Source organism: Coenobita brevimanus, chromosome 7, assembly GCF_032717465.1.
Source record: "Coenobita brevimanus isolate Jiangsu-jjx chromosome 7, ASM3271746v2, whole genome shotgun sequence".
Taxonomy (NCBI): domain Eukaryota; kingdom Metazoa; phylum Arthropoda; class Malacostraca; order Decapoda; family Coenobitidae; genus Coenobita; species Coenobita brevimanus.
This window is the reverse complement of record NC_136960.1, coordinates 12,385,304-12,457,392: the sequence shown is the minus strand read 5'-3', so window position 1 is coordinate 12,457,392 and position 72,089 is coordinate 12,385,304.

Below are 72,089 nucleotides of genomic sequence, written 5' to 3'. Positions count from 1 at the left end.
CCTAAATATATTTTTCCTTTCCCCATGATTTAGGTTATCAAGTAATTGTCTCTGTGACTCAGACTTTGCCCTGTATACCTCTCTCCTAGCCCTACGCTTGGCAGCCAAATATTCCTCTTTGCTACCACCCTTCTTCCATTCCCGGAAAAGCCTTCTTTTCTCCTTAATTGCAGCTTCTACACCCTCATCCCACCACCAAGTTACTTTATGTCTTGGTGGTCCTCTTGTCCAGCCGCATGTTACATCAGTAACTCTCAAGAAATTGTTCTTGAGGGCTCTGTACTGTTCATTAACGCCTCTGTCTACAGCTCCCTGTTCAGCCACCACTCTCCTCAACTCGCTATAGAAGGCATCCCTTACTACTTGGTTTTTCAGCTTCCATATTTTCCTCCTAGGTACATAAGTCCTCTTTTTCATCATTTGTTCTTTAAGCACCATATCACAAATCAATAGTTTGTGCTGCTGCACACACTCCTCACTTCCTATAACTTTAACATCCCTCACTAACCTCCCATCGGCCCTCCTAACCAGAAAATAATCTATCTGACTGCTATTTCCCCCAGACTCATACGTAATTAACCTACTGTCTCTTTTCCTAAAATATGTGTTGCACACAATCATGTCCGTTGCCTCCCCAAACTCACAGTCATGTTGAAACTCTGGAGTCTACTGAAGACAATTTCCATGAGTCTGAGGTGCTCCCCCAACGTGGCGGAATGAACGAGGACATCATCAACGAACATCTCTACTCCTGCGATACCATGGAGCACTTGTCTCATGGCACGATTGAATACTGCTGGGGAATTGGTAAGTCCAAATGGGAGGACTTTATACTGATACAACCCCCTAGGAGCAGCAACGGCAGTGAACTGACGGCTCTCGGGATGAAGAGGAATCTGAAAGAATCCCTTCACCAAATCGAGCTTTGTGAAATATTGTGACCCTGCCAGCTTGGAGAAGATGGCAATGTGGTCACCCATCAGCTCACCATCCACTTTGGTGATTGCATTTAGCCTCCTATAGTCATCACAAATCCTGACTCCACCATCCTTCTTGCGGACTACTACCATTGGACTGCAGTAAGGAGATGAGGACTTTTCAATAATACCTGCAATCTCCATGTCAGCAATTTCGTTGTCTACTGCGCCTAGTAGTCGCATGGGAATCGGATATGGCTTAACCTTTACAGGAGTATCGCTGGTCAACTCAATCTTGTGACAATCAACCTTTGCAAGTCTAGCTTGGTCAGAGAAGACATCAGCATACTGATAGAGCAGTGACCTTATGGCATTCTGATCACCTAATGCTAAGTCAGCGTTAAGTAAAACATCTCCGACAGTCTCTTCTTGACAGGACTGAGCGGTTAAGGGCTCGTCATCATGGTCATCAGCTGGGATCACCGCGGCTGCCTCGGTTTCTTCCAGTGGCTGGTCACTATCGTCAGCTACTCATAGGCCAGTCTCCTCGGGGTTTCACTCATGATAAGCCTTCAACATGTTAATGTGGAACCTTTTGCTAAGATTCCCCATCTGAATTATGTAGTTGAGGTCTGAAATGCACTCTACTACATCAAATGGACCCTTCCACTGCGCCAACAATTTGATCTGGGCAGTGGGGAGTAACACCAAGCACTTATCGCCTGGACTAAACTTCCGAAGTTTTGCCTTCTTATCATAATTGCCTTTCTGAACTTCGCGGGACTTGATCAGTTCTTCCTTAGCTAACTCGCATGTCGACTGGGGGCAGTCAGCTAGATCAGTGACGTAGGTGTAGGTGGTCTTGACTTCAGGGTCGGGTTCTTCATCATCCAATAACTCATGAAGGACTTGAAGTGGTCCACGGACCAATCTTTCATACACCAGTTCAAAGGGTGAGAACTTTAAGGAGTGCTGTGGGGCTTCTCGATAAGCAAACAGAAGAGGAGCAATGAACCACGGCCATTCCTTTGGCTGTTCGGCGGCCATGTGCTTTAACATCTTCTTGAGAGTCCCATTGAACCTCTCACACAGCCCGTTACACATGGGATGATAAGGCGTAGTTCGCAGGCCTCGGATGGACAACAACCTGAATGCTTTGTTCATCATTGCAGAGGTGAACTGCGAACCCCAGTCGCTTAAGACCTCTTTGGGGATACCTACGCAACAGAACACTTCGATCAATGCCTCAGCAACAGTGATGGCCTCTATATTCTTAACCCACCCCGTCCAGTCGACATATGGGTACGTTGCAAAGATTTGCATTTGCCAGTCCCGGCGACATACCGGTACGTCATGCAATTGCAAGGTCCCTAATTTGCACAATTTTCAATTTTCGGGCGTGATTTTTCGTATGTATACACGAAACACCTTCCTCTATTCCTCTACAAGATGCCATGCGGGGACAATGCCTTACACCGCATAACCTCCCGCCTCCCCCCCTCACGCCATTGTCTCGGCAATTCACCTGTTACCAGTGACCTGGCCAGTAAAGATATTCAGGGCCAGAGTGATTCCCCAATCGATGACAATGTGGAGGACAATGTTTACATAGCATTAGAAGAAGAAACAGTCAGAAATAATGATCAGGTAATGTGGCAAAAAAAGGTCAGGTATGGTGATTAGTTAGTGAGTGAAACTGCTTATAATGCCTTTATTACTGCTTGAAAACCAATATACTCTCATACTACATATAAATTCGTACCAAGTAAATAAATAAATACCGTTTATGAGTGGATAAAATAGTTACCCTCCCATAGAACTCGTTTTCTTTGGTGCCAGCATGTTAGAAAACCCAGTCAGGTAAGGAGGAACTCCTACCTGGATTGAGTATTTTAAACCTCAGGTGAGCGATTTCTCTATGAATTTTTGATGTTTCTCACCAAAAGTGAAGGTTTTAGCCAAAAATTTTTTTTTCAAAAATACCTCGGGATTGGGGGATGTCGGAGGTGCGGAAAACCTCGGGACGTGACACGTTAAGGGCCATGGCTTCAGGCCACCGTGTGCTGAAATCAACAATAGTGAGGATATACCTTGATCCATCACTTGCCCTAGGAGAGATTGGCCCAACAATGTCAACTGCTACTCTCTCGAACAGTTCAGAGATTACAGGCATTAGTTTCAATGGCGCAGGACGGACACGTCCCCGGTCAGTGGTATGCTCACTCACATCACAGGAATGCACAAGCCTTTTTATTTCCTGTCCCATTCCTGGCCAGAAAAAGTCAGCATGGATGCAGTCAGGGTTTTCTTTTGGCCCATGTGACCTCCCATGACTGAACAATGACCTAATTCGAACACTGCCCGGCGATACTTCACGGGAATGACGAACTGCAGTCGAACCTCGCCCTGGGGTGTTTGTGACTCACGGTATAGCCGTCCTCGCTTGCAAAGGAACCTGGCTTGACCTCCCCGTGAATACTTATTCACTTTACCCTCCAGCTTCTTACGCACTGAGGCAAGTGTCAGGTCAGACTGTTGTTCTTGGACAACATCGTGACTACGAATCAAATCTTGCGGCTTTGCGACGGTCAACAAGGTGACACGATTCGGAGCCTTGGCCATGGCTCGTGTTACTGCAACAGCTGAAGTCTGAGTAGCAACATCTACGGCGCAACTATTTTTGACGCCCGGTATGTTGCCAATAATGACGTCAAACAAGGGTTCTGGCATGACAACAGCAGCTGTCAAGCCAGTGTAGAAAGGAGATGCCACCTGGATACATGCCTCAGGGAACAATCTCACTGATCCATCAATAAGTCTAACTTGGATCTGCTTACCTGTGTATTCGTCGGGCCAAACTAAACTTTGCTTGACAGAGCAACCTGAGGAACCATTATCTCTCAGGACATTTACAGAAACACCTCCCACAAACCCTGGCTGAACAAGAAAGGCTGTGTTACTGGTGGAAGGGTCTGAGGAGGTAGCAGCCAGTCATTGGTGAGACTGCGGAACAAACGATGCAGCAAATGTGGCGCCCTGAGAACTTGATACCTGAAGGGTCGTGCTCACCATCTGAGGAGTTGGAGCATTGGCCACCTGAGATGGAGGGTTCACTGTCACTGGGGAGCTAGTGAACTGCGGGGAAGTACCTGTACTGGTGGGGTTGGCACCACAGTACGCTTGTTGTGGCATGAGGGCTGCATTTGCATCCTGCCTCCAATACACTAAAGTTGATTGTCATGACTGAGGGTTACGTGGTTTGTCCTTGCCCTGCTGCTGCTTGAAATACCGGTACTGCTGCTGGTTAGGATTCTGCTTGTCATACCGCTTCCACTCAGGTTTCTAAGTGTTTTGCCCCTGGTCCTTCTTCTGCGGTTTTGGACCTTGGCCATTATTCTGAGAATGGCCTTGTTGCTGGGGTTCAGTCTGAGATGGTTTCCCTGATTTATCAGGTTTCCTGTTCCAGGTATGCTGCTTGCGAGTTTGATACCCGTATGCAGTGAAGAATGCATCAGCCTTCTCCACCATTTGGCTGGCATCCCATACCTGGCAGATCTTAAGCTAAGCCATAAGTTCAGTAGGCCACGACTTTTCTAGCTGCGTGCGCAGCATAAGGTCAATTATCCCCTCACGCGTGGAAGTAGTTTCATCTTTCTCCTTCCACTCATCTAAGTAAGCAGTAAGCCGGTCAAGAAATTGAACGGCAATCTCTTTTTCCTGTAAGCGCGCCCTCATGAACTGACTCTTGGCGTTGTCAACTGTGGACCATAGGCTTTGACGAGTGCAGCCTTCATCATCTCATACATGAGATTGTCTCCACGAATTCTGTGGTGAATATCGAGGGCAGGGCCCTCAAACAGACTAAGAAACTGAAGCCGCTTAGCTGCATCATCCAGCTGGTAAAGTTGAGCCATGTCTTCAAAACGAGTTATGTATGGCTTGATTCGCTCGCCTTCCTTGTATGGGGGAAGCTTGATGTGTGGGGTCGCCATAATATGTGCAGGGATAGAGCTTGTGGAGCTTGGGCCAGCTGCACCAGATGTGTCTGAAGCCAAGGAATCTCGCTTGGGCTTCAACATTTCAATTTCATGTTTTTCGCGTGCTTCTTGCTTGGCACGTTTGTGTTCTCATTGTTCTCGCTCGTATTCACGTTCTCTCTCTCTCGTTGTTCTAACTCGAGTTGACGTTCTCTCTCTCTCGTTGTTCTAACTCGAGTTGACGTTCTCTCTCATGTTCTCGCTCATATTCGCGTTGTTCTCGCTCTTGTTCTAACTCGAGTTCGTGTTGTTTTCGCTTGTGTTCACGTTTTCTCTCACATTCCTCGCACTGTTTTCGCTCATGTTCACGTTCTCTTTCGCGTTCTTTATGAGCATCTTTCTCACGTTGTAGCTCGTAATTAAACCGTGAGAGGATGTAGTTTTGAATTTTTTCGGGGTCGCTAAGCCCCATATCTCTAGCTTCCTGTACATAGACGTTGGCAGCCATGATGCTAACTCAATCTAAGTGAACTAGCGACTCAGTACTGACTGCAGTTTAGCAGAGAAAGATGCCAATAATCGAGAATAAAGAATATAAGCACAGGTTAGTGGTGACCAGTTTTATGTAATTAAACTGGTAAAGAAAGAAAATTAAATAAACAACTGACAGTGAAAACTATTACGTAAATCAATAGAACTGAATCAATAATCACCAGTAAGATAGTGCCTATAGACTTTAATGATAAATACCTAAGTATGAGTGAGTATTATCTCGTGAATAGCTTTAGAGCTAGGAGTTAATATCCTGGAATGAGGTCGCTGAATGTCACAGGGTTTTTATGATTATGCAAAATTAAATAATAATATTCAATAATACTTGAGAACAGGGACAAAGAATTGACTTGTGAAAATCAAGCAATGATTACTTTATGGCGGCTTACTTTGCCGATTCTCTAAGGACGAGAATTTATAAACTTTCTCAACAGTACACAGCAGAGACTCACATGTACTGTTTATTAGTACTGTTGGCCTCTGGAGAAAGTGACTCCACCCCTGACAATCAATAACTAATGCTATTAATGATAAACAGGTTCTTGCTGGTACAGTTAACTCCTAGATGGCACAACGGATTTAAGTTAATAAAAAGGACTGGCCTAAGTACCAGTTGTGAATAATGCAAAGCGTTTATGCAAACTGGGAGCTATAACTAAAATAAGCTGTGGAGTAATAAAACACGAGTTTACATTACATTAAGCTCAAGAGAAAATATTTATTGATTACAATGAGATAAATTTACGTTACATGTTTCAAAATGAATTCAAAATAAGGAGATCGCACTCACTCGCTCACTCAAAAGCTAAACTCTTAAACCTAGGAAAAACGAAAAGAAAATACAGGTCAGAAAAGTGGGCTAAGTGGAATGGACTGGGCGTCGTTGCTGAGGAAGGACATTGCCACACTCGCTAAGCCTCTCGCTGGCTCACACTAGGTGGAGACTTCAGGAACCCGCTGAAGAATGACCTGGTCTCACGGCGCTTCAATCCTAACTAAGTTCAAATTGTGAGAGAGAGAGACGATAGCGGGCCGCACTTGGTAACGGCTTAACGAATTTAGTGTGAGTGATACACGCTCACAATAAATCACTCAGCAGAGGTGCTAATGTCGCGCACTAAGATGATCAATTATGAAACAGTGAAAAATGGTTCTGAAAACACTCCTGATTGGGTGAATACGTGGCAGTTGACTGAGTGATACATACTGGGATTCCACTAGAATTCGCGGTTTCCCACCAAGTTCAATGTCACGAGTTTATTTAAATAGAAAATAGCGCCGACTCGTGACAAGGTTAGGTCAAGGACATTATGTTTGAGAATGTCGAAATAATGAAAGACAGATTTAAAGACTTTTTTTAAACTAAATGTTTACGAAAATATTTTTACTTTAGGTACAGTTCGCCGCACAAATGGCGTTCCTCACCCTCCAGGTCAAAACGTATATTCGGCAACATCGCACCCAGATACCCAACCCCCTCCTCACCCCAACTGGTAGTACTACCAACTTGCCCCGCCTTCCACTGACTCATAGTTCTATCTCACGTGTATGAGATACGGGTTTCGTGAACCATCTACATCGGTTGCTAAGCTTTTATTTCCGTGTCTGATAAGTAAATTTTTAATTAAAAAAGGATGGACTCACGTTCCGTCGAGTTAAAAGTACAGTATGTATTCACTGTTCATAATACAAATCATGAATATGCTGTGCATGAAGCATATTGCCGACAGTGCAGAGAGAGAGAGAGACTGGCATAGGTAGTGTTTAACACTAAGCCAGTGTTTGTTGACCAATGCGGTGCAGTGTCATAACAATTGAAATGAATCTTAGATTTCTGCAACGTTTCATATATAGGAGGAATCTATTATAATATCTTTCGAGAGCTAAGCAATGCCGCTTGTGAAAATTCAACATCTGTATCTCACTCTGTCATCAAGCCATGGAAATGCAGGATTGGCGGAGTGGTTTGCGTGTTTACCTGCAATGCCATCAGTCCTGTCTCGGTACTCTGGTGGGGTGCGGGTGGTTAATTCAACGGTATTAATTAAAAGGGCAAAGAAACCACTTGTTTTGTTTATTCCCTATTTGGTATTTTAATTTTATTTGCTTGCAAATTATATACCCTGCCGTTAAAAAAGGCAAACTATTATGACAAATTTTTAATTGCAGAAACGTAAATAGACGTTATGTCGTCTTACTGTGACAGTGCTAAAGCTCAAAATAAATTAATAGCTCCTAATGTAACAAAAGATATTATTTCCCAATACACCTACACATTCCAGTGCATCGTCAGTAACCTCAATATTTTGTCCAGCCCCCATCTGCATGTATGACACCCTGTAACCTTTCCCGCATATTCGCTACATGATTATATATTACATTTTGGTTCCGTCGCAAATTCTTCCATTCGTGCCTTGTGTGGTCCAGTAGTTGCTGGGCTGTGTGTTCCTGGCCGGGCGTCCACGTATTTACTATGGTCCCCCAAACGTTCTCCATGGGATTCAGGTCACACCCTTTACTAGGCCAGTCCGACAACTGCAAGTGACGCTGTTCTTGGAACCATCGCTTCACAATAAGGGCTGTATGTTGGCGAGTTGTCTTGCATTTGTAAATACTGAACACGTTAGCAATTTCATATTGGGTATGCATCGCATAATATAACCACAACAATACTCAATTTTTTATAGTTAATGTTAAAAATCACATTATGCAACTCCTACAGTGAATTTATTTTATAATGCAAGTCACCACAACATTACTACCAACAAACTGATATTATACGGGCAGGACCAGGACATCTATTGGTCATGGGCAGGACATAGGAAGGAGGAGCATTTGCACATGATTTAATATACAGGTGTCTATCATGCTTTGTAGGTCTCTGTGATCCATCTGTCTATCTATCTATCTATCTGTCTATAAGCAAATCTGTATACTAACAGGTAACCAACCAGGATATTACAAATCATTACATTCTACTGGAGTTTGACACTTAACACACACAGCTACAACATACAGTCTAACCTGCACAAAAACGATCTCCTCAGGGTAGGGCAAGGCATACTGGCGAACACTAGGCAGCATCACTTCTTCGAGAATTTTGATGTATTGTTCTGCGTTGAACTGGCCTTGGATCTCTGCTAGCTCGCCAACGCCATACAAATGTATCCAGCCCCAGACATTTGCGGTCACATGTCCACTTCTTGCTATTTCATAGATATTTCTTCTTTCATGTCTTGTTCCATCAGCTCTCGAACAATGAAGTTTCCCATGTGTTGTTGAACAAAACTTTTTTTCATCGCTGAAGATGACTCTTCCCCAGTATGTAAGATCAATATGGACATGTTGGCGGGCAAACTGCAACCTGGCTTCACGATGTCGTTCCTCAAGTTTTGGTTTTGTAGCAGGAGGATGGTGGTGAATTCCGGATGAATTCGGATAGTGTCAGCTGAGAGGTTCAAATTCAGTGCTTCATGAAGAGCACATGCATTGGTGTGTGGGTTGTTCCGAACTTCATTTAAAATCCTCTGCTCGTCATTTGGGGTGGTTTTTCTTGGGGCTCCACACCTGGGTAGATCTAAGAGATTGCCAGACTCCTGCCATCTCCTGACCCATCGTCGACCTGTGGGTTTGGATATACCCATCAGCGCTGCTATTTCTGCAACTCGAAAGGCAGCATACCACATGCCAATAATCTGCCCACGCTGGGCTACATTCCTCTGGGTTCGGTATATTACTGGAACAGCTGATATGATCACCTCACTACCGGGGCGCACCCAGGGGGGGGGCACCGGGCCCGGGCCCCCCCCCTTAGCTCTCTGGATCCTTTAAAAATTCATATATATTTACTGTATTTCGATAACAGCAAAACATGAAAAATTGGCAAGTACAAACAATGAGTAACACATAAGCCAGCAGCTCCCTGACTCTAAACCTGCGTGTGACCTCCTTCTAATTATCGGATTACCTGACCTCAGCTCACCCCGGGCCCCCCTCCTTAGAAAATTCCTGGGTGCGCCCCTGCCTTACTATGTCGAATTGAGGTGTGACCAGACATCATGCCGTGAACCTATACAACATCTCGGCTACACAAATTAAGGTATTAAGGCTTCAATGCTTCGAGTGACTTAGCCTGTTAAGGCTTCAATGCTTCGAATGACTTAGCCTGTCTTATTACCTTCATCACGACTATCACCGGTCCTATTATTGTAGACTAGGGTGAAAGTGTATGAATGTGCTTCGAGAGCCTAAAAATGTTACTGTTTTCATTGTTGTATCTCTCGCTTCAAATGGAAACGTCAATCTGGTAAACTTAAGGTGAATTGATGAATTACTATTCTCTCTCTCTCTCTCTCTCCACTGTCGGCAATATGCTTCATGCATAGCATATTCATGATTTATATTATGAACAGTGAATACATACTGTACTTTTAACTCGACGGAACGTGGTTCCATCCTTTTTTTTAAATGAAATTTACTTATAAGACACGGAAATAAAAGTTTAGCAACTGATGTAGATGGTTCACGAAACCTATATCTCATACACGTGAGATAGAACTATGCGTCAGTGGAAGGCGGGGCAGGTTGGTAGTACTATCAGCTGGGGTGAGGAGGGGGTTGGGGATCTGGGTGCTGTGTTGCCGAATATATGTTTTGACCTGGAGGGTGAGGAACGCCATTTGTGCGGCGAACTGTACACTCTTGGCTAATGGGAATGATTTAGTGATGAGGGTACATGGAATTTTTTATCAGTACTGTCTCAAATACTTAAGCAGTAAAGTACACACACACACACACACACACACACACACACACACACACACACACACACACACACACACACACACACACACACACAAGGGACGCCGAGAAGGTGGTGTAACTCATGCTTTCAGCATATCTTATTCCCTTATACAGCCCAAACCACCCATATTGCAACATGCGTCATGGTTGTTGTATATGAAGCATTCCGTCAAGTGCCACGTTAGTAAAACTTGAAATCCTTTTCTTCTTTGTACTTAACGAGGAAGGGCCATAGCAGCATTCATTCAAGGTTCAAGATAGCTGCATGAGAGAAAAAGGGGAAAGAAAAAACTACAAAACCATCCTTCTTAGTGCACAGTCTCACTTCGTGATGGCGATATAGGGTAATGCGCCCTCAACACCCTTCCTCATATGATACGTATCTCAGGTTAAGCGCTCAGGCACGCTAAAAGGCGGACCTCTTAAATGCAGAATCTGGGTCGGATAAAATGTTAGGGGAAGAAGGTAAGGACTGCAATGAATATGCTTATGAACGACGTCCTACATTATACAGGATGGAAGGTGACAGGAGGTGATAGTGTGGTGTGGGAGTGAAGTGTGGTAATGTGTAGGTGAAGTGTGTGTGAGATGTGGCAATAAGGTTGGCAGTGTGAGATGTGGCAGTGTGATGTGTGGCTGTGCGAGTTATAGGAATGCGTGGCGAGGCAGTGCGAGGTGCGGCAGTGTGATGTATGGCAGTGTGGGGTATAGCAATGTGTGGTGAGGCAATGTGAGAAGTGTGATGTGTTGCAGTGTCAGGTATAGCAATGTGTGGTGCGGCATGAGAAGTGTGATGTGTGGCAGTATGAGATTTAGCAATGAGTGGTGAGGCAGTGTGCGATGTGTTAGTGAAATGTGCAGCAATGTGGAATGCAGCAATGTGTTGTGAGGTAACGTGAGGTGTGGCATTATCGTGTGAGGGTGTGAGATTGAGTAGTGTCTTCTGCTGCATTGTTTAAATATAAATAATTACTATGTTTTTATTGAGGTTTCTCGGTTACAAATTTCCTTGATGTAATTTTATAACTTAAGTCAAGGTATATTTGCACCTTGATAAACATTCACGTATTAACTACATCCAAATTTCTCTCCGTCTGTTTCATTACCGAGGGGCCGCCTCTACAACAGTTCTTTAGTCAATTCTGTTCGTACTTATAATCGATCCTTCTCCCACAACACACCAACCTAATTCATAAACGTCCCAACATACACGTTATTATATTATTTTTTACCTCATTCTCTCCATGACCCATCACCCTCCAGACTTGTTCCAACATCCAATGCTCGGCCATCTTCTTCGTCAGTTTATTCTTCTTTATATCTCCTCTTCTTTATATCTCTTACTTACTCGCTGATGTAATCATAGGTTAGCAACTATCGCATATCATAAAGTCACCTTTCCCAAAAAAGCTGAAATTTGTGTAAAAACCGATCTTTACTCCATCCCAAGCCACCGTCCAACACGTACACTTTACATCTCTCGCCGCGCATTTCGCTCCCCTTTCTAGTATTTCCTAACAACGATTTGTCTTGATTTTTCCTCTACGCCAGTCTTTCCCATTTGTCGTCCCTCTCTCTCTCTGCATGATGTTATTTCGTCTTATTTTTCTTTTTTATCATATATCTCCACTGTGGCTACAATACAAGCCAACGAGAATTTGTTACCTACTGAACAGGCCACCGACCACATCTGTCATTCAGCGTCTGTGGCGGCACTGACTTCACCCCGGGACAAAGGGAGCTAATGGATGTCGAGTACCTCCGTCTCCTTCCTCCCCCACTCTTTCCTTTCTCCCTGCCTCCCTCCTCTTCCTTCCCTTTCTCCCTGACTCCTTCGTCATCTTTTCCTTATCCCCTGACTCTTTCTCCTACCTCTCCTTTCTCTGTTTCCCATTCTTCTTGTTCCCCTGCCTCCTTTCTCTTCTTATCCTTCCTATCCCCCTCCCTTTAGTCCTCATTCTCCTTTCCTCTGCTATCCACATGCTTCCCCTTTCCGCTCCTACTATCTCCACATTTTCCTCTTCCTCTTTTCCCTGTACACCCCAACCTCCATTCTTCCTTCCATCTGTCTTAGCTTGCCTTAAACTAATCTAACCCAGGTCAACCCTTCCTTGGACCTACACGTAACCTTACCTAATGTGAAATAAAAGATGGAATATAACTCAGGCATACAGTACTGCACTGCCCGCTAACAGTGAACAGGATCTTTCTACACTGATTCGGAGTTCTGTAAATATTTGTGAGTAGCAATATCTGGAAAGTGAATGTAACTACTGCAGCTGGGGAGTAAATGATGTTACTGAGAGAAAAAGTGATTCATAGTGTTACGTGCTGGCGACTGAAAAAGACACATTGTCCTGTCAAAAGGTCGGGAGGGAATGTGGAATTTGTTATCACTAATGTGACAGGATCCGCCAAGTCATGCCATCATGGCTGGGTGTTTTGGGAGGAGGAAGAGGAAGGGGGCAGCAAGGGAGGCATAAGACTGTCCCAAGGAGAAAGCGACTTCACCTTAAGGGTCACTGGTGGTATGGTGGTTGATGCATGTATATTATCTTGGCATCACCAATAAAATGCACGCGTACAAATATAGTCTCTTACATGTTATCGCCACTCCATCAACCTCCACTGAATATTAAAATCTAACACCCAGACCTTTACTGCCCTAATAGGATCATAAGGGACCGGGGTAAGGCTGCTTATTCCACACATTAAAGGCGAGGATGTAATGATAAGTATTCCCACACCTGTCTACCATCATTTTCACCAGTACCACAATTATCACTACAATCCCCTACTTCCTTCTATCTCTGCCACCACCACTACAACCACCATTACCTCCACCATCATCACTAACACCTTCTACCTTCAATTATTATCATCATCACAGCCGTCGCCATCAGGAACTTTCCTCTGCCACATGCTTCCCTTATCTTGTCATTAACACCTTCATGATTTCCCTATCTCCCCCATTAAAACAAGTAGCTTATAGTATGCCAGGTAAACAATGACAGAAGTGGTCAGGTGATGAAGGTAATGCAGCTGACGATGCTAATGATGAAAACCAGAGTATTTGTTGACCACATCTGTTGGACTCCCAACAAAGCACGATTATATGAATGAAAAATCAGATGCTTGGCAACCCCAAGGCCTGTAAGAGGGGGCGATGCTTGGCCCCTCTAGGGTTATGGGAGAGTGCTTTCAAGTCCTGCAAAATTTTAGCAAAACCTAAATACGAGTATATCAAACATCGTGCATCCTAGAACAAAATTAAGGGTCAGCGACCCCTTTCCGAGACTAATACATCGGACTTCGGCCTCTTCTACACACTCACACGTTAATTATCAAATTTTCATGACAAAGAACGAGTCCCACGGCACAACAACATAGGCCAGGGTGCGATACCAGATGCTGCACTGGCTGACGTAATGCAATAACAATTAGTCAGCAACTCTGTAACTCAGTGACATGGTCGTTTCTACTGTAGACCTGGCCCCTGAGAGAGTCAGGCAAATATACGTCGAAATCAGATATCCTCACCAGACGTGAGAAATATCAACTTTTATTATTGTTAACAATTAACTCTAAGCCCTTGGCCACCCTGTTTGGGATACATGGCGTCTGGCAATGAATGATGATGAATTATTGTTAAGTGACAAGCAATTTCCCTCAAGTTAAAAGTAGTGTTCCGTTCTCTGGGTTTAAAATAAAAAGTAACAACTCTTTCACGAACTGAGAACTTTTATTACTGCCACTGTCCGATTTTTTTTTTTCCCGTAGGCAGTCCCTTGGCGGGAATGGTGCAGCGTTTAACAAATCTTTAAGACATGGTAAATCTTAACTAATTCACAGTTGTTACTGCCATTTAATATTCTTAAAATGTTCGCCCATTAATGATTAGCAGAATTTCACTTGCCAGAGAAGTATTTTTGCTTGAGTATGTTTGTTTATATTATAGTCTTATGTTGCATGTGTGTACGGTATGCTTGTAGGCTATGCTGGTGTGTTGGTGTCGACATATACCTACGTCCATGATGTGTCCATAGTTGTGTTTGTGTGTGATCTATGTATGTGAATGTTTGTGTGTGAATATATTTGTATACGTCTGTCTTTGTGTGTGAGTTTTTGCTTGTCCATGGACACGTAGGGAGCATCAAACAGGCAGAAAACACCACTTCAGGGCAGAAGGACAGAACTTAGCAAGAAAAAATGTCGGGCAGGAAGTTAAGTGACCAGGCAGGGAGGCAGGCAGGCAGGCACGAACAGGCACAGGCGAGGGACAAGAAGAGGGAGCAGGTATAGAAAGTGGGTGGGAGGCAAAGGGGTGGGCAGTGGGTAAGCTGGCTGGGGTTAAGACACAAGGACAAACTAGAGGCAGGTCCAGAGGGGATGGGAGGCAGAGGGGTAGAGGAAGGCATGATGAAGTAAAATGAAAATACAGACGGTAGTACAACAGAAAGACCAAAGAAACTTAGAGCGAGAGAAAGACAGATGAAGGAGAAAGTAAGCACAGAAACAGGGAAGGAAGATATGGAACTGAAAGGGAAGGTCAAGGAAATAATAAGAGTGGAACAAAGAATGAGCCTGATGGAGCAAAAAAGAAGACGAAAGGGAGGTGAAAGATTTGCACAACTACAAGACAGATAATGGACAGAGTGAAGGATGAAAATAAGGAAATTACAGATGGATGGGAGGAAATGGTTGACGGTAAGGATGCAGAAGCTGGGGATTAGAAGGAAACAGAAGAGAAGTAAGGCGTGGGAAAGGACTGCGACGGAATGGGCAGGGGCAGGCGTTACGGACGGGGAACGAAGGCCAGGACAATATGAAGAAGAAGGGGAGGAAGTGAGGTTGGCAGCACAGGAATGAAGGACATGGCAGGGTTACGAATCAGGAATGTGGAAGCAGAGATGAGACATTAAGAAGAAATGGTAAGGTAGAGCAGGGTCAGGTACAGCATGGCAGAACAGGACAGGGTCATGGATATGGGATTGTGTATTAGAGGATGGGTAGCCTAAGGTCGACTAGGGCATGGCACGGCAGGGTAAGGTCATGGATAAAATGCTGGGGATGAGGTAAGGGGTAGCAGGACAGTGAGGAATAGTGTGAAAGGGCCACACTGGAAGGGTGTCTCCAACCACCATATATGGGTGGGGTAGGATATGGGGGGAGGCGGAATAGAGAGAAGGGTGTGCAATGTAGTGAAAAGTTAACACGAAGTAGGATACTTATAATTACCACATATCAATATTTACATTTTTTTTCTTGTCCTTAGTGGTAGGTGGGGGCGCTTACGATCCACTCACTCGATGTAGTGCTGCTCTCGGGTGTCTGCCCTTTCCTCTCCTCCTTTCTTTTTTTCCTTCCCCTACTGTCATTCTTTACTTCATTCTTTCCTCGTCCTTCTGCCTACGGATGCCTTGACACTCCCTCTTCTACCTATCCTTCCTTCATTGTTTCGTCTTCCTTCTGCCTATGGGTGACCCTACACAAGGTGACAAGCCAAATGGTTTCCTGTACACCGGGAAACCATTTACTAAGCTGGGTGGTAACCATTTAACCAGATTATGGCGCTTGGTGGTTTAGTGAATAATTAAGGCGCACAAATCGGATTGAGCCTGTGCAAGTTTAAATCCAAGGTGTGGTTGGGGTTTATTGCTCATGTAATGCCACTCAGAGATGAGTGAGGCTGGTAACTTTCATCTTAAATGACAGGACCAACTTCCCTAGCCTCGGGCTCCTACGCTGCTCAACGGGCAACATAGGATTATGTGATGATTTTACATATATATATATATATATATATATATATATATATATATATATATATATATATTGTTACATAGCCTATGATTTCATCATCCTTCGTGTAATTTTAACGCACAATATGCTGCATGTTTGATCACGAGCGTGTTCTGCCTCAGTCCCCCCCTTCTACCGTTATAGTAGAGTAAGTCGTCCTTTCTGTTGTTCAGAGCAGGATTGTCAGCTCTTTGTCCCCTATGGCTTCATTTGCACGTCCTTCTTACAAGTTGTATCAAGCTCTGCTGGCCCCTATATAATGAGCTCAGTCTCTGCATTATTGCCACTTAGATCTACTCCTCATTTTGTTCACATCTCTGTCCTCCCCTGTACAGTTGTTATTATTGTGAGTGCTCAGGAAGTCTCCAACCATCTAGCAGCTGTGTAATTTGAGTATAAGTGTTATTGCATTTTTTTCTTGTACTGTGTAGCATAAGGTGTTGATTTGTAGGTCTTGTAAAGTTTTTGTGATTCATATGTTTTGGGTGTCAGCCATCATTAATAATATTTTGTATCTGTAATAATATATCTGGCATTCACTGAGTATTATCTGGTATCTCATTTTAACAGGGCTGACTTAGATAAATTTACTCTTGCTAATTTCGTGTTAATAGAGGCTATTGCAGTTAACCATATATTTAACCTGTTTTTTGCCATTACATTATCCTTATGAGTCCTGAATGTTTTGTTGTTAGTTTGAGCATTAAACCTTAACTTGTAATTTTACCTAACTCTTTTATTTTGAACCTGGACCTTTACGGGACAGTAGTGATTATTAGTATTCTCACTTAAAGCGTACATTATCTTTCTCTGTTCCGTAACATAAATTTGGCGACCTCGCCAGGATATTCAGGATATCATAACGATATTGCTTGTTATTTTGTGATTGTGATTTATTCATGATGTGTACTATTACTACACTTGATGAAGCCAAAGATTTTTTGTCAAATGTGCAAACAGTGTGTGATGTAGAAAACAGAACAAAGAATGAACTTAAGCTTGTTGCTCAACAATTGGGAATTGCAGTTCACTCTCATCATTCTAAAGATCAAATTGTTGACATGATTAATGAGAGCTTGTTTAATGTAACTCCCCCAAATGAGCAAACGCAGATTGAAATAGCTAAGTTACAGCTAGCCCTGCAGGAGGCTCGTGTGAAGGAAGCTGAGTTTCAAGCCCGTGCTAAGGAGGCTGAGTCTCAGGCTAAGGAGGCGGAGTCTCATGCTAAGGAGGCTGAGTTTCAGGCTTGTGCTAAGGAGGCTGAGGCACAAGTTGAAATTACTAGGATTCAGGCAGACCATGAGTATCGCATGAAACAAGGTGGAATTGGATCATCTAGCTCTGATGATTTTGATGTGGCTAAAAATGTTAAACTTGTCCCTCCTTTTAATGAATCTGATTTAACAAAGTATTTTCAGTTGTTTGAGAGGGTAGCTACAGGTTTTAATTGGCCTAAAAAGTATTGGCCAGTACTCCTTCAAACTGTTCTCACCGGTAAAGCTCAAGTAACTTATGCATCTTTGCCTCAGGATCAATCTGATAATTATGATGTAGTTAAGAGCTTGATTCTTAAGGCCTATGAGCTTGTTCCTGAAGCCTATAGAGTAAAATTTAGGACAACTTACAAGCAAGATAAGCAATCCCATGTTGAGTATGCAAAAATCAAAGAAGATCTGTTAGAGCAGTGGTTAAATTCTAAGAATGTGGGTTCTGATTTTGGTAAATTTAAGCAGATGATTTTGCTGGAGGACTTCAAGAGGTGTATTTATAAAGATGTAAGCCTATATCTTGATGAGAAAAGAATAGATAATTTGTCTGATGCTGCAGTTTTAGCTGATGAATATGTTCTCACTCACAAGAGATATTCTAGAGAAAAAAGGAAAGCTGAGAGTAAGTATGTTGCCTCTACTCAGAGTACAGGTAACAGGAAAGAGAATAAAGATGATGTTTCTCAGGAAGTAAATACCAGCTTCACCTCTAGATTTCAGAAAAATAAATGTACTTATTGTAGTAAGCTTGGTCATACTACGGAGAAATGTTTCAGGAGACAGCGTGATGTGAACAAAAAGGAGTCTTTAAATATTCAGTCAATTGGTCTAGTGTCCACCCTTGAGAGTTCCTATAATTCTTTAACTGAGTTAACTGAACCTGCTTTGAGGGGTAACTTAAATTCTCAGGATGGAGCTCCTCTTTTGAGCAGTAACGTGGGTGACACTCTCAAGAGTTCATGTGCTAATTTCCTGTCTGATGGTTTTGTCAGTCCTCTGGACAGTAATGACAGGAAATCAGTTCAAATATATCGTGATACAGGTGCTTGTCAATCCCTTATGCTGACCAGTGTTCTAGGCTCTAATGTTAATTCCTCTGATGAAACTGTAATCTTACAAGGCATAGGGAATAATTATTTCTCTGTCCCTCTGTGCAGAGTGAATTTAGAGTCTGGTTTTGTTAATGGTTCCGATATGGTTGGGTTGGTTGAGACACTCCCAATGTCAGGTGTAACTTTCTTACTTGGAAATGATATTGGTGGAAGTCAAGTGTGTCCAGCTCCTCAGTTGTCTAGTGAGCCAGTGGCTGCGTCCCAGGATTGTGATGTCCCTGATGTGTTCCCTGCATGTGCTGTCACTAGGGCTAAGTCTAAAGTTACTGGTGATTTAGAGGATAATGATGATGATGATGTTATCCTAGCTGACACTTTTCTTGCTAATTTGGACCTCTCATCAGATGAGGCAGTACCCCGAAGTGTTGATAATTTGTCTCGTCAAGAGTTGGTTGAGTTGCAGGTTGCTGACCCTGAGTTGAAAGGTCTAGCTAACTCTGCTTGCAGTGAGGAAGAGTCAGCTGGTGCTTCTACTTGTTATTATATAAAGTCCGGAGTACTTATGAGGAAGTGGAGACCCCCAACAGCATCAGCCGACTGTGAATGGGAGGTTGTACATCAAGTTGTCATCCCTTGTGTTTGTAGGCAGGATATCATTAGAGTGGCTCATGATTCCAGTTTGGCAGGACACCTTGGAGTGAGGAAGACTGTGGCACGCATTTTGAAACACTTCTACTGGCCAGGTATCTTCAGGGATGTTTCCTGGTATTGTAAGTCTTGTCACACCTGTCAAGTTGTGGGGAAGTGTAATCAGACCGAAAAGGTTGCACCTCTAGTTCCCATTCCTCCTTTTGAGGCGCCATTCACCCGTGTGTTGGTGGATATCGTGGGCCCTCTTCCTAAGACTTCTTCAGGATTTTCTTATGTGTTGACCCTGATTGATATGGCTACTCGTTATCCTGAAGCCATTCCACTTAGAAATATCTCAGCAAAGAACGTGGTTAAGGAAATGCTAGGGTTCTTCACCAAGTTTGGTCTGCCCAAGGAGGTACAGTCAGACCGGGGAAGTAATTTCATGTTAAATGTTTTCAAGCAGTCTCTGAAAGAGTTGGGCATCACCCAGATCACGTCTTCAGCTTACCATCCCCAGACCCAAGGAGCGTTGGAGAGATATCATCAAACTCTCAAATCGATGCTCAAGAAATACTGTTTGGAACATCAGAAAGACTGGGATAAAGGTCTTCCATTCGTTGTGTTTGCCGCAAGAGAATCTCCAAATGAATCACTGGGCTTCTCACCTTTTGAACTACTGTTTGGCCATGAAGTAAGAGGACCCCTTAAGTTACTCAAGGAATGCTGGCTGTCGGAGGAAGATGACGTCAACCTGCTGGAGTACGTGATGAAGTTCAAAGAACGGCTTACCACTTCTTTACAGCTGGCGAGAGAGAATTTAGGAGCTGCTCAGGAGAAGATGAAGACTTGGTATGATAAGAAGTCCAGGTTACGCCACTTTCAGGCAGGAGATCAGGTTTTGATTCTGCTACCAGTTCATGGGCAACCTCTTCAAGCCAAGTTTAGTGGTCCTTATTTCGTGGAGAAGAAACTCAGTGATGTCAACTATGTCATCGCCACACCAGATCGTAGAAAGAACAAGCAACTTTGTCACATCAACATGCCAAAGTTATATCACAGGCGGGACGAAAATAATCCAGTCTGCACTGTAGCTGTTCCACCCGAGTCTGCAAGTGAAGCTCTCCCATGCAGTATGAGCCTGAGTGATAGTTTGGGGAAGAATCCTGATATCATGAATGATCTCCAGACTAAGCTTTCTCATCTATCTCCAGAGGAAAGGCAGGAGTTTTCGTCATTACTGCAGGAGTACCCACAAGTGTTCCGTGCCACTCCAGGAAGAACCACTGTGTTGATGCATGATGTCGATGTTGGAGACGCAAAGCCAATTAAATTGCCTCCTTACCGTGTGAACCCAGTGAAAGTTCCTCTCATCCAGAAGGAGCTTGGCTACCTGTTGGACCACAAGATGATTGAGGCCTGTCAGAGCGAGTGGAGTTCTCCTGTCACTCTAGTCCCTAAGCCAGGTGGGTCACAGCAGCTTTGCATTGACTACAGACGTGTTAATCAGATAACCAAAACAGACACTTACCCTCTCCCTTGTGTGGAAGATTGCATAGACAAGATCGGAAAGGCTAGGTACATAAGTAAGTTTGATTTGTTAAAGGGATACTGGCAAGTACCTATGACTGAACGTGCTAGGGAGATCTCATGTTTTGTAACACTAGGAAAGACTTTTGCATGTTCCGTAATGCCATATGGTATGAAGAATGAACCAGCCACATTTCAGAAGCTCATGAATGTTGTAACAGAGGGTTTGGCAGGGTGTGTTGTTTATATTGATGATGTATTAATCTTCAGTGACAACTGCAAAGATCACCTATGCCATGTCAGTAAATTTCTTGAGCATTTGGTTCAGGCTAATCTTGTAGCTAATTTATCAAAGTGTGAGTTTGGTCAAGCTAAAGTTCAGTACCTTGGGTATGTAATTGGTGATGGACATGTTGCACCACCAGGAGCTAAGGTTCAGGTTATAAGTGATCTTCCCAGACCTAAAAGTAGGAAAGAGCTACAAAGATTTTTGGGAATGGTAGGTTATTACCGGAGATTTGTTCTTAACTTTTCAATTCTTGTATCACCACTTACAGACCTACTGAAAAAGGGAGTTAAATTTGTCTGGACCGATAACTGTGAATCCTCTTTCAACAAATTTAAAGCTATCCTATTAAGTCAGCCAGTGCTCACTACTCCAAATTTTGCTAAGCCTTTTAAGATGGCTGTTGATGCAAGTGATACAGGAGCTGGGGCTGCTTTGCTGCAAGAGGATGATCAGGGTATTGAACATCCTGTATCTTATTAGAGTAAGAAGTTCACTCCACCTCAAAAGAACTACTCAACTATTGAGAAAGAGCTTTTGACCTTGATTTTGGGTTTACAGCATTTTTCATTTTATTTGTGTTCTGGTTTTGACCCTATAGTCATTTATACCGATCATAACCCACTGAAATTCCTTAGTAAGTTTAAAGATAAAAATCAGAGATTGACAAGATGGAGTCTACTTCTTCAGGAGTATTCATTAGACATACAACATGTCAAGGGGAAAGAAAATGTTATTGCAGATTGCTTATCTAGACTTTAGACAGATTGTTTTAGAGTAATAAGAAATTTCCTTTGTAAATTTCTTTTTCTTTGTGGGGAGGTGTTACATAGCCTATGATTTCATCATCCTTTGTGTAATTTTAACGCACAGTATGCTGCATGTTTGATCACGAGCGTGTTCTGCCTCAGTCCCCCCTTCTACCGTTATAGTAGAGTAAGTCGTCCTTTCTGTTGTTCAGAGCAGGATTGTCAGCTCTTTGTCCCCTATGGCTTCATTTGCGCGTCCTTCTTACAAGTTGTATCAAGCTCTGCTGGCCCCTATATAATGAGCTCAGTCTCTGCATTATTGCCACTTAGATCTACTCCTCATTTTGTTCACATCTCTGTCCTCCCCTGTACAGTTGTTATTATTGTGAGTGCTCAGGAAGTCTCCAACCATCTAGCAGCTGTGTAATTTGAGTATAAGTGTTATTGCATTTTTTTCTTGTACTGTGTAGCATAGGGTGTTGATTTGTAGGCCTAGTAAAGTTTTTGTGATTCATATGTTTTGGGTGTCAGCCATCATTAATAATATTTTGTATCTGTAATAATATATCTGGCATTCACTGAGTATTATCTGGTATCTCATTTTAACAGGGCTGACTTAGATAAATTTACTCTTGCTAATTTCGTGTTAATAGAGGCTATTGCAGTTAACCATATATTTAACTTGTTTTTTGCCATTACATTATCCTTATGAGTCCTGAATGTTTTGTTGTTAGTTTGAGCATTAAACCTTAACTTGTAATTTTACCTAACTCTTTTATTTTGAACCTGGACCTTTACGGGACAGTAGTGATTATTAGTATTCTCACTTAAAGCGTACATTATCTTTCTCTGTTCCGTAACATAAATTTGGCGACCTCGCCAGGATATTCAGGATATCATAACGATATTGCTTAATATTTTGTGATTGTGATTTATTCATGATGTGTACTATTACTACACTTGATGAAGCCAAAGATTTTTTGTCAAATGTGTAAACAGTGTGTGATGTAGAAAACAGAACAAAGAATGAACTTAAGCTTGTTGCTCAACAATTGGGAATTGCAGTTCACTCTCATCATTCTAAAGATCAAATTGTTGACATGATTAATGAGAGCTTGTTTAATGTAACTCCCCCAAATGAGCAAACGCAGATTGAAAAAGCTAAGTTACAGCTAGCCTTGCAGGAGGCTCGTGTGAAGGAAGCTGAGTTTCAAGCCCGTGCTAAGGAGGCTGAGTCTCAGGCTAAGGAGGCGGAGTCTCATGATAAGGAGGCTGAGTTTCAGGCTCGTGCTAAGGAGGCTGAGGCACAAGTTGAAATTACTAGGATTCAGGCAGACCATGAGTATCGCATGAAACAAGGTGGAACTGGATCATCTAGCTCTGATGATTTTGATGTGGCTAAAAATGTTAAACTTGTCCCTCCTTTTAACGAATCTGATTTAACAAAGTATTTTCAGTTGTTTGAGAGGGTAGCTACAGGTTTTAATTGGCCTAAAAATATTGGCCAGTACTCCTTCAAACTGTTCTCACCGGTAAAACTCAAGTAACTTATGCATCTTTGCCTCAGGATCAATCTGATAATTATGATGTAGTTAAGAGCTTGATTCTTAAGGCCTATGAGCTTGTTCCTGAAGCCTATAGAGTAAAATTTAGGACAACTTACAAGCAAGATAAGCAATCCCATGTTGAGTATGCAAAAATCAAAGAAGATCTGTTAGAGCAGTGGTTAAATTCTAAGAATGTGGGTTCTGATTTTGGTAAATTTAAGCAGATGATTTTGCTGGAGGACTTCAAGAGGTGTATTTATAAAGATGTAAGCCTATATCTTGATGAGAAAAGAATAGATAATTTGTCTGATGCTGCAGTTTTAGCTGATGAATATGTTCTCACTCACAAGAGATATTCTAGAGAAAAAAGGAAAGCTGAGAGTATGTTGCCTCTACTCAGAGTACAGGTAACAGGAAAGAGAATAAAGATGATGTTTCTCAGGAAGTAAATACCAGCTTCACCTCTAGATTTAAGAAAAGTAAATGTACTTATTGTAGTAAGCTTGGTCATACTACGGAGAAATGTTTCAGGAGACAGCGTGATGTGAACAAAAAGGAGTCTTTAAATATTCAGTCAATTGGTCTAGTGTCCACCCTTGAGAGTTCCTATAATTCTTTAACTGAGTTAACTGAACTTGCTTTGAGGGGTAACTTAAATTCTCAGGATGGAGCTCCTCTTTTGAGCAGTAACGTGGGTGACACTCTCAAGAGTTCATGTGCTAATTTCCTGTCTGATGGTTTTGTCAGTCCTCTGGACAGTAATGACAGGAAATCAGTTCAAATATATCGTGATACAGGTGCTTGCCAATCCCTTATGCTGACCAGTGTTCTAGGCTCTAATGTTAATTCCTCTGATGAAACTGTAATCTTACAAGGCATAGGGAATAATTATTTCTCTGTCCCTCTGTGCAGAGTGAATTTAGAGTCTGGTTTTGTTAATGGTTCCGATATGGTTGGGTTGGTTGAGACACTCCCAATGTCAGGTGTAACTTTCTTACTTGGAAATGATATTGGTGGAAGTCAAGTGTGTCCAGCTCCTCAGTTGTCTAGTGAGCCAGTGGCTGCGTCCCAGGATTGTGATGTCCCTGATGTGTTCCCTGCATGTGCTGTCACTAGGGTTAGTCTAAAGTTACTGGTGATTTAGAGGATAATGATGATGATGATGATGTTATCCTAGCTGACACTTTTCTTGCAAAATTTGGACCACTCACCAGATGAGGCAGTACCCCGTAGTGTTGATAATTTGTCTCGTCAAGAGTTGGTTGAGTTGCAGGTTGCTGACCCTGAGTTGAAAGGTCTAGCTAACTCTGCTTGCAGTGAGGAAGAATCAGCTGGTGCTTCTACTTGTTATTATATAAAGTCAGGAGTACTTATGAGGAAGTGGAGACCCCCAACAGCATCAGCCGACTGTGAATGGGAGGTTGTACATCAAGTTGTCATCCCTTGTGTTTGTAGGCAGGATATCATTAGAGTGGCTCATGATTCCAGTTTGGCAGGACACCTTGGAGTGAGGAAGACTGTGGCACGCATTTTGAAACACTTCTACTGGCCAGGTATCTTCAGGGATGTTTCCTGGTATTGTAAGTCTTGTCACACCTGTCAAGTTGTGGGGAAGTGTAATCAGACCGAAAAGGTTGCACCTCTAGTTCCCATTCCTCCTTTTGAGGCGCCATTCACCCGTGTGTTGGTGGATAATGTGGGCCCTCTTCCTAAGACTTCTTCAGGATTTTCTTATGTGTTGACCCTGATTGATATGGCTACTCGTTATCCTGAAGCCATTCCACTTAGAAATATCTCAGCAAAGAACGTGGTTAAGGAAATGCTAGGGTTCTTCACCAAGTATGGTCTGCCCAAGGAGGTACAGTCAGACTGGGGAAGTAATTTCATGTTAAATGTTTTCAAGCAGTCTCTGAAAGAGTTGGGCATCACCCAGATCACGTCTTCAGCTTACCATCCCCAGACCCAAGGAGCGTTGGAGAGATATCATCAAACTCTCAAATCGATGCTCAAGAAATACTGTTTGGAACATCAGAAAGACTGGGATAAAGGTCTTCCATTCGTTGTGTTTGCCGCAAGAGAATCTCCAAATGAATCACTGGGCTTCTCACCTTTTGAACTACTGTTTGGCCATGAAGTAAGAGGACCCCTTAAGTTACTCAAGGAATGCTGGCTGTTGGAGGAAGATGACGTCAACCTGCTGGAGTATGTGATGAAGTTCAAAGAACGGCTTACCACTTCTTTACAGCTGGCGAGAGAGAATTTAGGAGCTGCTCAGGAGAAGATGAAGACTTGGTATGATAAGAAGTCCAGGTTACGCCACTTTCAGCCAGGAGATCAGGTTTTGATTCTGCTACCAGTTCATGGGCAACCTCTTCAAGCCAAGTTTAGTGGTCCTTATTTCATGGAGAAGAAACTCAGTGATGTCAACTATGTCATCGCCACACCAGATCGTAGAAAAAACAAGCAACTTTGTCACATCAACATGCCAAAGTTATATCACAGGCGGGACGAAAATAATCCAGTCTGCACTGTAGCTGTTCCACCCGAGTCTGCAAGTGAAGCTCTCCCATGCAGTATGAGCCTGAGTGATAGTTTGGGGAAGAATCCTGATATCATGAATGATCTCCAGACTAAGCTTTCTCATCTACCTCCAGAGGAAATGCAGGAGTTTTCGTCATTACTGCAGGAGTACCCGCAAGTGTTCCGTGCTACTCCAGGAAGAACCACTGTGTTGATGCATGATGTCGATGTTGGAGACGCAAAGCCAATTAAATTGCCTCCTTACCGTGTGAACCCAGTGAAAGTTCCTCTCATCCAGAAGGAGCTTGGCTACCTGTTGGACCACAAGATGATTGAGGCCTGTCAGAGCGAGTGGAGTTCTCCTGTCACTCTAGTCCCTAAGCCAGGTGGGTCACAGCGGCTTTGCATTGACTACAGACGTGTTAATCAGATAACCAAAACAGACACTTACCCTCTCCCTTGTGTGGAAGATTGCATAGACAAGATCGGAAAGGCTAGGTACATAAGTAAGTTTGATTTGTTAAAGGGATACTGGCAAGTACCTATGACTGAACGTGCTAGGGAGATCTCATGTTTTGTAACACTAGGAAAGACTTTTGCATGTTCCGTAATGCCATATGGTATGAAGAATGAACCAGCCACATTTCAGAAGCTCATGAATGTTGTAACAGAGGGTTTGGCAGGGTGTGTTGTTTATATTGATGATGTATTAATCTTCAGTGACAACTGCAAAGATCACCTATGCCATGTCAGTAAATTTCTTGAGCATTTGGTTCAGGCTAATCTTGTAGCTAATTTATCAAAGTGTGAGTTTGGTCAAGCTAAAGTTCAGTACCTTGGGTATGTAATTGGTGATGGACATGTTGCACCACCAGGAGCTAAGGTTCAGGTTATAAGTGATCTTCCCAGACCTAAAAGTAGGAAAGAGCTACAAAGATTTTTGGGAATGGTAGGTTATTACCGGAGATTTGTTCTTAACTTTTCAATTCTTGTATCACCACTTACAGACCTACTGAAAAAGGGAGTTAAATTTGTCTGGACCGATAACTGTGAATCCTCTTTCAACAAACTTAAAGCTATCCTATTAAGTCAGCCAGTGCTCGCTACTCCAAATTTTGCTAAGCCTTTTAAGATGGCTGTTGATGCAAGTGATACAGGAGCTGGGGCTGCTTTGCTGCAAGAGGATGATCAGGGTATTGAACACCCTGTATCTTATTACAGTAAGAAGTTCACTCCACCTCAAAAGAACTACTCAACTATTGAGAAAGAGCTTTTGACCTTGATTTTGGGTTTACAGCATTTTTCATTTTATTTATGTTCTGGTTTTGACCCCATAGTCATTTATACCGATCATAACCCACTGAAATTCCTTAGTAAGTTTAAAGATAAAAATCAGAAATTGACAAGATGGAGTCTACTTCTTCAGGAGTATTCATTAGACATACAACATGTCAAGGGGAAAGAAAATGTTATTGCAGATTGCTTATCTAGACTTTAGACAGATTGTTTTAGAGTAATAAGAAATTTCCTTTGTAAATTTCTTTTTCTTTGTGGGGAGGTGTTACATAGCCTATGATTTCATCATCCTTTGTGTAATTTTAACGCACAGTATGCTGCATGTTTGATCACAAGCGTGTTCTGCCTCAGTCCCCCCTTCTACCGTTATAGTAGAGTAAGTCGTCCTTTCTGTTGTTCAGAGCAGGATTGTCAGCTCTTTGTCCCCTATGGCTTCATTTGCGCGTCCTTCTTACAAGTTGTATCAAGCTCTGCTGGCCCCTATATAATGAGCTCAGTCTCTGCATTATTGCCACTTAGATCTACTCCTCATTTTGTTCACATCTCTGTCCTCCCCCGTACAGTTGTTATTATTGTGAGTGCTCAGGAAGTCTCCAACCATCTAGCAGCTGTGTAATTTGAGTATAAGTGTTATTGCATTTTTTTCTTGTACTGTGTAGCATAAGGTGTTGATCTGTAGGCCTAGTAAAGTTTTTGTGATTCATATGTTTTGGGTGTCAGCCATCATTAATAATATTTTGTATCTGTAATAATATATCTGGCATTCACTGAGTATTATCTGGTATCTCATTTTAACAGGGCTGACTTAGATAAATTTACTCTTGCTAATTTCGTGTTAATAGAGGCTATTGCAGTTAACCATATATTTAACCTGTTTTTTGCCATTACATTATCCTTATGAGTCCTGAATGTTTTGTTGTTAGTTTGAGCATTAAACCTTAACTTGTAATTTTACCTAACTCTTTTGTTTTGAACCTGGAACTTTACGGGACAGTAGTGATTATTAGTATTCTCACTTAAAGTGTACATTATCTTTCTCTGTTCCGTAACAATATATATATATATATATATATATATATATATATATATATATATATATACTGTATATATATATATATATATATATATATATATATATATATATATATATATATATATATGCTGGATGCTTACAGTACGTGAAAAAAAAAAAACTTTTTAAAAGGAAAAGTGTTGACAATACGCAAAAGAGAAATATATTATGCTCAAGGCTTCAAAAAGTTGCAGACTCTCCTTCACCAACACTATCAAAACATTCTAGGGCCACTTTAATCAGGAAAGAAAAGTAAGATAGTTAAATGTTTACCACGAAAGTTCATATATTTCCCTAAACACTCAATGACCTCGTCTGTTGGTAGTAAGAATAAGATTTTGAAATACGCCATTGGAATGAAGCGGTTCATATATCTCTAGGTGGTTATGTAAATCCTTTAGTTGTCTGAGGTATTCATTTTGATTTATTAAAGAAAAGCATGTATTGGGAGGAAAATGTGCTGCACTTAGGTTCCCTGTATTAATTTCTAGGCATTTTTCAAATAACAAGGTACTGTTAACAACAGCTGGAAATACCTTAGCATCTCAAACATATTATGGTATAAAAACTCTAAGTATACAGTCTTGTCGTGGCCACACCGTGTTAGGTATACTTTTCTGGATACGGTATCTGTACAAGAGATGAAATGCGGTGACTGGTGATATATGAGATAGGCACGGTGTGTGTGTGTGTGTGTGTGTGTAAGGCAAGAGATGCGGTGCTGTGAGTGGTGTAATGCAGTGATTGATGATGTGACAGGCAAAGTGAGAGGTGCTGTGTAGTGAAATGTGGTGACTATCGTAATGTGTGTGCGAACGAAGTGTGTGGTGCTATGTGGTGAATGGAAATGTGCGTGGCAGAAAAGATGTGCGGTGTTGTGTGTGGTTACGGGGTGCTGGATACGACACCGCTCACCTCTCGCCCTCCCCGCCATGTTTTCACGCTTCACCGGTCACACTGGATAAGACACGAAAAAAAGTGTTGGTGAATTGAATATCAAATTGCAGGTCTGAGAGAAGACGTGGTGGTGGAGGGAGTGGTGGAGATGATGGTAGAGATGAAGTGGGTGTCTCACGTTTCAGAGGAACTAATGTAATGACTAGCTGATTAGAACACACACACACACACACAGACACACACACACACACACACACACACACACACACACACACTTTCATCCAGCATAGTGAATGGAATTAAATGCCAGCAGTATGATAGTCATTTTTTTTTTTAGTGAAAAAAGTTTATATATACAGTATACTATTTTGTTGAGCTAAACAGAGGATCCCATGAATGACGACTTTAGAAGTAAGAAACTCCTATCACTTTCCCGGTGTGGGTCAACAGGTAGGACTATTGACCCCTGATGTCGAGAGGTCCCTTCTTTACAGTACAAATCTGCTATAGTAAAACATACCATCGTCTTCACAGTCAAGGAGTCAGCTGCTAATATATCCTAAATGGTGGAAAAACAAGATTTGCAGTTAAATATTCAAGGGGACAACACGCACTCTGATCAAGCCAGGTGTGAGCTGCAGATTTAGATATACAGTTTCCATGAAGAAGGATGGTCAGTTTATCGATGCTTGGAAAATATACGAGATTTTGGGGTTATAGTGTGGCTGGACTAACTGATACACTGAGACAAATGGAATGGTTCAAAGCGATATTCTGATGCAGAGGAAAAGCAGGCGGGAACGGAGAGGAAGGTAGTGGTGGGGTGGAGGAAGGAATGAGGAGGAAGGAACCAGGGGAAATATGTGCAACAGGGAAAAACGCCCTTCCCTCTCCCTCCCTCCTTCACCCCATCTCTTCCTACCCCCCCTCTCCACCCTGCCTCCCATCTCCATCACTGGGTCCCAAAGTTAACGCAGAGACAGATTAACACATTGAAACACTCCTGTCAATATCAGTAACTCTTACAAGTTCTCCCAGTGGTTACATTGGCACTGATTATAACTCTTCCTTGTTGGTGAGTGTAGCAGGGATGAGATAATGGAAATGGATGAAGCTGGAGATACAGTGACTTTAAACAGTCCCTGAGTCCAACGGGTATAATCTAAACTGAATACCCTCATTTATACACAGAGCTACGTATACAGTACATTTCCGTGTGACCATACACATAACTTTCTGGCCAACTATTTATATGTGGAAGCGTTGTATGTGCATCTTATATGCGGTTATTTTCCTTCCCTACTGCCTCAAAGTAATTCCTCCTCAAGACATACCTGCCAATCCTATTTGTGTTTATGTTTCCCTATAACACAGAACCCACCGCTTATCACTATTTCTTTAGCTGCTCATTACCTTCGTTTTGCCTCTAATGACCGAGAAATGGACTGCACTTAAAAGATAATATTACTTCCCAGCAAACAAGCTGACGGAGGGTTAATATGCTGGTACCGACCTTATCATAACCAACGCTAAATTTCAGTCTCTTGGGCCCATATTCTCGTCGGGTAAGGAGGCTCCCTAGCACCTCTTCCTCAATTATTTATTTACCTGGCTACCCATTAGTATCCTCTGTTTTGCTTCTTACATCTTTTTGATGTCGACATACACGGCATGAAAAAAAAAAAGAACATGAATATAGGAACGGAGCAGAATAAAAAACAAATCGGTAAGGGAGATTTGTTAGCAAACTTCCTAACCAAAAGAGAATACCCTTAGTCTGACTGATATCTTGTGAGATGATGACGTGGAGAGGAAGGTGGGAGCTGAGAAATGGAGAAAATAATAATGAGAAGAAAAGAGGACAAAGAAATATTTGATAATAAGTTAAACAATGACGAAAAGGATGGCAAGAGGAAGAGAATAATGGCAGGAAAGTGGAAAGACGATGGAGGGGAAAGAACCTGAAGGAAGGAAGAGGGGAGCAGCGTGGGAGGAAGCAAGGCTGAAGATGCATAGGGTGATAACCAGACAAGTGGGAAGTTGGTACGCAAGAGTAAAAGCTTAAGAAATCGATCTGTTATCATTTATCATCGGCTGCATACCCTGATCTGATTTTCATGAATATAAGTGTGCAGTAACTGACGTGCCAGAGTGCAGGTTTATAAGTGAACTGTATGATGGGTGTTGCATGGGCGCTGCGTGAGCCAGTCCCATTATTCATACAGGCTGATCAAGTTTGAAATCAATGGTCATGTGTAAACCACAACAAAATGCATGATTTCTCCCCAGCCCAGGTAAACTTTAATGTTTGTTGTTTCTGTTTAGAGAGGACACTGTTAGGTGATTTTATGGCAGCGATTTGATGTATATGAATGAAGTAATCAGTGTGCGTTACTGGAGTAAAGAAGTGTACCTACACTGTCATTAAATAAGAGGAAGCATCCTGTATCAAGGCCCAACCTAACAAAATATGATGGTTAGACCAGTATCGGTATATGTCTTTTACGATTAATTAAACACCAAAACATGTACCGGTATATCTATATAATCACACTGTCTTATAAAAAAAAAATCAATCACTGAGATTTATCTATCTATCAATTTACCTATTCTCTGTTTATCGGTCTATCTATCTAATGGTATAGATAGATAGAGATAGAGATGTCGTACACAGATTAACTGCGTATAGTTTACTAAAAGAAAGTACCCAAAACTCGACTTTTTTTTTTTCAGATTCATACAGGGCAATATAGGACAGGTGTCTTCTTAGTTATAACTTCGAAGACAAGATGTACGGACGAGATTTGATTGCTTCAGTTCTCTCATATAGCGATGCAATGGAAGACCTACCAAGAATATATAAAAACTTTTTCAGGCACTTCATCTTTGCATTATATTGTTTATGTCTTCATCTCCATTTGGGCGTTGCTAAACCATTTTTTCATACAGACATCAGTGTATAAATGGAAGCTATTAATACATCACACTGGAACCCTTCAAAGATTTCCTCATACCCTGTAGTAATTAGGATCTCAATCTTAAAATCCTGATAATGATCGTCGGGTCGTAAAGGAAAACTATCTGGCAGGAATCCAGGATAAACACGAACCTATCTTACTTATGGTTGCTCATTAACATATAACTGTCTGGTGGTGGTGGTGGTGGTGGTGTGTGTGTGTGTGTGTGTGTATGTGTGTGTGTGTGCGTGCGTGCGTGCGTGTGTGTGTGTGTGTGTGTGTGTGTGTGTGTGTGTGTGTGAGAGAGAGAGAGAGAGAGAGAGAGAGAGAGAGAGAGAGAGAGAGAGAGAGAGAGAGAGAGAGAGAGAGAGAGAGAGGAAAAGATAAAATACAGACAGACAGACAGACAGAAAAAGACAGACAGAGAGACGACAGACAGAAAGATATACAGACAAAAACAAACATACTGACAGACAAAATAAGACACACACAGACTATACAGACAGACACAGAATACATGAAGAGGTCGAATGGGGCAAACAAGTAAGGATGAGGAGAAATGGAAAATGTAAATGAGAAGCTGAAATATTAAAGTAAAATAAAAAATTTAGCTCAGTCATGTAAAATAAGATTAATGATGGGAAAGGAAGAAGAGGAAAAGGGGAAAAAAGAATAGATGGGCAGTAATGGAGGTGGATGAGGCAGTAAGGGTGCACAGAAGGAATTTCAAATTACCCATTATATACAAATGTATTACGCTCTACAGCCATACACAAAGCTTAATTATACTGTTTTACTCTAACTTGGCCTATAATTGCAGTCTCTCCAATTTGAATGCTACGTTGTACTATTGCGTTGATACTAGAACATGATCCTAATCATGAAGAAGTGATATGGAAAGGATGTAAAGCCATAGCGTTGTCTTCTTCTGCCACTGAGCCAGGTGAAATAAGATGTAAAATGACGAAAATCTGGAACAGGTTAGTGAAAAAGGCCTATAGTGACGGGAAGTTTAACCCCACTTAAACAACTATGTGGAAAATTTTAAGGTGGAATCATCACTATACAATATACAGGACTGGATTTAGGCTTAAGCTAAACTAGGTACAGCTTGGGACATCACATTCTGAAAAGGCTTTTAAGAATCTTATTTTTAATTTTGTTACGGTTTTATAGAATATGATACTAATCATGAAGAAGTGATATGGGAAAGGATGTAAAACCATAGCGTTCTCTTCTGCCATAGAGCAATGTGATATATATATATATATATATATATATATATATATATATATATATATATATATATATATATATATATATACAGGGTGTAACGCGACGTATGACAAAAACTTACACCAATGATCTATCATATAATTCTGAGTATATTTTGTTCTATAAACATATGCTCTCTGCGACCCCAGTTCAGTACCCAGCATTCGGCTGTTTTGTGTAAAAGCTCGTCTCTTGCGTGTGCCATTGGGTGAGAGCTTCGCAGGGCGACGGGAGACGAGTATTATTAGCTTATACTGTACTATACATAAAAATCCCATATCCTATCAGTACACACGAGTTTTAAGAAGAAACTTTACGTAATCTATTGATTCTTTAACATCGTCATGCATTCATGCAATTCTTTTGCACATATCGACAGTAATTAAGGATTAGATTCAAATTTTATGGCTTGCAAGGGAGTAGGGAGGGAGGGAGGAAAGGCTGGTGTGTTGTGCCAGTTTTGTAATATTTGGTTTGTAGGATGTTGCTACCAGCATTATCATAACACCCACAGCTCACTCAGTGAAAGGACATTACCGTATTGAGTGACTAGCCTCACTTTAAGTCAGGAGTAATATTATTATTCATAACAATTTTTCTGCTGCAAGTAAACGTGGCACCTTTTTTTTCATTTGCTGACGTGAGAACAGTGATACAGGATTGCCAATGTAACGACTATGTTGCTAGACCTATTTTCTTGCTTCTACTTGCGGCACTAACATCTGGCAACATGATATCTAGCTACATTCTGGATATTTTTGCCATTTTTAGGTGATATTCTAGAGATTTTATCGTATTTTCTAGCGATGTTTTGCAGTGTTTATTATCTAGCGACATTCTAGCAAGTTTTCAGGACTAAACTAGCGAGACTGATGATAAGGACTTGGCAACCCTGCGTCCACTGTCATTTGAACGGGAACATTTGCAGGGGAGGCACATACTTTAAATACTATTCTCTGCGTTCTGTTGTTCACCGGGTTCAGCTTCACATGTTCATGAAACAGCATGCCACGTACGTACAGCAATGAAGAATATGTAGATATCGTGTATTTTTTTAGGGATTCTGCGATGATGTGCTGCAGAGAGGAACACAGGTGGAGATACCCAATGGCGCCACGTTTACTTGCAGCAGAAAAATTGTGATTAATAAAATTCTTCCTGACTTAAAGTGATGCTAATCTCCTTTTAGAATAACGTTTTTTCAGTAAATGAGCTGTGGGTGTTATGATAATGCTGGAAGCAACATCCTACAAACCAAATATTACATAACTGGCAACAACACACCAGCCTGTCCTCTCTCCCTCCCTACTCCCTTGCAAGCCATAAAATTTGAATTTAATCCTTAATTACAGTCGATATGTGCAAAAGAATTGCATGAATGCATGACGATGTTAAAGAATCAATAGACTACGTAAAGTTTCTTCTTAAAACTCGTGTGTACTGATAGGGTATGGGATTTTTATGTATAGTACAGTATAAGCTAATAATACTCGTCTCCCGTCGCCCTGCGAAGCTCTCACCCAATGGTACACGCAAGAGACGAGCTTTTACACAAAACAGCCGAATGCTGGGTACGGAACTGGGGTTGCAGAGAGCATATGTTTATAGAACAAAATATACTCAGAATTACATCATAGATCATTGGTGTAAGTTTTTGTCATACGTCGCGTTACACCCTGTATATCTATATATATATATATATATATATATATATATATATATATATATATATATATATATATTATTGCCAGACGCCTCAATCCCGTTTGGGGTGGCCACAAACAAATCGCCTCCAAGTCGCCTTGTCCCCCGCCATTTCACTGCCCTGCTCCCAACTCACACCCCCCTCTCTCATATACCTCTCCACCCCATCCCTCCATCTCATCCTCGGCCTCCCCCTCCCTCTTCCCCCATCCACCTCACTCACATACACTCTCTTCGTCAGTCTTTCACCCTCCATCCTCTCCACATGGCCAAACCACCTCAGTGTGTTCCTCATAACGCTTCCTATCACATCCACATCCACACCACAACGCTCCTTTATATCCTCAATCGTCAGCCTATCTCTCCATGTGACTCCACAGGCTCCTCTTAAATAACTGATTTCCACTGCTCTTACTCTTGACTTGTGTCCTTCCAGCAACGTCCAAGCTTCACTTCCATACATTAGAGTTGGTATCACAATACTGTCATGTAGTAACTTTTTCACTTCCATGCTTACTTCCCTGTTTCTTATCACTGCTTTCAAAGAACCAGCAACCTTTCTTCCCTGCTGTACCCTTTCAAGCACTTCACCCTCCAAACCTCCATCTTTACTCATCACACTACCCAAGTACTTAAATGTACTCACATTTTCCAATTCCTCACCATCCAACGTCGCTGTACATTCACTGACTTCACCTCTCTCAAAGACCATCACTTTACTCTTCCCTACATTCACCTTTAGATTCCGTTTCTTACACACTCTCCCAAACTCATCCATCAAGCCTTGTAGCTCCCCTTCGTCTTCACTCAACAACACAGTATCATCTGCAAACAACAGTACAGGGAGTTTCCAAACACTACCCTCTCTCATCAGGGCCGCTCCAACATCCACTACCCTACCTTGTACCTCTTTTATTACCCCATCCATGTACAGATTGAACAACTATGGAGACATGACACATCCTTGTTTCAACCCAACTTTCAAAGAGAAAAATTCACTTAGTTCACCATCCACACGCACTGCAGCCTTCGCACCATCGTACATACTCTTCACAGCATTCAACAACTTCCCATTTACTCCATATATTCTTAAAACTTTCCACAATCCTTGTCTATCCACTCTGTCATATGCTTTCTTCAAATCCATGAAAGCCGCATACAACTTCTTTCCCTTCTCTAGAAACTTTTCCACTAAAGATCTAAGAATGAATATCTGATTTACACAACGTCTTCCCTTCCTAAAGCCTCCCTGTTCTTCTCCAACTAATTTCTCTGTTCTTTCTCTAACTCTGTCAATAAGTCTCCTACCATACACTTTTCCTATTATACTAAGACGACAAATGCCCCTATGATTACCACATACTTCTTTTTCCCCTTTTCCTTTGTACAAGGGAATAATTATACCTGACTTCCAATCCTCCGGGACTCTACCTTCCTCCCAGGCCAATCTGCACATCTTCCACATCCATTCTACTACTATCTCTCCCGCATACTTCAGCATTTCACCACACACTCCATCAATTCCTGGGGCTTTCCCCGATTTATCTTTCTTCATTGCTTCCACAACTTCTATCTTACTGATTTCTTCCTGTCTTCTCACCTCCCTCCTTGTCCCAGCCATTCCCCAGCCACTTATACTCGCATTACTTCCATCCTCTATGTTCAACAATTCCTTAAAGTGTTCTCTCCATTTGCTCGCTTTTTCTCCCTTCTCCACTAGTAATCTACCATTTTTATCTTTCACTCCCCTGCTAACTTCACTTCCACCCAGTCTTACTCTTTTCACCTCTTTCCAGAATATTTTTTTTACAGTCTCTCCACTTTACACTCAAATTCCTTCCAAATTCCTCATCCACTCTCTTCTTACTCTCTCTTACTAATCTTTTCACCTCTCTCTTTCTTTCTACATATAACTCTCTTTTCCGCCTCTCATCTTCTTCCATGCCCCTGTTTCTCATCCATTCATTGTATGCTTTCTTCTTTTGTGCCACAGCCTGTCTCACCTCTTCAGTCCACCACACTCTAACCACAGGAGAAATGAAAGGAGCGACAGTGAGTACTTTCGCATATTACATCTTCAGACAGAATGAGACAGAAACGTAAAGGATAGAGGTCTTTTATGCACACCCGCAGCAGGTAGTGGCACACAGAACAATGGATGAATTGAATTTTTACCTGTGGCTTAACTTATGGTCACCTGCAGCAGGGAGTGGAACACAACAATGGATGACCTGAATCTAAAAATGCACGTGACAAAGGAGGAGGGAGTAGGAGGGGAGGAAAGGGGAGTGGCTTCCATAGTGACCAGGCTTGTGTGTTCTACCTCACTCCCCCCTTCTCCCCCTTATAGTAGAGTAAGTCGTTCTTTCTGTTGTTCAGAGTAGGATTGTCAACTCTTCGTCCCCTATGCCTTCATATGTGCGTCCTTCTTACAAGTTGAATCAAGCTCTGCTGGCCCCCTATATAATGAGCTCAGTCTCTGCATTAGTTGCCACTTAGATCTACTCCTCATTCTGTTCACATCTCTGTCCTCCCCTGTACAGTATATTATTATTTTTGTGAGTGCTCAGGAAGTCTCCAGCCATCTAGCTGCTGTATAATTTGAGTATAAGTGATATTACCATTTTTCTTGTACTGTATAGCCTAAGGCGTTAATTCATAAGCCTGGTAAAGTTTTTATGATTCATATTGGTTCCATAGTGTCAGCCAGTATTAGTAATATTTTGTCTGTAATAATATTATATCTTGCTTTAACTCAGCATTATCCGGTTTTCTCATTTTATCAGGGCTGACTTAGATAAATTTGCTCATGCTAATTTCGTGTTAATAGAGGCTATTGCAGTTAACCATATATGTAACCTGTTTTGCCATTACATTATCCTTATGAGTCCTGAATGTTTAGTTGTTAGTTTGAGCATTAAACTTTAACTTGTAATTTTACCTAAATCTTTTGTTTTGAACCTGGAACTTTGCGGGACAATAATGATTTGGTATTCTCACTTGAAGTGTTCATTATCTTTCTCTGTTCCGTAACATTAATTTGGCGACCTCGCAAGGATATTCAGGATATTATCATAAGGATGTTGCTTGATATTTTGTGACTGTGATTTATTCATGATGTCTACTATTACCACCCTTGATGAAGCCAAAGATTTTTTGTCAAATGTGCAAACAGTGTGTGATGTAGAAAACAGAACAAAGAATGAACTTAAGCTTGTTGCTCAACAATTGGGAATTGCTGTTCACTCTCGTCATTCTAAAGATCAAATTGTTGGCATGATTAATAAAAGCTTGTTTAATGTAACTCTTCCAGATGAGCAAACGTAGATTGAAATAGGTAAGTTTCAGCTAGCCCTGCAGGAGGCTCGTGCTAAGGAGGCTGAGTTTCAGGCTCGTGCTAAGGAGGCTGAGTCTCAGGCTCGTATTCAGGAGGCACAGGCACAGGCTCAGGCACAAATTGAACTTGCCAGGATTCAGGCAGACCATGAGTATCGCATGAAACAAGGTGGAACTGGATCATCTAGCTCTGATGATTTTGATGTGGCTAAAAATGTTAAACTTGTCCCTCCTTTTAATGAATCTGATTTAACAAAGTATTTTCAGTTGTTTGAGAGGGTAGCTACAGGTTTTAATTGGCCCAAAAAGTATTGGCCAGTACTCCTTCAGAGTGTTCTCACTGGTAAAACTCAAGTAACTTATGCATCTTTGCCTCATGATCAATCTGATAATTATGATATAGTTAAGAGCTTGATTCTTAAGGCCTACGAGCTTGTTCCTGAAGCCTATAGAGTAAAATTTAGGACAATTTATAAGCAAGATAAGCAATCCCATGTTGAGTATGCAAAAATCAAAGAAGATCTGTAAGACCTGTGGTTAAATTCTAAGAATGTAAATTCTGATTTTGATAAATTTAAGCAGATGATTTTGCTGGAGGACTTCAAAAGGTGTACTAATAAAGATGTAAGCTTATATCCTAATGAGAAAAGAATAGATAATTTGTCTGATGCTGCAGTTTTAGCTGATGAATATGTTCTCACTCACAAGAGATATTCTAAAGAAAAAAGGAAAGCTGAGAGTAAGTACGTTGCCTCTACTCAGAGTACAGGCAACAGGAAAGAGAATAAAGATGATATTTCTCAGGAAGTAAATACCAGCTCCACCTCTAGATTTCAGAAAAGTAAATGTACTAATTGTAGTGAGCTTGGTTATACTACGGAGAAATGTTTCAGGAGACAGCGTAATGTGAACAAAAAGGAGTCTTTAAATATTCAGTCAATTGGTCTAGTGTCCACCCTTGAGAGTTCCCAGAATTCTTTAACTGAGTTAACTGAACCTGCTTTGAGGGGTAAATTAAATTCTCATGATGAAGCTCCTCTTTTGAGCAGTAACGTGGGTGACACTCTCAAGAGTTCATGTGCTAATTTCCTGTCTGATGGCTTTGTCAGTCCTCTGGACAGTAATGACAGGATATCAGTTCAAATATATCGTGATACAGGTGCTTGCTAATCCCTTATGCTGACCAGTGTTCTAGGCTCTAATGTTAATTTCTCTGATGAAACTGTAATCTTACAAGATGTATGGAATAATTTCTTCTCTGTCCCTCTGTGCAGAGTGAATTTAGAGTCTGGTTTTGTTAATGGTTCCGTTATGGTTGGGTTGGCTGAGACACTCCCAATGTCAGGTGTAACTTTCTTACTTGGAAATGATATTGGTGGAAGTCAAGTGTGTCCAGCTCCTCAGTTGTCTAGTGAACCAGTGACTGCGACCCAGGATTGTGATGTCCCTGATGTGTTCTCTGCATCTGCTGTCACTAGGGCTAAGTCTAAAGTTACTGGTGACTCAGAGGATAATGATGATGATGTTATCCTAGCTGACACTTTTCTTGCTAATTTGGACCTCTCATCAGATGAGGTAGTACCCCGTAGTGTTGATAATTTGTCTCGTCAAGAGTTGGTTGAGTTGCAGGTTGCTGACCCTGAGTTGAAAGGTCTAGCTAACTCTGCTTGCAGTGAGGAAGAGTCAGCTGGTGCTTCTACTTGTTATTATGTAAAGTCAGGAGTACTTATGAGGAAGTGGAGACCCCCAACAGCATCAACTGACTGTGAATGGGAGGTTGTACATCAAGTTGTCATCCCTCGTGTTTGTAGGCAGGATATCATTAGAGTGGCTCATGATTCCAGTTTGGCAGGACACCTTGGAGTGAGGAAGACTGTGGCACGCATTTTGAAACACTTTTACTGGCCAGGTATCTTCAGAGATGTTTCCTGGTATTGTAAGTCTTGTCACACCTGTCAAGTTGTGGGGAAGTGTAATCAGACCGGAAACGTTGCACCTCTAGTTCCCATTCTTCCTTTTGAGGCGTCATTCACCCGTGTGTTGGTGGATATTGTGGGCCCTCTTCCTATTACTTCTTCTGGATTTTCTTACGTGTTGACCCTGATTGATATGGCTACTTGTTATCCTGAAGCCATTCCACTTAGAAATATCTCAGCAAAGAACGTGGTTAAGGAAATGCTAGGGTTCTTCACCAAGTTTGGTCTGCCCAAGGAGGTACAGTCAGACCGGGGAAGTAATTTCATGTCAAATGTTTTCAAGCAGTCTCTGAAAGAGTTGGGCATCACCCAGATCACGTCTTCACCTTACCATCCCCAGACTCAAGGAGCGTTGGAGAGATATCATCAAACACTCAAATCGCTGCTCTGGATATACCGTTTGGAACATCAGAAAGATTAGGATAAAGGTCTTCCATTCGTTGTATTTGCCGCAAGAGAATCTCGAAATGAATCACTGGGCTTCTCACCCTTTGAACTACTGTTTGGCCATAAAGTAAGAGAACCCCTTAAGCTACTCAAGGAACGCTGGCTGTCGGAGGAAGATGACGTCAACCTGCTGGAGTATGTGATGAAGTTCAAAGAACGGCTGTCCACTGCTTTACAGCTGGCGAGAGAGAATTTAGGAGCTGCTCAGGAGAAGATGAAGACTTGGTATGATAAGAAGTCCAGGTTATGCCACTTTCAGCCAGGAGATCAGGTTTTGATTCTGCTACCAGTGCATGGGAAACCTCTTCAAGCTAAGTTTAGTGGTCCTTATTTCGTGGAGAAGAAACTCAGTGATGTCAACTATGTCATCGCCACACCAGATCGTAGAAAGAACAAGCACCTTTGTCACATCAACATGTTAAAGTTATATCACAGGCGGGATGAAAATAACCCAGTCTGCACTGTAGCTGTTCTATCCGAGTCTGCAAGTGAAGCTCTCCCATGCAGTATGAGCCTGAGTGATAGTTTGTGGAAGAATCCTGATATCATGAATGATCTCCAGACTAAGCTTTCTCATCTAGCTCCCGAGGAAAGACAGGAGTTTTCGGTATTACTGCAGGAGTACCCGCAAGTGTTCTGTGACACTCCAGGAAGAACCACTGTGTTGATGCATTATGTCGATGTTGGAGACGCAAAGCCAATTAAACTGCCTCCTTACCGTGTGAACCCAGTGAATGTTCCTCTCATCCAGAAGGAGCTTGGCTACCTGTTGGACCAGAAGATGATTGAGCCCTGTCAGAGTGAGTGGAGTTCTCCTGTCACTCTAGTCCCTAAGCCAGGTGGGTCACAGCGGCTTTGCATCGACTACAGGCGTGTTAATCAGATAACCAAAACAGACACTTACCCTCTCCCTCACGTGGAAGATTGCATAGACAAGATCGGAAAGGCTAGGTACATAAGTAAGTTTGATTGGTTAAGAAGCCTTCCCTGAGCTAACTAAAATCGCTCCGCAATAGCAACAGTTATTTAAAATGTCGTCGTAATGAAAAGGTTAAAGGAATTTTTATTTGCTTCCCGTTTCAGTTTAGCCTTTCTTCTCATGAATTTTGAACCTTATCGCTCCTCCTTACCCACTCTTCACCCAGCCATTTACTATACACTTTGTATACTAACTTGGTCTAAAATTACCGTCTCCTCATCATGAATGCTTGTCATGAGAAAATGCTATGGAAAGGATGAACTGTAGTATTGCCTTTTCTACCACTGATCTATGCGAAATTAACTGCCATAGCATAAAAATCTGGGTCAAGTAGCCCCCTAATAAAGTACCATTCCTTCTTGAGCTAGGGTGTAAAAACTTTGCCCATCCTATTAACTTGTACGGTAAATATGAAGCTAAGTAAGCGATTGGGAGGAGGGCGTTTGTGGTAGGAAGAGGAAGGTTGAGTTTCATTCTGGTTGGGCTGTTTATCCAGTTACAGTACTTATATTGTACTCTTTACCTCTGTTTCGCTCTGCTTCTCTGTATGTGCCTTCTTTGTTTTTACCTTGTTCTTATTCTCACTCGTTGTTCATTTTTCTTGTTCCTGACATGAGTTTAGCACCAATCAACACCAGTCACGCCAGTAAGTGAAATTGGTCCACCGTGTAGGCTTGCACTGTCATCTTCTCGTCTGACTCCTTCAACACACCATATCCTTACTGCACATTCTGCCAAGCCGGCGATATCTGTATCTGTATACTGGGGATCCAATCGAAGGTGTTCGAAAAAAATATATACAGAATATCCTTAGTTCGCCTAAATAATTAAAATCAAATATGAAGTTCTCTGCCTTACAAAACCATAACTCTTCTACTGTGAAGGGAGTGAGAAAGAATCACGAACGCAACAGGTGGAAAATCAGGAATAAAATCATCTCCAGAAACAACTTGTCATGTTAAAACAGCGCTAGGGATGACTGCGATGGTGTCGATATTCATAAGCCCTTTTGAATAACACTGCAAGTGTAACCAGTGGCCGTCATAACAGTGGTAGCAGCATTGGTGTTGATATCAGCAGTAACACCTTTAAGACAACAGTGTAAGTGTAGCCAGTGCACATCATAATAGTACACAGAATTATGGAATCATTAGAGGTGCAAGAAAAGTGGCGAGGAAGAGTGTGGATCATGACACATTAATATGTAATTTGACAGCCTGTTTTGACTAGCACATAAAGTATGGAGTCTAAACAATACACTGTGGTCTAATACACACACTCTGATCCAGCCACTTATTGCGAGTGTAAACATATGGTTGTGTTGTTGTTGCAGCCACCCACCTGTTCCCTCACACTTCGCCATTCCTTCCCATCGATGGTAACAAGAAGCAGTGACAGGCAACGCTTATTAATGGTCTACCTTACTTTTTTATTGTTTCTAAGATGTTTCCAAAGTTCTGCCGAGTACTTCAGGACACCTGCTATTGGTTGCCCCATTTTATCAATGTGTGTGTGTGTGTGTGTATGTGTGTGTGTGTGTGTGCTCAGTACCAGGTAAACATATGGCAGTGCGCTAGAAAATGCCAAGGTCAACAAATATATATATATATATATATATATATATATAAATATATATATATATATATATATATATATTGCCAGACGCCTCAATCCCGTTTGGGGTGGCCACAAACAAATCGCCTCCACGTCGTCCTGTCCCCCGCCATTTCACTGCCCTGCTCCCAACTCACACCCCCCTCTCTCATATACCTCTCCACCCCATCCCTCCATCTCATCCTCGGCCTCCCCCTCCCTCTTCCCCCCTCCACCTCACTCACATACACTCTCTTCGTCAGTCTTTCACCCTCCATCCTCTCCACACACACACACACACACACACACACACACACACACACACACACACATATATATATATATATATATATCCTGTATATCTATCTATCTATCTAACTATATCTGTATATCTATATATCTATCTATATATATCTATCTATATCTATATCTATATCTATCTATCAGTCTATCTATATCTATATCTATCTATCTATATCTATCTATCTATCTATCTATATCTATATATATCTATAGCTATCTATCTATCTATATCTATCTATCTATCTATCTATATATATATATATATATATATATATATATATATATATATATATATATATATATATATATATGGAGGGGGATAACTTTGACACCTGTAGTTGCAAAAGTCTTTTCCAAAATCTTGTTGAACAGAATAGAGCCAGTAATTGATAAAATTTTAAGAGAAGAACAAGCGGGATTTAGAAAGGGTCGAGGTTGTAATGATCAGATTTTTATTGTAAGGCATCTAATGCAACAAGCTAATGAGATGAAAATGCCACTTAGCATTTGTTTTGTGGATTTTGAAAAGACGTTTAATAGTGTTTCACGTGGAGCTATGTTGAAAATTATGAGATTCTATGGTATACCAGAAAAGTTTGTAAATATTATTAGAAGCCTGCATGAAGGTACTTTTTGTAAGGTAATGGTGGGTGGTTCTTTGAGTAATCCATTTCAAGTTAGGTCAGGAGTGATTCAAGGAGGAGTTCTTTCGCCATTGTTGTTTGTTTTGGTTATGGATTATGTTATGAAAAAGGTTGTAAGGAGAACAGGTGCAGGAATTAACTGGAAAGAAAATAAGAAGCTGATGGATTTGGACTATGCTGATGATATTGTACTGATTTGCGGATGTATTTACGAGATGCAGAGGGTGCTCGATTGTCTGGTGGAGGAAGGAGAAAAAGTGGGATTGGTAATAAATTGTGGAAAGACTGAAATTATTAATATGAACGTGGAGAACCAAATCGATTGTGTAATTGGGAATAATATGGTGAAGAATGTAGAAAACTTTAAGTATCTGGGAACGATTGTATCATCTAATGGATCATTAAACAATGAAATTGAGGAGAGGATTAGACAGGCTTGGCGAGCTGTTGGAATGTTGAAATCTGTTTGGAATAATAATATGCTTTCGGTACATACTAAAGTGAAAATTTGCAAGTCCATGGTTAGACCCATTTTAATTTACGGGCATGAGTCATGGTACAGTATAATTGCAACAGATCAGAAAGTATTAGGATTTGAGAATAAAATACTGAGAAGGATTCTTGGGGTAAAGTGGCAAGACAGAGTTACAAATGAAAGAGTAAGGGATATTACGAGAGTGGAACCAGTTAATGAATATGTGAGACTGTTTCACTGGAAGTGGCTGGGGAACATATATAGAAAAGAAGGTTGTTTAATACAGGATGTGCCAGAGTGGATTGCTAGAGGAAGAAGAGGTAGAGGTAGGCCGAGGGAAACCTGGCTGAGGACAATGAAAAAAGAAGCAGGAGAGGAGTGTTGGTGGGACCTGAAGGAGATGGCAAGAGACAAATATTGGTGGAGAGAGTTCATTGAGACCCTATGCATCCCGTGGGGTGCCACAGGAAATGATTGATTGATATATATATATATATATATATATATATATATATATATATATATATATATATATATATATATATGTTAGGACTCCATATTATAATTACAAATCATAATAGATAAATAGATTAATAGATAGCTAGAGAGACAGATAGAAACAGGAAGTCAGATGATAAGAAGGTATTGTGTCTGTGAGAATCGGGCAATGCTAAACATGCTTACACACTCTTAACTCAAGGAATGCTTTATAGGCACATGACAGCGCCTCGTGACCATACACACACATACACACATACTCACACACAGGCTTCTAGAACTTTCCAACCGCAGTGAACACACGTGACACGACCCCTGCAACACCAGAATTTAGGAAAGAGAGGTCAGAAGGAGAGAGGCCATAGAATCGGCATGTAGTGGGGAGAAAGGCTTAGCAACTTGGAAGAGAGAGAGAGAGAGAGCGAGACAGGGAGGTTGCTAGCGGGGCTCTACTTATACTCACTCGTGTGTGAGAGACTTTGTTAATATTTCCAAGACAAATAAAAATAGTCCCATACTCTTCTTTACCTCTCCTGTCATTGCATGACAAATGGGAACCAAGATTATCTACTTACAAACAACTCAGGTATAACAACCGCTCGTCCACAAGTTCAATATATAAATATAACTTAACTACAAAGAAGTTATACAAAGTCTTTTATGAGATTTGGTAGCAGCGAAAGAACGCACCTCGTCTTCGAATTAACAGTGAATTTCTACAAAAGCAGGCAACACTCTACAAGATTAGCTTCAGTTCTACAATGAATTCCTACAATATACATGCCCACGAGTGTACAATTGATTCTGCATTATCAAGATTGAAAACAAAAAGCACCTCTCACAACCAACAACTCACAACCAGCTCCTGACAGTATTCTCTCCAACCAGCCCCCTCTGTCTCCCCGATCATCATGCTGATGTAGAGGTGAAGAGGTCACAGGACTCCTTGCAAGTAGTTTAACAATATATTAATAAAAACAATCTTGCAATTTCTACGACGAACCAACGAACTACAACCATCTTCAATCAACTACAAGTAACAACTCTACGATGCATCTGTATAATCTTCTACATGCTCCTACAAGTAGCGGCAGTCTTCATCCCACAATGAGTAAATCACAAGAGAAAAGGACCGAGAAAACATCGAGAAAGAAAAAACAAAACAAACAAACGAAGAGTGAGATACGACTCACAACTCACAACAACCAGACCTCACCCTCCTCTCTCTGCTACATCCACCCAACCTCCACCGCTGACGCAGGAGTGAAGAGGTCAAGACGGCGAAGCAAATACCAAGTCCATATTCACAACTCATCTCACTCACTCATCTTCACTCAAGTTACTCATCGTTACTCATTCACTCACCACAGCTACCAGTGTGGGAAGTCGACGTCATCATGCGTGCTTGCTGAAAAGACGCCACGTCAATCAACCCGTGAAGGACAACGCTATCACCACGTGCAACACCACTCACACCATTTCCACCACGATAAAAATTAGTGAGTTACATAGTTACTTCATTTATACGATACACAGTGATAGACAACACATTTTGCACAAACATATAAAACCTGCTGTATAGTTACAACTTAAATTCACATACCTTCTTCAGTTATCATCATAATTCAATCATTAAATACTTGCACCAACAATAAATATTCTACACTGTATATATTCATTTATTTATTATAACATTTATTTACTACCAACGAGTGTTACCATTTATACCTACATAAAATACGTGTTGCATATATACAGCTATACATTATTACATCTACAAAGTAATAAAGAAAATATACCATCACTGTTACTCAGTGAGCGATTAAAAGAACTGTATTAAACATTTATTAATTAAAGCTACCTTGTGGAAACAGATAAATTAAGTTACAAGGAAAACCAGAAAAAAAAAAAAAGGCCAACACAAGTGACGTTAGCAAGAATGAACATCTTCCACACAGTCGTGAAGACAATGATTTCCACACAATGCTGACACATATATTGCCCACGATAGGTACAAGTGAACAACAAGTCAGTGTATATAGTTAATACTGTATACATATTTTTTATATAAAATAACAAAGTATGGGACTATATAATATCATTTTCAGTAATATCTGTGCAATATAAACTAAACCTTAAAAAAGGGTCCCTAGGAAATTAGCCAGCAATTATGTAACCATGAACAACACAGAAAAAGCGTAGATAAACGACAGAAAAACAAACTATAGAAAATCAATACATACAAAAAAAAAAAAAAAGAAAGAAAGAAAAAAGAAAGAAATAGAGTAAGATCACATAACAAACAAATGAAAATAAGTGTAAGTGTTACTACAAATGCCAAAATACCACATAAACTATAAACAAAAAAGCAAATTGTTGTCTCCACAAGCTAGTGGCATGGCACATCATCGACCGCAGCATGACCGGATTCAATGTCAGGACTGCAATTATTACATTTATGTAACTACAAACGATATGTAACAATTATGTAACGACAGGGAGGTAGCTAGCGGGACTCTACTTATACTCACTCGCGTGTGAGAGACTTTGTTAATATTTCCAAGACAAATAAAAATAGTCCCATACTCTTCTTTACCTCTCCTGTCATTGCATGACAAATGGGAACCAAGATTATCTACTTACAAACAACTCAAGTATAACAACCGCTCGTCCACAGGTCTAATACGAGTATATATAACTTCTCTATAAGTAACTACAAAGTCTTTTATGACACACACATATATATATATATATATATATATATATATATATATATATATATATATATATATATTCTTGTCACCTTACGTCGGTAATAATCTTAAATTATATCATTCCTTCTACAGTAAAAATACGAGTATATATAACTTCTCTATAAGTAACTACAAAGTCTTTTATGACACACATATATATATATATATATATATATATATATATATATATATATATATATATATATATTCTTGTCACCTTACGTCGGTAATAATCTTAAATTATATCATTCCTTCTACAGTAAAAACATTTTATTCAGCATTGGATCAGGATCGAGCAGATAGGAGAGAAAAGACTAGTAACCTTGCGGATACTGTAAGAAAACTGTTGCAGAACTGAGCTATCGAAAGATTAGGAATACGTTGCTTGGAAGAACTTAAATGACAGTATGAAACAGATTAGTTCAAATTTTGCCAGAATTTAATTTCTAGACCAAGAACAAGATCATGATCGTGAACTAAGATGGAGAAGAAAAAGGAGGGTGTTTGTCGTAAAAGGAGTAAAATAAAGATGTGGACTACTTATGGCAGACCAAAAACTGGAAAGCAATCAGAGAGCGCATATCTCCGCTAAAATTCATTATTAATTATTTATTCTTGCACCCGGATCCGACACACCTCAGAAGCTAAACATATCTTTTTGACCCATTGTTGACCGATCCAGCAGATTTCGTTGATATCTGATGACAACTTTTTGATATATCTTGTACACAAATAGACAGATTTATACGGGTGAATACATAACCCCTGTCCAACTTCTTAGCGCGGTTAATCCGTGTGTGTTGGGGGCGGGATGGCAAGTTGACGGAGTATTTGGTGGGAGTATGGAAGATAAAAAGTTAATGCACTGGGTAAACCAAGAACACAGTGGATGAGTATTTGAGGTTGGACGGTGTGTGGTGGAAGCAGAGGCTGTTGCTGATTCGAGACAGAAATAGCTGAAGGTCCTTCTATCAATGCCACCCCTTATGAGATGTGGTGAGAGGCACTGAGCAGATAAAGAGAGGACTGGTTGGCATGTCCATTCCGGGATGTAGGAAACAATTAGGTATGGTGTGTGATGTTCTGGTTATGGTAATGGTGATGGTATGGTAATGATGAAGCCCCAGCCATACTTTACCGACCCACCTACCTGTCTTTTGGCTTACCACCTGCCTACCCAATCACGCCAGCACAATTAAGCAGGCACGCAAACACAGAGACGAGCGTCTTCAAGCTAATTCACCATCTTCCTACTTACCTGCATATCAAAACACCTGCGCACTTACATGCATTCCTACTGACCATACAACTTTCTTCACACCCACCGCTTACTTATTTTCTTCTGGCTACCTACCCACCTATACATACTGATTACCTTCCTCTGTACTCGTAAACACCTCTTCCTGTGTAAACAGCTACCTGTCTACCATCTACGTACCTATCTTCTTACCTACCTACCTACCTTCATTACTTGTTTCCTTCTTCCATCACTTTACTGCTTATCCAGCCATGCATACATGTTTAACTTTTCCGTGATCTGTCGTGGAAAAATCATATTACATCTCTAGCCAAAACAACTTCGCAGAGGTTACGTCCGCAGAACTGTATCCGTGCAATTCTTAACCTCTCATAGAGGCTGACTTTGTACGGAAGTTTCATTCCTCCATGTATGAAGTACAGCTCTCACGTGTTGGGGCTCTCACAACACACAGCACTTTTAAACAGGGTGGTATTAAAGTTTTTTCGTTTCACAACCTCTCCTCTTCCCACTTTCTCCCTTCAGCCTCTCGGTGCATGCTGCAGTGTTACATTCTCTCTCTCTCTCTCTCTCTCTCTCTCTCTTACACACACACACACACACACACACACACACACACACACACACACACACACACACACACACATACACACACACACACACACACACACACACACATACAAACAGATAGTTAGATACATGTGTAGATAGATAGATGGATAGATAGACAGATAGATGGATATGCAGACAGGAAGAAAGATGCCTAATATAGTTTGTGTCTGTTCTGTTACTGACATAACTAGCCGGATTCTAAGCTTTTAAGACAACTGGCTACTCAGACCTTGTTGTAATGGAGATGGTTGCGATATATCATATACGGTGTGTGTCTGTGTGTGTGTGTGTGTGTGTGTGTGTGTGTGAGAGAGAGAGAGAGAGAGAGAGAGAGAGAGAGAGAGAGAGAGAAAGAGAGAGAGAGAGTAAGGAAAAAAAGAAAGGGATAAAGGAAAGATGTGAAGAAAGAGGGTGAGAGAAGGACAGAGGGTGATCATTTTGCCGGGTCAGTGAGGGAGAGAGGTAAAGTATGGGAGAAGAAGTGGGTGAGGGAATGCAATGGAATACAAAGAAAAGCAAACTGCAACAGACCTTATGGTCCTTTCGAGGCTGCTTGTTACAGATTAGACTATGACTACGAGATCTAATTCTACATGCTGAAGGATAAGGATAGTAAAACAAGAAAGGTTCCCTTGCCCGCAAACCTTCCAGTTGAAACTGGTAGGAAAAAATGAGAAAGGGCACCATGAAGCATTGAAAACTGACTTGGAAATTTCATAGGAAAAACAGAAAGGGAAAAGTTACGCTCTATAAGCTACCTGTATGAGGTATCTGTAAGAGAAAGTAAAAAAGTAAAATGAATATTCAAATTAATAATTAAATAAGGCATGGCATTATGCACGGGTACGGTGAGTTAATGGGGCGTCTAAAGACTTGGAAATTGCACAATGCAGTGTGGATGTTCAGGGGTGGTGCAGCAGCCTTGCCTGGCACTTTTAAGGTGGGCAGCAGTCAGTCAGGCCCCAGCTCCATTCACTCCACTAAGACAAGGACCTTTCCCATGCAGGAGAAGTACACAAGTTACCTCCTGAAGCAGTGACCCCTTGTAAATTAAAAAAATCTCAATGGTGGTCACTTTACTGACAGGGACCCTCAGTGATCCACCGCCCATCACAGGTCGAAAGTAAGAGTAGTGTCCATTAACTCAGGGCTATCTGTGCAGATCCTAGTCTGTGCTAATACTACTTTACAGTGTTTGCATATAATAAATTGATAAATATATAATGACACAACACGATGCTATGTACGGGTATGGCAAGTTTACGAAGTGTCTTGTAGAGGGGAATGAACTTACGCTTAGCTCTCAGAAGTAAGTTATTCGGACAGAAACAGAGTCAGCTGAGGACTTTCATACTGTTTGTAACCTTTTTGTAGATATTATATAGTATGTAAATATAGTATGTAAGTAGTTGTAAGTAGTTGTAAGTAGGATCCAAGTAGGGCATCAACGCCCAGTGTTATGTCTAGGATGAGCAGATTATTGTGTCTACCTTGAGTGATTCATGCCTCTGTGATCGGGACCACCGCCCTAGCCGGAGGAGAGCCGGCGATCAGTAGCTGTCTATACGGGTCTGGGGAAGGACACGGAGTTGTCCGGTGTCGCTGTATATTGATTCAAGACGGTGTTTAATATATTGTCAGAAAACTGCTACAAGACTTTGCATTCACCTGCAAGTGACGTAAAGGGGGCCATCGACAGATTTAACATGTGGTGGAAAGCGAGTGGGATAATAGTGAATTACGTCTTCTGTGGGCCGGTTTAGCTGTGTCTGTCTTCCCACACTACTGTCACTGCTGTTCTTCCAATGACGACACACAGCCTATCTCCGCCCTAGCCTCCAGCCCTGTTTGCAGTCTTGGTGTGGAATCATTCTGGCAGTTTTGATGTAATTTTGGGAATTTCCTCCACATCAACACCCCACCTATCACCACGCCACTACAGCCAGTGGGCCAAGCAAGGCTCCTGCTCCTATCAACCTACAACCTGCCTTTGCCTGCCTGTGTTCCTGTTCAGCCTGCTGTAATGGTTAGTTTCAGCCCCCACAAACTCCACCCCAGACCCCACTCCAGGAAGCAGCCCCCAGTCACCACCCGACGCCGTTACGCCATCGTTTTCCCCACCCACCACACACACCGACGTCACCCAGGGAGCGTGGCCAGTCACACCGAGCTACGTCACAGTCTCCTGCTCCTATCAGCTTCTCGTTCTGCCCAGTGGAGAGCTGCACCCAGTGACGTCACGGACACTTCGACCCAATCACGAGGAAACGAGAACCTCACTTTTTCTTAAGCCTTGGGATAGACCGCATCTCACTACAAAGTATTTCCCACCTGCATTTCCATGCAATTCCTCATTCCATCACATTGATTAATCCCTTTCTACAGAGAAGCCAAGCTGTCTCTATAGATTGTGATATTTTCACCATTTACTCTCATCCATTCATTGCATTTTTGTCCCTCATTTTTCATTCAGTCAGAATTTTTCATTCACTCACTCCTACTACATCCCATTTTCTCCCACTCATACTCAGCTGTAAATAACGCATTCATTTTCACTCATATTCATTGTATATAAATCATTTCTTCACAGAGTACAATTATTTTAATTTATTTATTCTCATTTATTCATCCATTTGTTCATTTAGTTTTATTTGCTTACTTCCTACTCTGTTAATCTCCTTTTTTAAAAGGGTAGATCTCACACCTATTGAACCTGACGGTAATAAAGATAACGCTGTATGCAGTGATAATGTAAATCTTCGCAGTGGCAGATCTTATACCAGACCAACCGTAAGTTCCCTACCTGTTTCTACTACACCTGTTATTCCCACACTAAATCCAGATATATTAACTCCAGATACTCTATCATCTTCTCTAACTGATTCTCCTGAAACCACTCAGTCTTCTCCACAGTCTTTATCCCTCCCTACTACTACGCATATACACAGCACTACCGCCACAACACTTCCTTCCAACACACTGTCTCAGTTCACTACCGTGCCTACTTCCTCACCTTCGCGGTCTCACTCTCTTCTTACGATGGCGACTCAGAACCCTCCACCTCCCCAATCCATATATTTAGATGATGTGAATAGACCCAAATTTCCAGGAGAGGATAGTACTGTTTCGATTTACGATTTCCTGAGAGAGGTCGAAAACGACCTTCATAATCGCCAGATTGTAACTGAACCCTTGAAAGTTTCATATCTTCTCAGTCGACTCCATCATGGCAGATCATTAATAGGAGCCGCTATTCGTGTGGGGCACTTCGAAGATTGTCAAACGTTTGACACGTTTAGCCAACGGCTTATTCAATACTGTTGCCAACATTCCAATTCTGCATCCCTTATAGGATTAACTAATCTCCTCAAGTAAATGCAAGAAGACATGAAGGTACATCCCCAACATGCAAAAGTAATTGAGGCAGCCGCTACTATGAGGGCGACGAGTTCAGAGCTGCGCCAATTATTCCGTGGTACTCAATGGGTAACAGAACACAACGCGGAGATCATGATTACATTAAATAATTTTTCAGACTTGTTCGGTTACTTTAGATTTCTCAATTGGCTTTCGGACTCCCAAAAACAAATAGCACTACAAGCTGGCTTTAAACCAGGAGACAAAATAATGGATGTTAGTAAAACAATTGTTGAGAGGTCAGGAACAGACTTCACTCGCCAGGTCGATTCTTACAGTTCACCCTATCCCTCTGCAGGTGGTACTGCGAGAGTACCACACACCAGCATCACTTCATCTGATTCCTCTCTTTCACGGCCAACTACAAGAACCAAACCTAGTAATCGGTCTCACTCACAATATCGTTCACCTTCTAGCGGTCGTGAAAATTCAACTCTGCGATGAAGCAAACAATTCTCAATTGCGTGCTGGCACTGAGAACCTAGCTGTGCACGCAAAGAAAGACGTTTTCGCTCACGGGAATGCCCGTGCGCACCTTCCAGTCCCGACGTCTAACTTGCAAGTACCATAAGAATAGCACAACTCACTCCACAGACGAGTGTCGTTACCTTAAGAGCCGTTAGTTGGGGGAAGACGAGCGCTCGGATTGGAGAAATGTAACCTAACAGTAGAAGATCCTCCGGTGTCTGAAAATAAGGTAACAGAAAATCAACTCCCCATTCATCAGGTAGGACCTATAACATCTTCAGGCTTAGTCATTCTGGGATGGAGCGAAGGGGTACAAAGCTCTTTCTTTATGGACAGCAGATCTATGGTAAATCTAATCTCAGATACCTCTTTAAACAACATCAGGAAAATAACTAGAAGAGTTGGGCTCCTCAAACCACCTGACATTCGCCTATGCGGTGTGGATGGCTCCGAATTTCAGGTCAAAGGAAAGATGACACTAGAAGTACAACTTGATAAAGCCTTAAGACCTTTTGACATAGAGTTTCATGTCACTAATGACCTTAGGTATCCAGCGGACACTCTCATTGGCTTTTCGACAATGGCCCAGGAAGCCATTGCTCACCTCCCTGTTTCTGGTTGTGTACATGTCAATGGTTTCCCAATATCTAGTATGGAATATCCACGTCCCGTACTTTCCCAAACCGACTCAGTTATTAAGTCTCACATGATTCCAACAGTAGTCAAGAGTAACCAGATACACACACCGTTACCTGAACAGCCAGGTACACTACCATCTAGTACTACATCCTCTGAGCACTCAATTATAGATTGTATCAACCCCTCTGACAGTGGCACCTTCGCCAACTCAGACACGTCTCATTTAACTACCTCAGATAGTGTGATTGATGATTTACAACACGCAGAGATAAGACGTGCAGTAACAAATCAGTGCACAATTTTGTTGCTGCACAAGTTTACCAAAGTCTTTCTTTGTGTTGTGGGTGCGAAAGCAGGAGTGGATGTACTAACCTTACCTGAGACGTGTTGTATGAATGGCTTAGCTTATGAGTCAGCGTTGTGTACGGTGCTGGAGGATGGTTTATGCTACTTGTATATTGCAAACACAACAAACGCCGCTTACACCTTACGAATGGGAACTCAGATTGGCGATTTCTTGGTATACCCAGCGGCCGTACGTGTGTGCCAGGATTTCCCATACCCTGTTGCTGATGTGTGCTCAGTTGCTCAGTCCACCAATATTCCATCTAATCTTGAATCTCATGTGAAACAAAGTGATTTCCCGGAACACTGACATCAATTAATTAATCTCTTGTGAGACTATCGTGAAGTAGTAGCCCTACCCGGTGAGAATATGGGCAAGACAAATTTGGTAAAGTATAATATTACATTACAGCCAGGTGCTCAGCCAGTATATATACCTGCCTACCGTTTACCACATAGCCAACATCAACAAGCCGATCGTCCTATTCAGGACATGTTGGATAATAAGGTCACTGAACACTCTGATAGCCCATGGAACAGCCCACTATTTCTGGTTCCAAAGAAAGGTGGTGAGTTATGACCAGTCATAGATTACAGATGCTTGAATGCACTGACTGTCCCAGACAGATTTCCAATTCCTGTACTCACTAACTTGCTGGAATCCTTAGGCGAAAAGAATTGTGTTTTTTCCTCCCTAGATCTTTTAAGTGGTTATTGGCAAGTCGAGATGGAAGAATCACCTCGTCCTATCACTGCCTTCAGTACTCCATCCAGTCATTACCAATTCTGTAGACTTCCATTCGGTTTGAGAAATGCACCTTCAGCGTTCATGCGACTAATTCATACAGTTTTCGCCGGCATGATAGGTCACTCAGTTTTTGCTTATCTAGATGATGTCATAATCGCTAGTCACCCGGTGGAGGAACACTTAGAAAAGTTAGCCGAAGTGTTTACTAGACTCAAACAAGCTGAACTTAAAATCAAACTATCAAAGTGTGACTTTTTACGTAAGAAACTCCAATTCCTAGGACATGTTGTTGATGCTCACGGAATTCACACATCATATGACAAGGTTAGAGCTGTGACGAATTTCCCAACTCCAACCAACACCGACGCTGTACGCAGTTTCCTCGGTCTCAGTGGGTGTTATAGAAGGTTAACAAAAGGGTATGCCCAGATAGCTGTGCCGTTAACAAAATTGCTAAAGAAGGATGCGCCTTTTGTGTGGGCTGATGAACAGGCAACCGCATTCACAACACTGAAAACTGCTCTAGCACAATCACCAGTTTTGGCATTCCCTGATTATTCTAAACCATTTCTTCTCTGTACCGATGCTTCCGGAGTAAGCCTAGGTGCCGTTCTCATGCAATATGACTCCGAAGGAAAGAAACGTGTCATTGCCTATGCTAGCCGTGTGCTAAACTCCGTGGAAAAGAATTACAGTGTAACTCACTGGGAAGCCCTTGCTGTGGTCTGGTCCCTAAAACATTTGCACATCATCTACAGATATCCTGTTCACATCCAAACAGACCATCTTCCCTTATGTGATTTGTTTCGGGGATGTAACCTTACTGGTCGACTTGCACGTTAGGCAGTCACTGTGACTGACTATAATCCGACATTTGAATATGTTCCCGGAAAATCCAGTGTCGTAGCCGATGCCCTCTCGCGGCATGTTGCCACAGTCTCAACCGGTGGCAACGTAAACTTAGCGTTCAATTATGACACACTATGTAGGTTCCAGCGTGAGGACCCCGTATGGTCACAGGTCATATATTTCCTAGAGTCAGGCAATGATTCTTCTCTGCCAAAGTTACCAGTCCCTGTATCTGATTTCTTCCTCAACAAAGAATTGCTCTATAAAAACTCAGTACTGAAAGGTAACAATGTACCTCATTGCGAAGTTAAGCAACTAGTCATTCCAACAGACTTAATTCCTGCTGCCCTCCATTTAATCCACGACACCCCTCATGCATCACACCCTGGCAAAGACAGAAGCTTACGGCAAGCACATCTGTCATGTTATTGGCCCACTATGCGAAGGATATAGAAGCGCACTGCGATGCATGTTTATCATGTGCCCATCACAAAGGGACAACCAGTCAACCTGCTCCTATATTGCAGTACCCAGTACCATCAAAACCTTGGCAAACTGTCTCTCTCGATCTTCTGAAGCTGCCTCATACAGAATCTGGCTTCGTTTATCTATTAGTGGTAGTCGATCATTTCTCTAGATTTGTTATCTTAGTTCCATTGCGTGAAAAGTCTGCTAACGCAGTAGTACATGCCTTTATTAATTTAGTAATTTGTCCTTTCACAACACCAGAAGTAATTTTAACTGATAACGGGTCAGAGTTCAATAATTCAGTTCTGGAAGAAATTTGTCTTCGATACGGAATTAAGAAATGCAATATAGTGGCCCATCATCCAGCCTCGAACGGCCTAGTAGAGCGCCAGAATAGAAAGATATTGGAGAGTCTGCGTCATATAGTGGGAGATCAGACTTCCACCTGGGATGAATGGATTCCGCAGGTAGCTGCTTCAATTAATTCATCCATCAATAAGTCAATTGGAGAAACACCATTCTTCATCATATATGGCTTTGACAAAAGACTACCTTATTCACTGTCGCAATCCAAACCTGATCCGATCCACAACTACGATAACTATGTGCGAGTAAACCTATCCAACTTCCAGAAAACTCACAACTATGTTCAGGATAATCTGGCCCTTACAAATGAGGAGATGGTATGTAACCAACATGCCGCTGCCACAGATGTTACCATCCAAGTAGGTGACTTAGTTTTTGCCCTAGATCATGACAGAGAATCAAAACTAAACAGTAAATTCTTGTGTCCCTTCCGTGTCATATCTTGTAAAGGTAATAAATTCGAATTAAGAGATCCGCACAAAGCAGAGACGACATGGGTGCATGCAGATCATCTCAAACGTGCACCAAAATGCATAGTCTTGGAGGAACCACTAAGAAAGACCACATCCCCACAACAAATTCCTACTCAGCCTTCTTCCTCTTCTCTAAACCTTCCTTCTGACATTACTATTCAGCCTTTCCCTACTGTTAATGACTACCGTGCCAAATTGCGTTCTGCCACTAAGTCTCTTGCATAACGTTATCATCTCACAATGTCGGTACCATCTGTATCAACATCATCTCTAAGATCACCTCATTTTATAGGAAAGATGCTGTGGGTCTACGTGCTGACAGTGCTGACTCTGGTTGGGTCTGGATCAGGTGAGGATGATGGTGCCGTAAGGCCCGGGGCCTTGGTTGGCGTAGGAGGCGAGGTAATGGTGGTCAGAGACATCGTCTCTTTGCGCTATGACCTAGAGCCGCTGGCCGCTGAGGCCATCGCCCTGCCTGACCTTGCACGTCAGCTAGACAACCTGCAGGGACTCTTGTCAGAAATTAGAAATCGACATCCCGATGACACATTTTTGTACCCACTCTACCTACCCATCTGCTGGAAATTAGATTATATTCGTTATCAGTTCAACCATCTTCAAGATTCCTTCCCTCACCAAACGCCTGTGGGTCGCTCACGAGTGAAACGTGGACTTTTTGACCTTGGAGGAGATTTCCTCAGTGGATTATTTGGTGTAGCGACTAACCGTGAACTTTCTGGTTATAAAAAGGACTTAATCCAATTATCTAATGCCCTCGAATCCCAAGAAAAGGTGTTACGTGTTCAACATTTTATGCTGCAACAGATGAGTCACCATTTACATGATGTTACTAATACTTTAAATAATTTTACGATTGTTCTTAACCCGCCCCATTGGGTACGTTGCAACGATTTGCATGTGCCAGTCCCGGCGACGTACCAGTACGTCGTGCAATTGCAATGTGCATAATTTCAACGATTTTCAAAATTCGCGCTTGATTTGCGGTACGTACCCTCGCATGACCTTCCCCTACCTGCCACCAGGCGGGGACACTCGGCGACCCCGCGCAACCCGCGCTAACCCACCACTCGCCCACTCACCTGGTAGCCATGGTCCTGCTCAGACATGGCTAAGAGAGGTCTCTCAGACAGCGAAATTCAAGTCGCCCTGGACACCTTTACCGGCGACAGTGATTCCCCACTGGACGACAAGGATATGGACAAGGATTATGTGCAGCCAGAGGAGGAAGAAACCACCAGCAGTGACAAGGAAGTTCCGTCTCCCAGGAAGCGGCAGTACGTGACTTACCATGCTGCTAGAGAGGGACAGCAGGCAAAGAAGGCACGTGCAATATCCTATCCCTATCCCCAGCGTGATTTGGAACCAGAATTCGAGGACAAGGACGAGGATGAGGACGATGACGGAACCGTGAGACGTGCTGCCACGTGGTATGGACGTGAGGTAATAACACATCGTGGCCCAGAGCGCACACCACGTCGTATGAGCAGGTATGGGCCTAGCATTTTGTTTGGGGAGCTAGGAAGTCAAGTGGAGGGATGGGGAGTGAAAGGGAAAGTCCAGGGAGGATTATGGAAAGTGAGAGTGACGTGAGTGAGTCATTGCTCTCCCTACGTAGTGTGAGGCAGTGTAGTGGATCACGTGGGCGGGTGCGGGTGCATTCCCTATCACGTGGGGTTGTGAGGGAGGGGGAAGGTGGGGAGGAACCACTCCAAAGCACGTCTTATCTCCCCAATATCCCCTAACACGTGGTCGAGCTAGGGTGCATGAGAGAGCACGTGGTGTTGTAATGGAGGGGGAAGGTGGGGAGGAACCACTCCCCAGCACGTCTTATGCTCCCCAATATCCCCTAACACGTGGTCGAGCTAGGTTGCGTGAGAAAGCACGTGGTGTTGTCATGGAGGGGGGAAGGTGGGGAGGAACCACTCCCCAGCACGTCTTCTGCTCCCCAATATTCCCCTATTTCATTCCCACAGCCCCCTAATGTTCCTCTGGGCCGTAAGGGTAAGGGAAAGGGAAAGGGTAAAGGCAGAGGGAAGAGGAGTGACAGTGGGGAAGCCCTCTGCACTCCTTCTCCCCCACCTCCCCAACCAGGATCTCCTCCCCACCCAGACTAAGGCGGTGATGGGGATGATGGGGACGAGGGATTTGTGTCGTGGGATTGGGAGGATAGGAGTGATTTTTCTCCCCTCATTCACCCCTTCACTGAGCAGGGGCGATCTGGCTGCATTGCTCCAGAAATTCACCGTAATTCCACCAGGTTGGATTTTTTCCACCTGTTTTTCAGTGAGGCATTTATTGATCAGATTGTATACCAAACCAACCTGTTTGCAAGCGCCCAGCGCCTAGAGAGTGAAAGATTGGGAACAAGGAGTAGGCATTCTATCATCTATGATTACCCTGTCTCCCTTCCAGAATTGTTCTTATTTTTTGCCCTGGTCCTTTTGATGGGTATTATAAGAAAGAATAGAATTCCTGCTTACTGGACTAGGGACCCTGTTATGTTTACCCCAATATTTGGTCAAGTGATGAGCCGTAATCGGTTTCAACAAATTCTAAGTCGCCTCCATTTCTAAGATGCTCATGACCCTGCAAATGCAAACAACACTGATAAAATGAGGCGAATTAGGTTGGTCTTTGATCACCTCAGGCAAACCTTTCGTTCCTCATTCTATCCCTATAGAGACCTCGTCATAGACGAGAGTCTCGTGTTGTGGAGAGGTAATATTTCATTCAGACAGAATATACCCAGCAAAAGGCACCGTTTTGGGTTCAAGATCTTTGTTATGTGTGACTGTAGGACTGGATACGTGCAAGACATAGTCTTGTACACCGGTGCACAGACAGACATAATAGAAGATCGAAGTATTGGACTGTCGGGAGCAGTGGTAAAGACGATGATAGAAGACTACCTTCATCGTGGTCACGTTCTCTACCTCGACAATTGGTACACTAGCCCTCTTCTCGCTCGTTATCTTCACACGCATGAAACGGGAGTCTGTGGAACTGTAAAGGTGAACCGGCGTCACATGGCCAAGGTAGGGCGGAAACTTGCAAGGAATGAGGTTGTCTTCTTCAAAGCCAACAACATCCTTGCAACAATGTGGAACCACAACAGAGAAGTAAGCCTCTTGTCCACGGTTCACCGCCCCTTGATGCACCGTACTGATTCAGTAGATTACCGTAGCGAGAGCAGGCGTCGTGTTTGGAAACCTGAGTGTGTTATGGATTACAATATAAACATGCGCCTCGTGGACCAGTCAGACTCCATGATATCGACGGTAGAGTGTGCCAGGACCACGATGAAGTGGTATAAAAAACTGTTCTTTCACTCGCTAGATATCACTGCTCTGAATTGCCACCACCTTCACGCCATGAGTTCAGGAAACATTTGAAGGGTTTGTGAGGGAGCTCACAAGAGAAATCTTTGCAAAGTATGCTGTTGAAAGGCCCCAACATCGCACCCGCAGTGCCCATATTGCCCAAACTCCCCAGAGAATATCCGGCCGCCATTTCCCCACTCCTATCCCTCCCCAGCCAAACAGACCTAGGCCCCAACGCAGGTGTCACGTGTGCAGTAATTCCCAGGTGAGACTCGCGACACATAGGAAGGACACCCGCAATGAGTGCGTGCAGTGTGACGTGGGTCTTTGTATTCACCCATGTTTTAGTGAATATCACACGTTCATGCAATTTAAGTATGGTGTGAATGCGAAAGGACGCAGAAATTATGAGGTAAATGCGACAGACAGACGCTCAGTGAAATTATCAGTCATGTTGATCTCCAAATATTAGTATAAAGTGCATACGGGTAGAACATAAGTGAAAACATTGTATGTAAGTATATAAATCTGCCCTAAGTTGAAACTTACATAGCGAGGGTTTTATGATGCGATATTCTGTCGCTCAGTGCATAAATACGGCCCGTAATTGTATAATTATTATTATGGGAAATTCTTACGGGTATAATATAAGTTCAAATTATTGTAAGTGATGATATATATTCTAAGTCAAATATTCATAGCGTGTGTATAGAGATGCGATTTCCTGACGCTCAGTTGAATGAATAAGGCACGTATTAGTCAAAATAAAAGTCAGCAAGTGATAAAGTGAATAATTAGTATATAAGTGTGTGAGTGAATTAGTATATAAGTGTGTGAGTATTATGTTTGTCGAAACATTCCTTGCGAGGGTATTTTCAGGCGATATTCTCACGCTCACTTAAATAAATAATGGCAGTAAATATGTACAGTGCATTATAGAGGTGTAAACGTGTGTTATGTAAGTGGGAAATTATAAGTGGAGTGAATAAATAAAGTAGATGATGAAACACGAGTGTTTGAGATCGTGGTTGCTACGTGAATATGCGCTAGCATATCGCTAAATGCCCTCATAATGAATGAAAATAATTGAAATCCTTTACAGTGGTGGAGGAAAGGTTCTATGTAAAGGGGAAAATAATTGGAAAGTGATAAAACAATTTGGTATGTTGAAATACGAGTCATAGCGAGTGCGCTTACTAAGCTGATGTGCGCTATACTTATGCTGCATGTCATCATAATGAATGAAAACATTTGAAAACACTTACAAACAGTTGTAATTGGTAAAATGTCATTGAAACAGAAGTATACAAGTAGAAAAAATGATAGGTTGACTCATATCAGACACTTAGCATATAGCATGTTACGACTCGGACCAAACTCGCTATGCTCGCGCGATGGTACAATGCTTATTTTTCATATATATGTGTCTGAAATCCATTATATTGTTACTGTTATTGTTTATTAGTTCAAATTCAATAAATATAGAGGTGTTGTGTGTTGTTTCTCCCATTATTCCTTACCATAGAAAACGTAAACGCATATCCAGCCCATTACAGAACACCATACCTGCCGGGGGGAACCGCACCTGTACGGACCACTTATAGACCGCGGGAACCACTTTCTTTGTGATTTTCCTTCGTTTCTCGACCTAAGCGGAAGTTTTAGCAAAAAAAAAAAAAAAAAAAAAATTCCAAAAAGGCTCGGGACTGGGGGATGTCATACGTGCGGAAAACCTCGGGACGTGACGGGTTAAGCGTGAAGTATCATTCATTCATTCATTCATTGCCAGACGCCATGTATCCCAGACAGGGTGGCCAAGGGCTTAGAGTTAATTGTTTTACAGGGAGGGGCACTAATCCTCCACCAACCCCACTTTGATGTGGGGATGCCAACAGCATCTGGTGTTCCCAGGCGGTCACCCATCCAAGTACTAACCAGACCCAACGTTGCTTCACAGGCCAATATTATTTCAGAATTGATGTATGTTAAATTACATATTGATAATTTGCAGGTTTCTCTGGACTCTCTTGTCTGCCAAGTTTCTACTGTAATTCGTATTTTAGTAAATGCTGTTGATAGTCGTGTGAGCCTAGATTTAGTATCTCTCTCTGACCTTCGTTCTACCTTGGAATGGGCTCACTCAACATTCGGCTAGTCTCCTATGATTCCATTTTCCTCTTTAGAACACTACTACCCGTTACTAGAAGCCACATTCCTTACTAAAGATATAATTGTTCATATTCCTCTTCGTTCTTCCATCATACTCGATCTCTTTCACATCATTCCTTTTCCCTTCTGGTACAATAACTCCCTGGTACAAGCCTCTGTCTCTTCAGAGTACTTTCTTCCCTCCCATGATCATTTCTATATTCCCTTACTCTCAAGTGACCTCGGTAGATGTGCCCTTCTCACACCCAACTCTCGTGTTTGTGCTGCGTACCTCCTAACAATTTTTCCTGGCAGCGTTGCTCCTTGCGAATCTGCCTTAGTCCGTAACTTCTCAGTACAACCTGTCTGTACCTTTGTTCCTGCCCCCAAAGGCCAGGTACACCATGCTCGTCTAAATCACATCCGCTATTTCTTCTTTAGTGTCTCAACTTCTGTCAGTCTTATTTGTCCAGGGACCCATGTTCGTTCACTATCCGCTGTTGGTTTATATAAGGCCCCTGATTACTGTACAGTAAAGTCTGAGTCTATATTAGCCCATGCCACACATTATCACTTTGCACTCCGCTCCCACAAGTATGACATCTTCAAACCTATTAATACTACCTTTCATCTACCAACAGACAATCTTTCTATCACATCAGAGAACCTACGTATGTTGAACTATTTAAACAATTCTGATTCTATTATGAACCAGTTCTCTTCATCTTTTAACCGATCCTAGTCACATCCAGCCTTTGTATTTCCTCCGGTTGTCTTATGTTTTCTAGGTTTTATTGCAATTGTTTGTATCCTGTATTGCTGTCTCAAGCGAATGGAGAAAAGGTTGCATGAGATCCGTGTAGCAACATGGTTAGTGCAACAACCAAAAGACCTGGAAAATGGTAGTTCTGAGTAAAACTCATTTTGTGATTACATATATATATTTATAAATTGACCAAACCTATATGTTTATGCTATTTTTCCAACATGGCCATGTACTGTAAATATATTGATCCTTTCTTACATCCAGCTTTGTGAATTATGTAGTAATATCTCATTTATTATTGTACTCCCATGTAGTCCCGGTTCACTGTATACTCAGACCACTTGCATTCTTGCCATATTATGACTTGATGCCCCACCACTGTGTCAGGAGACACTTTTTGATGAAAGGGAAAATTGTTTGTAACCTTTTTGTAGATATTATATAGTACGTAAATATAGTATGTAAGTAGTTGTAAGTGGTTGTAAGTAGTTGTAAGTAGGATCCAAGTAGGGCGTCAACGCACAGTGTTATGTCTAGGATGAGCGGATTATTGTGTCTACCTTGAGTGATTCATGCCTCTGTGATCGGGACTACCGCCCTAGCCGGATGAGAGCCGGTGATCAGTAGCTGTCTATACGGGTCTGGGGAAGGACACGGAGTTGTCCGGTGTCGCTGTATATTGATTCAAGACGGTGTTTAGTATAATGTCAGAAAACTACTACAAGACTTTGCATTCACCTGCAAGTGACGTAAAGGGGGTCATCGACAGCTTTAACAATACAAGTTCTTGTCTATGTTGTTTTTAAAGGTCTCAGTTGAGATACGGTTCACAGTATCTGAGGGTAATCTGTTCCAGATACTTACGACCCTGTTGAAGAAGGAGTATTTTGCTTCATGGGACTGGAAACGCTTTCCCATAATTTTGTAGCCATTACTCCTGGTGTGACTCGACCGGTCTATTTCAAAATATTTATTCATGTCTAAGTTGTCATATCCCTTCATGATTCTGAAAACAGTAATTAGCCTTACAAATTTCTGTTGACCACGAACAAGAATGTCACGAAGCTCAGAATACTGTATCCTCATAAGATAAATTGTTTGCCTACAAGGGAGCCTGCAATTGGTGATAGAGGGCGGGGCATAATGGAGAGGCGTGATTAACACAGATGCATCCGACAGTGGACCATGGTGGGGTGGCAGTGGTCACTGGTGCAATAATTGTCCTCTTTATTCATTGCTCTTGCTTTGATTCTAATTAGCTACCGAGAGAATAGGTGGAAGGGTGTAGGAAGCGAAAGGTGTGAATGTGGGATCGTGGGTGGATATTGGGTCGAGGAGGTGGGAGGTGTGGAAGGGAAGGTTTGGGAAGAGTGGAGTGTGTAAATGGGTCAGCGTGTTTGCAAATGGATGAGTGAAGTGCGTGTGAATAAATATAGGATGCTGGTGTGTGTGTGTGTGTGTGTGTGTGTGTGTGTGTGTAATTCACCTGGTCGGTCAGGATCACTTGATGGTCGTGATTGTCAGCTTTTACCCTCCCGGAAGGGAGCTGAGAGCTCATATAGTCCGATCTAAGGGCAAGGCTGTGACCTTCACACACACACACACACACACACACACACACACACACACACACACACACCCGTCCCCTTGCTCAAGGGAGACAGTAACCACCCACTTCGTCAGTGAAACTTTTCGCAACCTGAGCGAGGCGCGAACTCCCGTCCACCAGTTGGCAAGCGGGAACGTTACCACTGCACCAGCGAGGTGTGTGTGTGTGTGTGTGTGTGTGTGTGTGTGTGCGCGCGCGCGAGGGGGGGGGGCTAGCCAGTTTGGGTAGGTGGTGTGGGTAGGTTTAGGTACAACCATATGGATGAGACACAACTGCTACCCCACTTTCCCATTACCCGACATAAAAATACACTTAGGACTGCTCCTTGTGTCACTTCGCTCCAGGACATGACCGTCAGAAGTTGGTATTACGTTGTTACTATTCTCTGTTCACCTTACTGTACCTCGGCCACTTCACTCCAAGACATCACCGTCAGAAGTTGGTATTACGTTGTTACTATACTCTTTCTCTCCCTTTCCTTGGGGGAAGCAGCCTAGGTATATAGATAGACTATACTCTGTTCACTTTACCTTGGCCAAAAATTGCTATCCCTCCATCTTTACTCATGAGCTGTAACAAGAGTTTAACACGAGAATACGATGCAAGTCAAGAAGAAGTACAACAGAAAGGATGTCGGGTCATAGTATTGTCTATTTCTGCCACTGGGTTAAGTGAAATAAGTGTGAAGGATAAAAATCTGGGCCAAGTTAAAGTGAATGACCTGCAGTGAAGCTTGGTGGGTTGATGGCCGTCATTGGAGGTGGTGAAAATGGTGTAGAGGGAGTTTGATCGCACAATCATATTTTCCTTCTCTGTATTATCTCATCATAACAATGTTCAGAGAAGGAAGGAAAAGCAAACTGGACATAAGCAAGCACATCCGTCGACCGTGAGACCTGCATCGCGCCATGAAATCGCTATATAGGGCAAAGAAATGAACTAGGCGAGCAAAGGATTGGATGGGATGGGCTAGAAGCTTGGTGGGCGTTGGAGCTGAGGCAGGAAAATGGGTGCCGTGGGGCATGGTGATGAATACAGTTAAGGCTTATTTTAAAATATCCCCCGAATATGAGTCAGGGGATAAAGAAATGGTCTTGGGAGACAAAGAAATCGTTGTTACGAACTAGAATCGTGATGGGAAATGGTAAGGGGTCATGTCAGTATGCCGTGTAAAAATAGTTATTGTAGAATAATTGGGTTGCATGCACTGAAGGTTTATTTCAAAGTTTTCTCTAAGGAAGGTAATTTTGTGTTGGTTTCATTTACCTGTCTAATGACATAGGTAAAATATTTGTGTTGCTTTTTGCGACCTCCGATGGTCGATGAAATAAAATTACTACGGGTTATTAGCCAGTTCAAAGTGAGGATTCCAGAGATGTTTTGTTGATTATGTTAAAGGACTGTTGATTTGCGTGAGGCGACTTCGCAATACGTAATACAATCGACACGTCAGCTACTCAGTATTTGAAGGTATAATTTAATCAATCACAGTCGTAAAATCACGACACAGGAATAGGAAAATGAGTCGACTACTAGGCCTTGAGAACAGCCGCTGTCTCTTAGGGCCAGAGTGGGATATCAAGTCGAGCAATTTGTGACTGTCACACACTGGACAATGGCTCATGAGAGATGCCGGTCACTCGCAGTGAAGGAGTAAACAACTTCCCACTAAGCGACAAACTGCAGATGTTACTAAGCCAGAGGACCAGACAGAAGGCTGCCTCTCGGGTCAGGTGAGGGGATTGAGCGGAGGACATACAGCACAACCATTTGTGTTTGAATCAATGACCTATATATGTTCCACCTCCGACACCCATTGTATAATCCTCCAACACTAGTTGTAAACTGGTACCACCTGGAGCCTGGAAGGTGGCCAGAGAGAGCGGCACGGGGTGGTAGAGGAAACACTAATGAGAAAATGAGGCCGATGGCAGAACCCGTAAGGATACCTTTGTAATTTACCTGGGACGCAAGAACCGAGTAAATATAAATAATGACTGGGTGGGAGAACAAACTAACATGTATATTTCTACAGCATTCCAAACCTCTTTTTATGTGTTCAGTAACCGTGAACATCGGCTGAACTGATAAATATAACGATTTAATACATATTTATAACAGTCCTCAAGAATTAGAATGGGACTAATAAAAACAATGAGAGAAAGAGAAAAACAAATGAACACATTTATAATACAGTAGTCCTCATTCGTTCTTGTATCTTCAGTCACGAAGAACCTGAACAGGGCCAACAGTGGTGGTGTGGATAGAACAGTGAATGAACACATCACTGTAATAATTCTCAATCGTTCATGCGAGTTATCATGGACAAGACTGTTACCCCCTTCATTTCGAGAGCCCTCCCGTAGTATCAGTACCACCATCTAGTGGTGTGAAGGATGAAGTATGTAAATTGTTATCGTAATAATCGTACAGTCATATTTGGTGTTGAAAGTAGAGGCAATTTTTCATTTAATGAGTAGAATCTATAAAAAATGTGAATTACCCATCCAAGAGCCTTGTGGTCGAGGTGAATTTTTAGTGGGTGTAAGTTGTGTAACCTCGGATGTTTTGGGTAGACAAATGGCCGTCGCTAAGACCCGTATTTTCGTCTCTTAAGGAGGCTCCCTAGTACCTCTTCCTTAGCGCTGTGTTTTTTGGATATGCCTGGCTAATATCCTTTTGTTCGTAATGTATGTAGAATATAATGATATGAGACGGATTTATGTAACACAGAGGAGGACAATAAGGAGTACTAAGCAAAATAAATCACTAAGGAAAATGGTGTTAGAGATCTTCCTTACGCGGCATGAATACGGGCCTAAATATTCGTGCCTTTTTCATACAGTTGCCTATAAATATATAATTGGTGGTGATATTTTGACAGTACCAGAAGCTTTAGTTTTTGCTATTTATTTCTTACTGTTGTCCTCACTGTATGCTCGTCCGCCCTGTATAAGTGAAGGTGACTGGTGATGTGGGTGACGACTATGGTGACATGGTATACAAGAACGTAGTTTATAAGATGATGTAATGTCCTCTTACCTGTGCTATAAATTAGGTTAAGTAGTGATAAATGCCTCGGTATTATTTATAAGACAAGAGACAGTGACATGTGAATCTAGGTATGCTGTGAACTGCAAAGATAAAGTTTGAGAAGTCATACGTCGCCGTAGATGAGACTAAATTACATGTCCGAGTCCATTCGTAGCTTATCAAGAGAGAGAGAGAGAGAGAGAGAGAGAGAGAGAGAGAGAGAGAGAGAGAGAGAGAGAGGTGGGTGGGTGGGAGGGTGGAAGTGGTGGGACAGGGATCACATGTGGGATGTTTACGACACCATAACTTTCCGCTAGGTCGTGGACTTTGCCATGAAATATCTTACAGGCAACGGCTAATAAGGCCATTAGATAATTAATTATCTCATTCCAGAGCCAGATAAGTATATTTACCGATCATTGATCTTGAGGGTAAGGCAGTCAGAGGGTAAGTACCTGTCTTATACCACCCTCTTGAGTTGTGATTTGCCGCGGGTGTACATCTCGGTGCTGACGTAAGCAAGATGATTATCACCAAGGAACGACATAGTGATGGGATTACCACCAGCAAGACGACGGGGGCTTGATTAACCATACCAGTAGCATCCAGTCCCTCTTAGTGTTAAAACAAGGTAACAGATGATACAATTGCTTTCCACCTTCATAGTTGCAGGTATAAAAGGAGAATAAGGTTCTGACTAAAGACCAAAAATTACTTAGATGTAGAGGTAGTGGCATGATAAGAGCAGCATGATTGGCCGCAGTTAGCTAGTCCATTAGAAACACATTCCCTGCGATGGCAATAGCGTGTAAAATGGCCATAAATTAACCACCCATTAACCATCAACCCTCGTAAGTGCACGCAAAAAAAAAAAAAAAAAGTCTTAAATTGTTGTAACAAAGGTTCAGCAAACACTGCATGAGGTAGCCTATCAGGTTTCAGTCATGCATCGTTGCTTATAGTGCCAGTCACTCCCCTCGCCTCACCCCCATCGAACCCATCCTGACCTGAACCCTTATCATGCCAGTTACTCTCCTTCCCCCGCCCCCACTCACCCAACACTGACCTTAACTTTTTGAAAACCAGGAGCTATTTTTCGTGTATATAAAATCAATGGGAGATAACCAGAGTGAAATGAGTGATGTTTACGACATTGATGGGTTGTGATAAAGGCCATAAAAAGTCCTAACGCCGTAGAGACGGAGTCTGCAATGCTGTATATTGCTGATGGTATTTTGAAACTCATCTATGAAGCTGATGACAGGAGAATATGTGAACCAGTTTGACAGTATTACTATCTGGCTTTCGGCATCGTATTGTGAACCAGTGCGGCATTTTTATACACATGAACATTGTGTATTGATGTGCAAAATGAAATTATTGATACTTTCTTCAATAGCATGTTTTTCCTGTCGTTCAGATGTTTCCCAGTGAAGCTTGGAGAAAGTTTGAACCCGTTTATCTGGATAGACCTGACTTTACGTTGTTCGATCACTGCATTTTCAGTGATATAGCTCCGGCATAGTGTCGAAAATATTGTGATATTTTTGATATAATGACTCCCGTGCTGTATATCAGTTAAAAGTAGTTGAAAGGTTTGCATAACTTTGTGTGTAGCAACGTAAAATACTGGTATGACATAAGTAGGTTTTGATTATGTTGTTGTTTGATGCGTAGACGGAGTAGATAGCTTCGTTCGTGATTTTTATTAACCAAACCTTCCTTCTTTTCAAGTAAGGCGAGGTGGTGATGTGGCGTCTGGAGATGTGGCTGGGTGAGTGATATACAGCAGGTACTGAACCGTGCCTTCATGCTCATGGTAAAGCTAGATGAGCAGAGAGAGACGGCACAGTGGTGTTGTCTGGTGTGGTGTGGTGTGTGATGTGTGGAGTGTTGTGTTTATATGATGTGATGCGGTGTGTGATGCAGTGTGGAATGGTGTGGTGTGGTATGACAGGGTCAGTGGTACTGAGCCATGCCTGTCTGTTTATGGTCAAGCTGGGGCAGCAGAGAGGGACGTCATAGTAGCTTTTGCTTTAATCTTTCCCAGACCAAAATCTCCAAGCTGGCTCTGACCTGGCAGGAAATGTTATAACCCCTGCACTCAGTCAGGGTTCACCCATTATCCTCAATCACGAGATATCAGCAAATAAATAATAAGGTAAAAGATAATCATCTCTTCCGCGTCACGACCATTGGTTTTTGTGGTGGAGTTGGGTAATGACGCAGCGGGGGAGTGGAAGAGGGGAAGGGATAATAGCTAGTCATTGAGTGGTCCTGACAGCGTCGGTGGCTATATCTGAACTGCATGGCAGGTGGAAGGGCCGGGAATCTTAAATACTGTAGATATCATACGATTTTCGTTATCACTTTTGAAATTACTAAGGAGTTTCCAGTATCAGTTTTGAAGCTAGTAAACCAGAAATAGAGAGAGAGAGGGGGGGGGGGGGCGGGGAAGGAGAGATGATATCTTTGTGAAGAAATATCTTAGTAGAGTTAAGTGGCTGGAAATGATATGGGATTATAAGGAAAGTGATGGAAGAGGAGGTAACAGGGAGGTAGTGACTGAGTGAAAGGGTTTGATGGTTAGTCTGAGTGTGACGCAAGGGATGGGTTGATTGATTGATGGAAATAGATAAGTTTGGGTAAAAAGAAGTGGTAAGGATATGAAAGAGGCTGTGAAGGAACATGAGTAATGGGAATATGAGGGGTATGAGTGAGGGTATGAGAAAGGAAAAGGTCTGAATATGAAGGAAGGCACAGCGAACGGTATGAGTGTGAGGGGTGAGTAAAAGTGAGATTTTGTAAAATGGAAGAAATAGGAGAATAAAAGACATCATAAGAAAAAACATACAAACAGATATAAGGAAGGGGATAGGAGGTGTGCTTAACTATACCATTCTACTCTAACCTGGCCTGGAATTGTCAACTCTCCACCTTGACTGCTGAGTTGTAACAGAAGATTAGCTAACAGTAGAGTATGCTGTTAGTCACGAAAAAGTGCTATGGAAAGGATATATGGCCGTAGTATTATCTCATTCTGCCACTGAGCTACGTGAAATAGGCTGCAAATGAACAAAAATCAAGGCCAAGCAAAGTAAAAGGAGTTTTGTAAAGGATGAGATGTTCAGTACTGGTTATCAGAGAGCTGTCATAACTTCACTCCTCGTTGCTACAGTACATTTTATTTTACTGCAATAGAATAATAGTCTATATAATTAGCCATAATGAGACAAAACTCTTTCAGTAAGACATTACCAACCACCATTGACAATACATCCATAAATTGCCTCCCCTTTCACCCACCACTACCGCCATCAGTCACTTAAAGCACCTCTACCACTACGATCACCAACCTATCCTTTTACAACTACCACTTTCATAATTAGCTACCACCATTACCATCATCCCTCAACACTATCCTCACCATTATTATCATCACCTATTCCCCACCAACCATTTAAAACCCAACCCATTGTCACCACCACCACCACCACCACCTCCACAACTGCTTATCTCCACAAAAGCTAGTTTCCACTACCCTCATTCCATTGCTTTCATTTAGCATACGGTTTACATCCTTATACCAACTCTCCTGCCTCCCTGTATGTTATTAAGCAAGACTGATACTTGATTATGCTGTCTACCTGTCTCCCTTCCTACCTCCCACCCCATCTCCCTTCTTGCTTACGTTCTCTTCTGTCTGCCTGC